Below are 72,089 nucleotides of genomic sequence, written 5' to 3'. Positions count from 1 at the left end.
TAAGGCCAATTGTGGGTTTAAGTTTTAATTGGGATTTAGATTATACATTTTTAAACTGCTAGTCTAGGTAAAGACGAGTTTTTAAAACAATTACTGTTTTCAAAAACAGGCATTTTAAACTTCATCGACTTAAAAAGCTTTCGCGTTTTTAAATCAATTTGATAAAGCACCGTTAGTTAATAAGTTGACCGTTTTGACGAGAACTTTTGTTTAATAATAATAAAAGGATTTAAACTCAGTAACGGATTTTTACTGTAAATATCAATTTTTTGAAAAACACTTCGATGTGACACGCCAAATTCGGCCATAATGTCTAGGTCAGGTTTGGGGTGTTACATGCTGAGAGACTATGCTAGGAGGGACGACACCAAGTGTCATGCCCTAGAATTTTTTATGAAATTGTGCAAATTTGTATCACAAGGAAGAAAAAGGCCTAATGGTTTAGTATGTTAATTAATTGCTAAAGGTCCCATGTTCGGATTCCCTTACACTCCATTTTATTTATTTTTCTCATTCTAGCCACTATTGTTGACCATTCTAGAAGGTCAACACTCCCCTTTTCCGTCCAAGTCTTTTCATAAAATGGGGAGATTCTCCTTCCTTTTATTGAGTCAAACTTTCCTTCCAAAGCCCCTTTTTAATTTTCTTTTTGTGCAAAATCCCCCTTTTCACTCCCTTTGTCCCCAAATTTACCCAAAATGAGTTGTTGACTACCTATGGTCGGCCTTAGCTCTCCATAAACCTCATTTTTTCATTTTGTTGCACCATCTTTTTCTCTTCTTTACTCATTTTCCATCCACCACCATCTCCTCCATCGTTTTCGGCTTTTTTTATTTTTTTCAACACTTTGGAAGCCACTTTTCTTCAAATCTCTACCCTTCCTCCACCATACTCAACTATCGCACCTCTTCCTTTCCCCCTCGCCACCACCATCAACCATTGCCGATTTTTCCTTTTTTCTTCTTTTCTTATCCTCTTTTTAAAAATCCTCTTGTAAACTCCTGAATCTGATTTCTCATTATTAAAAGTCATCTTTCAAATTATAATTTTATCTAAACTCTTCTATTTTTCGGTTATAGTACCTAATCCCCCACTTTGATCGGTTTTTCGGGATTTTGTTACCAAGCCTTTTTCTCTCTGTTTAATCATAAGTATGAAGAATTATCGTAACCATTATAACCATTATACTTTTGTAGTATTATTTTTTATTTAACAAGGATCTAATTATTTGGTTTCATGCCTTATTGAAGAGTATTCATAAATCCCGGAATATGCGCATCAACTATAGAAAGGGGTGATAGTTAACGATCTTTTTGCGTAAGTAGTACCGAATCAATGTTATTTTATTAAGAGAATGTTATTATTTCGTTATATCAGTACTAACACGTATTTTGATTTAACATAGTGACTCAAGGAAATTGGATTCATCTCTTTTGAAGTGGAATCGAGATCTAGTCCATCAAATTTAAGGTCTAGGCATTTAAGAGATTTTATTTGATATTAATGGTTAAATTTATAATAATGAAAATATTTCTTTTAAGTGTTTTACTTATGGATATTTGATATTTAATATATGTCACTATGTGAATACAAGTGTATTCATAGAAATCAGTAAAAAAATCGATAAGCGAGGATAACAAGTAAGTAAATCTTAAAATTATGTGATATATGATGTGATTGGTTTATTGGATGATTATGTGATGTATGATAATATATAATTTCCATCACTCATGCCATGTGATTTATGGCTTATAAAAATATGATAGACTGACTTATATGAAAATAATATTTTAAATTTTGATCTAAGGATTTATATGTTGATTATGCCCTACTATGATGTTCTGACTTGCATGATAAAACATGCTATTGTGAAATCATGTGTAAAAAATATTTACGAGATCTAATTTGCATGTTAAGCATGACATACTTTGATAATCTGGTTCACATGTAAAGCATGCTAGTGAAATCTCTGTTATGTTGCCATAACACATGCATGGGGTGTAACAACCCGATAGTCAGGAGTGTCGGAAAGTGAGTTTCAGGACTCCATTCCCATAAAATGAACCCATGAATATTTTTCTTAAATATTTACGAGGTTAGGTTAGAGTTGAATTAATTTTAATATTAGTAATTTCATGAAATTATGAGTTGTTAAGGTACAAGGACTAAATCGCGTATAAAAGTTGAATTATAGATTAAAATAAATTAAAGGGACTAAAGAAGCAATTATGCCTTTGTTTCATTTAAAGCGGACAGTCATAATGAACATTTATTACATGTGTATATATATTATGTTAACTTATTATATATATTATATTGTTATAATAATAAAATGAAAATATAATAAAAGAAAGAATAAAGAAAATGGAAAGAGAATTGTATGCAAAATTAGAAAAAAGAAAGAAAGAAGAAAAGAAGAAGGGAAACATTCGGCTAAGGACTTGAGAGGTTCAAGCTCAAATTAGTTAGTGCAATTTAAACGTTTTCTTGTAATTTTTACATTTTTGGAATCCTGGAACCTAGAGCTTCCCAACCCATGTTGTAATTTTTAGTATTGTTCAAGATTTTAAATGTTGACATTTTTGAATAGTTTAGGTATTAGGGATTAAATAGATAGTTTTTTAAGTTAGAAACAGAAAAGGACTAAATTGCTAAATAAATTGAGAAAGTTTTGAAATTAAGGTGTCTAATTAGAAAAGAGGGAGCTAAATTTAGTTTAGATTGAAATTAGTATAAAAATATAAAGTTAAATGTGAAGGTTAAAACTAATCTCGGTTTAGGGACTAAATTGAATAATAAGCAAAATATAGTGTGAAAATTGAAATTTAATATGAAATTGAATTATGTAATATTAATATATTTTAATTGTTTTATTCCATAGCTAACATCGTACCGAAATCCCTGAATAAAAAGCGAAAGGATAAAATCGATGTCGAATAGCTCGGAATTCATGGTTTGTGTTTCTATAATCCTAATTAAATAGTAGGTTGTTGCATATTTAATTGTTTACATATGGTAAGCATTTGAGGTGAGTACTTTGGTACTTTGGGATTAAATTGAATTCATAGTGGATTTGGAAAGGATTGATTTTGTGTATTATGAAATATGATGATTATATGAATATTGAATTGACTATATGTGATAATGTGTATATATGTGAAATTGAGACATTGGTTGTATTGAAAAGTGAAATGAAACTCTATTAATTGTATCAGGCTTTGTAAGATATATATGGCATAAGAAGAGTTCAGGGATTTCTTTGACCTCAATTCGATGAGGCACAGGGTGCCAATTTGCTTCGGTTTAACCGATGAGACACTGGGTGTCAAATTATATAGCGCTGGGTGCAGTTATTACTTCAGATTTATTCGATAAGACACTGGGTGCCAAACTGGTGTGATGGTTAGATCCATGTATCCGTCCGAGCCTGAGTCATGTTAATAGGGGAAAATAAAATTGTGACAGCCCTAAAGTGACTGTAGTCGGAAAGCGGTTTCGGGACCGCTAAACCGAGTCACCAAATTATTTGAATATGATATTTATTGTCTAAAATATGTGATTATGAATGTGTGAAAGTTTTAAGCTTCGATTTAGTAAATTGCATGTGAATTTAGTCAATAGGACTTATGTGTGACACTTTTGAAATGTGATAAGTTAATCTATAAGGATCTATTAGTGCATGTAATCAAACGGGTGGACTTGCATGTCAATTTCCCCCATTTAATTACTAGTGGCCGGCCATGACAAAGGGTGATGGGCAAAACATGTCATAAAACATGTTGTGCTAATGGTTTATGTGAGAAAGGATAAAATAATAATGGGAAGGTAAATGATGACAAAAAAAATGTGTGTGGTTGCCCCCCCCCCTCCATTGCCGTGAATAGAAGAAAGAAAAAAAAAAGAAGAGAAAAGCTCTCATGTTGTTCTTGGCCGAATAGGAGAAAGAAAAAGAAGGAAAAAGAGCTTTGAGGAAATCGGCTATGGTGGTTTGATAGACTAAGGCATGTTTGATGATGTTCCATGAGATGCATGCATGTTTTAGTTGTTAGCTTGAGTTCTAGCTAGCCCATGGTTCAAATCTTTGCTATGTCATGGAGATGGTATTCGGCTAAGGTGGATTGGTGTTGATGTCATTTACATGCTAAAAATGAAGCTTTGTAATGATGCATGTGATGGTGGATTGATGACTCTTGAATCTTCTTTTTAGCATTTTTGAGTGAGACATTAAGTTCTTTGTTTAACCATGACCAAAATTGAAATGGTATGGTGTTGTGATGCATTCGGCCATGGTAGAAAGTATAGGAGAAATATGGTTGTTATTCATGTTATTTGGATGAGAAATGGTAGTAAGGTGAAGAGCAAATGTTAATGTTTGAATTTCTAGTGTGTATATGTGTATTAGCCGAGTTTTGAATTTGAAACAAAATGGTATGTAGTCAATACAAGCAACCATATTTGTAGGAAGTACTAAGCATATAATCGGCCTCAACCTAGACATGTATATTCGGCTACATGAAATAGATTTGTGTTGCATGTGTTCGGTTAGAGGCAAGCATATTGATGCTTTTATCTTGGCTTAGATAATCGGCTAAAAGAGAGTGTGGGCTAAAATGTGGAGTTTGATTCATGATTCCATATATATGTGACTCTAATGCCTAATGTATATATGGGCTAAGTACCTTGAGGTCCTCTTTTGATGTTCAAATGAATTGTGTTAAATTGCTTAATGTGATTAAAAATGCGCATGACCATTGTGTATTTGAGCTAAAGGGTGGCCATATGACCTATTAAACTCCTTGTCATATTCTGCCATAAGCTAGCATAATGAGACTTTAATAAGTTAAATTTGTTTGAATTAGCTCAAGAGCTTAGAGGACCACAGTTGGATAAGGAATTTGAAAAAGTTATCGAATAGCCGCCAAATCGTTCGACCACATCCGAGGTAAGTTTTGAGTAATGGAACTTAGATTATGATTTGTTTAGATCATGTTTTAAGCAAATCAAAATCATGCTCTTTGTATGTGGCTATTAAGTCGAAATTGCAAGTGTGATAAGTGTCTTGTGTTTGAGCTTGGTAATGAAAATGAAATACTGGATGTGTCATGATTTATTGATAAATGTGCATGGTTATTCGAATGATGTCCTGCTAAGTCCCAAGGCTTTGTGCTAAGTGACTATATCCGGTTAAGTCCCAAGGCATTTGTGCGAAGTTACTAAATCCGGGTTAAGTCCCAAGGCATTTGTGCGAGTTACTAAATCCGGGTTAAGTCCCAAGGCATTTGTGCGAGTTACTAAATCCGGTTAAGTCCCAAGGCATTTGTGCGAAGTTACTATAACCGGGCTATGTCCCAAGGCATTTGAACGAGTAGCTATATCCGTTAAATTCAAGGTACGTGATTTGGGAATGAGCGATCTTGCTGTAAAAATTTCAGTTAATACGCTTATAAGATCCCAACAATGAGGTATGTTTCAGATGTGCATTGGAATAGTTGATTCCTTCAATAATATTCGCCAATCGAGTAATGAGCTTCCGTATTTGGCTAAAACGATCCCTTATGTATGAATATAGGGGTTGGAATGTGAAGTAGGAATGATTTGAGAATATGTATATATGGAATTATCCGCTTAGTTATATGAATGCTATACTTGATTGTGCTTAAATTCTTTGCTCAAAACTTACTAAGCATTTAATGCTTACTCCGCTTATTTAATTCTCTGTTTTATAGATTTTGGTTCTTCACCTATCGGACTCGGGATTTTGAAGTCGGTTGCCCACACTATCAAAGCTCCTTTTGGTATACTTTTGGTTGAACTTTGAAATGGCATGTATAGGACAACCCTTTTGTTGTTGGTCATGTACCCTTCGGTTTTGTGTAAATTTGGATAGCCATGCGAAAATGGCTTAAATATACTTTGATCATAGCATTATAATCATTTTGTATGTTGTCCATCGAGAGGTATGGAAATGTTGGTAACGGTTAGCCATGGGAATGGTTATTCATGATCACTTTTGGTATATGTATGACAAACTCTAGTTGATCCATGGAGGATCATGAAATAGGTAAAGTTTACCTTAAAAATAGATGCTGGCAGCAGCAGTGATGTGGATGTGAAAAATCACTAAAAATAGTAGGAATGGAATTAAATAGTGAATAAATTATGTAATCTAACTTTGATGAATATATTTTCATAGGAAAGTAACGAAACGTTCATATGAATAGTATATTATGAGATGTTAAAGTTTTCGTGAGACAGGGCCAGAACGGTTTCTGGATCCCCTGATCTGACTTTGGAAATTCATTATAAATTAACCAGAGACACTTAGAAGTCATTCCATATATGTATAGATTCCTTTTTGAGTCTAGTTTCTATAGAAACAAACGGCATCAGTATTGAAGCCCTGTACAGGGAGATATCCAAGTCGTAATGCATGAAGGTCAGTGTAGTCGCACCCTGTAACAGGGGAGATTTTAACTAATAAACTGTACTAATTGGCCGGACCAAAAATTCTAGAAAAAAATCTGTAGATGGAAATATGAGTCTAGTTTCAGGGAAAAATTACGAAACTGATTTTCGAGTTTTGGAACTCAAGATATGATTTTTAAGGTGACAGTGATGCAGTTAGCCAACTGCCTGGAAATTTTTAAAATGGACTGTGAAAGCAAGTGATTGCAAACCCCTCGTGTCCGACTCCGGCAACGGTCTCGGGTACGGGGTGTTACAAAAATAATAATTTATGTGATTGATATTGAAATGGCAAAGATGAGAAATGAATATAAGACGAGAAATGAAATGATGAAATGAGATGTGAAACTTGAAATAAATTCAAGTATTGATCAAATAGGTGAATAATGCCATTGCATGAGTTGAAGTATTCAAATGTTATATGAAATGCCATTGATATATATATACTTGAACATGTGGAATTTAGTTGATGTAGTAAAGAATGAGAAATTTTGTATTATTGATTTGAAACATAAGTGCATAACATTTCTTGCTACATTCTCACATTTTGATTACTTATATTAAGTTAAATTGTCCAGTATATAAAAATAAGACTGAGTTTTACTCAGCGTACGATTTTGTTTTTCGTGCGCAGGCTAGGTACTTTCCAATTATTACCAACTCAGCATCCAACAACGAATCCCGAGCTTAAGTGTGGTGATGTTATATTTTATAATGGCATGTACCTAGGTCTTTTGGTTGATAGTGTGATGATATTTTGGATTTCAAGTGAATTTATGTTTATATGTAATGTATATATGGTTGTGGTTGAAGTTAGGCTTTGGTATGTGTTTTTAGATTTAAAGCTTGATATCCTATGTAGCTAGATGTCAGTTCAATATTGGCAAATTTGGTATGGATGAAAGTCTTGAATGGTTGATGCATTGTTGAAATGTTTGAACATATAAAATGTGGTACCAATGGGGAAACATTGGTTAGGCATATTAGTGATGGATTTGGTATATTTTGAACATGTTTAATCGTGTTTTGAGTAGGTTAAATGATTGCTAATTGAGTTTCTTAGTGTCCAAGTAAGTAGGAAATGGTAAACTTGAGTTTTAAGGTACTTTTAGGTGCACACGGCCTGAGATACAGTCTGTCACACAGTCATGTATCACACACGGGCGTATTAAAAAATAGTATCGGTGTAGTTTCCACACGAGCTGACACACGGCCTGTGACACAGCCATGTAATCCAAGTTAGTGAGTTACTGTAGCACCCCTAACCCATATCCAATCGCTGGATTAAGGTTAAGAGGTATTACCGAACTAAACATTTAATTATCACATTCATATAGTCATTAAACACAATCCAAAATCAAGCTGAAAACTATACAAACATTCAAGATCATATGCCATATTCGTATGGCTAAATATTTACATTTACAAAATATCGTTCTCAACAGTCTAACCTATACATGCCACATCAACTCCAAAATATAATAGTACCAAAATGATCGATAGTGTGATGAACTGCTGACGATCGCCGAGTCGGTGGCCAAAATCAACAATCTATAAAACAGAGAAATAAAGAACAAAGTAAGCTTTCAAAGCTTAGTAAGTTTTAAGCGATACAAACAATTTAAACTTGTCATTTAAATCGATCATTTAGTACCACAAAACTAATATTCTAATTACAAATCACTGGGCCGAATATACACAAGTACACCAATTAAAAAGCCTATTGGCCGAATATATATGTATATAAATATATGAATACACAAAGAAATTTCAGCACATACTTTACTTTACTTTATAGCTCATACAATTAATTTAAGTCACATACTTTCATATAATGGCGTACATCGAATCGAATAGGTCATGCTCTTATTCGTAGATATAGTAATCATTCACACACATATATCGTTCTTTGATAATAATAATTCACTTTAAAAAATCAATTCACATACGAGTACATAATACGTACCTGACTATCATAATGTATCATACATAATCAATAGTAGTTTACCTCGAACTTTTGAATTCATAATCTTACTCGAATCACCGGCGTTAATCCTGCTAGGTTTAAAACCCGAATCCAATCCAAAGACAAAACACGTGGGACTTTAAGCTCAGATATAATACCAGCACTAAGCCTCCGGGATTTAACCCGGATATAATACCAACACGAAGCCTGCGGGATTTAACTCGGATATATTACCAAGACGAAGCTCATGGATTTAACTCGATATAATTCCAAAGATGTAGCCCGGGGTCTTTAAGCCTGGATACACATCAAATATCATGCATATTTAATCATATATTAACACATCTCATTCAACATATCACATTAGTAGTCATTTGCTACATTCAGATATAAGCTCCATATGAACACCATCATTTACATTTCGGTTCAAAGTCATACATAAATATTACATATCCATATCCATTTCATCATTCAAGCTTAACCCATAGTGACCATTCGACTATAAGTCATATACATAAATTATTTATCACACAACTTAATTCAAGTAGAACCAAAAGGTCACAATTCATCTAATATATATACATATCAAAGCATCATCAATTATATACTAAAGGTGACTACTCAAAACTTACCTCGGATATACTTGAACGGTTGCGGAAAGGCTACTCAATTACTTTCTTTTTTCCCCTATCCAACTTTGATCCTCTTTGCTCTTGAGCTTAAATTCAAAAATTTTAAACTAGTCATTGTTCGACTATTCAAGCATTACTTCAGGACTATAATATACATTTTCGAATTTCACACATATAGATCATAGTAAGTTTATAAGAAAACATTAAGCAACTTATTAACAAATTTTTTTATCAATGTTTACCCCAAAATCACAAATTCACAATAAGTTGTCTTCCTGAGCAACAGTCACTAAATTATTTATAACTGGAGCTACAAAACTCCAAATCAATTTCCGTAAAATTTCCCTGAAAATAGACTCATATATCTTTTATCCATAAAATTTTCAGAATTTTTAGTTTGGCCAATCAATACCAGATTTTTCTTAAAGTTTCCCCTGTTTCACTGTTTGACTAATCTGACCACCCTTTACTACGAATCAAATTTCTAATTGTACAGAAGTCAAAATATGTTCTCGTTGATTTCATTTGAAACTAGACTCATTAAGCTTTAATTACATAGTTTATTCAGCTTCTAACTCCACTCTCACAATTTATGGTGATTTTCCAAAATCACATTACAGCTGCTGTCCCAAGCAGATTTACTACAATTTACTATTTCACAACTCTTTGCATTCATATTATTTAAACATGTATATCACAAATCAATTTCATCACATATCTATAATTTCACTTAAGCATAATCTCAATCCAAATATATCCATTGTCCATATATCAAGCTTACTTAAAGCTATTTGTAATTTATTCATATCATTAACCAAATATAGTTATGCAACCAAAACACAAATCATACATACTTTATACTATGCATATCAAAATAACTCCAACCATGATCGGATATAACCGAATTTAAACATGAAAACTAAGCCATTTTCGAACTCCTATAGCTCATTCGGCATTTACAAAATCATACCATTAGAATTCATGTACAATACCGAACCTTTAGACATTCAAACATCTACCCTATTCTTTTCAAATCATCTAAACTACTTACATGAACATTAAACTATCTCAAACACCACTCATTTGTAATTATTCATTAAAACTTGAAGACAATCATCTATCCCCTTCATTGATTACCATGACCGAAAATTCAAATCATCCCCAAAAAATCAAAATTTTAACATTATAGTCCATCAAACTTTCATTCATCAATTTCTATCATCAAACATAAATTTTTGCAATTTCCTATCATGACCGAATGCACAACTAACCAACACTTAACAAATTAATTCATGGGTTTAAAGTAGAACCAAGAGAGGAACTCAAAAACATGAATTTTTAACCAAATTACCAAGAACTTACCTTGAATTTATCTTCCCCAAGTGACCGAACATTCAAGAGCTTTCCCCTATTTGTTTTCTTAAGTTCGGCTATGATGAACAAGGATGGACAAGCTTTGTCCTTTTCATCATTTTGTTATTTTATTTCCCTTTATTTTATGATAATAAAGCCATTAAATCTCATAGTGCTAATTTAAAATGCATGATCCATTTATTCTCATCATGATGGCCGGCCACTATACCTTAAGATGCGAATTTTGACATGCAAATCCACCTATTTCATACTCTAAGTTATTTGGCCACTACAATTTAGCCTATAGCATTTTCAAAAATTTTCACATAAGTCCTATTTAATAATTTCACATACAATTGAAAAGATCAAAGCATGAAATTTTCACACATGAACTTTCACATATAATAAGCACCGAATATAACATCTAATTATTTTTATGACTCGGTTTTGTGGTCCCGAAACCACTTCCCGACTAGGGTCAAATTAGGGTTGTCACAGTTACATAGGCAGAGACATGAGCTAGGACACGGTCATGTGTCTCAATTCAATGAGTTACACGGGAAAGGACACGAGCTGGGACACAGTCGTGTGTCCCAACTTAGAAAGCCACACGTCTTGGGGCGTTCTACACGGCCTGGCCACACCGTGTGTCCCCTATTTTTAGGAATTTTCAAAAATAGCCCTAAACTTATAGAATTGTTCCAAATTAGTCCCTTTCTATTTTTAAACTATTTTTAGGGTCCCATAGACTCGAAATAAAGGTTGTAAGAGTAAATTTTACTCTGAATTGGAATGAATTAACAAACCTAAATTAAGTGCCTTCTACTAACATCATCAAAGGTAATAATAGTCAGAGTATCGACCAATACTCTGATGTTAAAATTGGAATAGTCTTGTTATGTATTCGACTTCTAGCATTCAAGAAGGGATAAATAGTGACAAGAGTGTAGACAGTGGAAGACCAAGTCTAGCATTGCATAGCATGATTCATTATTCAATTGTGTAGGACCCTAGTATGGAAGTATTAGACTGTCATGATCTGCCCCTGTATATTATAATGTTAATGGTTAGCTTGCATTTTTATTTATGATGTGATTGAATGTGATGATTTGTTAGTAATGCCCGTGACCCTAATTCGACGACAGAGAGGGGTTAGGGGTGTTGCATGGGGTAGGAAAAAGGTATGGAGGAAGTATCTAAACACAAACAAAGATCAAAATTATAACTTATAAAAGTAGACTTCCAAAGGATGCCATATTCGCATGGCTTATAAACAATAGTTATGATATCATTCTAGTATAATCTATCCTATACATGCTATAAGCTAAATCCAAATCACAAGGTTTCCATAATAGTAGATAGTGTGATGAAGTGCTGACGATCCCCGAGCTGGTAATCAGAGTCCACAATCTATAAAACAAAGACAAAAGACAAACAGAGTAAGCTTACATAAGCTTAGTAAGTCTTAAGTAAAACGATAATTTTGCAGAATCAAATTCAATTATCATTTATCACTCGATTTTTTCTAATCAATGAAGTCACTCTACAGCTCCATAACGAACTATAATTTCAATAACCACATCATTTAGTTACCACAAATTATTTCATGATAATGACCAAAATGGTCAAATATTCGTATGCTCACAAGGCACACTTAGCTCATAATTACACTCCAATCTAGATGCCTCTATTATAGTTTAATCGAATACATTCTTATGGCATAACACATTGGCCAAATGTATCATAGTCACATCGACTGTGGTCACATTTGCATTCATACACTTATTCACATATGCATCGCTTTGTATACTTTTGATCTAATCCGAATTGAAAATCACATACAAGTACCTGATACATACCTGGCCAACTTAATGTACTGAACATCTTTAACTGTCATTTCATTACTAAGCCTCATCGTCTTAGACCTTGCAGAAACCCCGTTTAACAATATCAAGAGATCTCACCATTCCGTCACATAGTTCAAACCTCATGCACGCATATATAGTTTATCTATTTCTTCCAAATTTGATTCACATAGTCTTTCGCATCTAGAAACCTCATATCTACTTCTAATTCAATCAATCAAACTAAAACATAATACTTTTACCACGTTTAGTTTCCATATTTAGAAGCACATAGTAATATCATAATCTATCATGAATAGATTCATAGAGTCATTACTCATTTAGTATAACATATACTCTTTCAATAATCATAATCACTTGCTCAAACGTACTCGTTTCAAGCACATACATGAATATATATATATATATAAACTTAATTCCTTATTTCATAATCGCATCAAAACTTTCGAGTATTTCAACGTGGCATGTATTAAATTACAGTATGGGTCGCAAAGAACCAAACATAAACCTTATCACATATACGTAGGTTGACAAAATATAATCCTTCCCTTGCATTTGTACATCTAGCCGAATACAATTTATTCTCAATTTATAAGGCCTTTTTGGCCGAATATGCACAATTACATATATAAATCTCAGCACATACTTTTCTTTACTTAAAGCTCATACGATAAATTTAAATCAAATACTTTTTCATACTAACAACCATTGACCGAATAGATTATTCCCTTATTCAAAGATATAATAATCATTCCCACATATGTATCATTCTTTAATACTAATAATTCACCGAATCGTTGGCCGAATGTACACGAGTACATACATGAAAGCTTAGTATATACTACATTATACAAGCATACCAAGACTGATTAGGTCATCCTCATTTTCACAATATAATAATCAATCACATATACGTTTTTCTTGAATGCTAGTGATTCACTTTGAGGTAAACTTACAAATGAGGAGGTAATATGTATCTGAACATCTTAAATGTATAGTAGCTCACTGCGAACATTCAAGATCATAACCTTACTTAATTCACCAACATTAAGCCTGCGGGACTTTAAACCCAGATACAATCCCAAAGATGAAGCCAGTAGTCTCAGAACTTGGATACAATCTCAAAGACAATTCATTTAATATATATTTATATTTTTACTAACTTTGGTCTCATTAAATATCTAATATTGCACACTTTTCACAATTGGTCATTCGGCCTTATCACATATTCACTTACACATATATCACATTAACCATTCGGCCTTATCTCATGTATGCACTTTCACATTCATCACATTGGCCATTCGGCCTTATCACATATACACACTTTCACATTCATCACATTTGCCATTCGGCCTTATCACATATACACACTTTCACATTCATCACATTGGCCATTCGATCTTAAGCTAGATATTACGCCTTGTCATTTTATTTCATCTTAGGTACAAAATCACATTAGTAAATTGATTCAAATACGTAAAATTTTCCATTCGGCCTTAAAACATATCATGGCCACATCATTTTTTCAATTTAGCCATTTCTATAATAGTATCCATAAATCAAAACTCAAAATAGGTTTAATTACTTAGAGACTTACCTCGAATGTCGTCGAACGACTACGGATCGGCTATTTGGTTAGTTTAGCTTTTCCCCTATCCGAATTAGGCTCCTTAAGCTCTTGAGCTTAATCTAAAACAAATTTAACTTATTAAAATCCCATTGTGCTTGCTTATGGCCGAATACCACAAGAAATTTAATAGGCCATGTAACTACTTTTAGCTCAATATAAAATAATCGTACACATCTTTAATCACCCTAAACAAATTACTAAGTATTATAGAAAATCAAAGCATACTCATCGTTAGCCTTATTCGGCCATCTCAATACGTTCTAAGTGACCATATGTATATACGTCTATACTAAAGTGCTTTACATTAATAACACCATATCAACAATGTATAATGCCAATTTTTAAGCCAATTATCCATACAAATATTATTTGTACACATTTCCTTACCTAAATTTCACATTCGGCAACCACTTAATCAACTTAACAAAATTTCTATACTTCAAAACCACAAGTAAATATCATAATTTGTATCATTACATCGATTAAACTAAATCATGCATTAGCTTTTAGCACATTCGGCCATTAAAGAGACAACCCAATTAACATTCAAACCTTTTTAAGCTTAGATTTCCCAAGGCCAAATATCACATAAAAACCTGTAATACACATGCAAAGTTTACACTTTAACTAATTATACATATACTAATAAACCTAATATTATTAAACAACCATTCATTTCATTTCTCATTTTGGCACATATTCGGCTAATATATAAATATATGCTATCAATTTACTTACAATTATAAATTTTCAACTCAAACTCATTCTTTACCTCGTCTTTCACCTTAATTCAAATTCGGCAAGTATATAAACATATATTAGCAATTTAATTATAGCATTCCACAATTAAGCACAAGTTTCATACTTCACTTTAATTGCCGCATACAATTTGCTCATTTTAATCACCTATAACCTCACTTAACAAAATTCCTAAAACCACATGCACTCATTTAACCACCTTTTTATTCATCAAGGCAATTAACACTCAATTTATAACATATTGCAAATTCACGGCCGAATGCATCAATATTTTAATAAATAATAATTTAGTTCAACTCCCCATTCAATTCCTCATTCGGCATCCGTATAATTACAATCTAACATTTAAAATATAATTTCCAAGAACTTGGCACAACCTTACTTTGCACTTTAATAACCAAATGAAATTTTACTCAAACTTGCCCCTCATAGCAAATTTAATTAGTCTATCCTCATCCATAAACACTTATCATCAAAACATCCACAATCTAATCCTTGAAGCCATGACCGAATGCTTTATGAAATAAATTCACAAAAATTAACATATGAGTCATGTTGTGAGCTTCAAAACTAACAACATTTCGCAAAAATTAAAAATAAAATACATGAAATCTCACCTTAATTCCCAACACCAAGTGACCGAGTGCCTTTGGTGTTCTTTCCTTTCTTTCTTGCTTAGTTACGGAATAAGAGAAAACAAAGAGAAAAGTTTCTTTGTTTTATCATCATTCTTTTTATTTAATTCATGTTTTCAAATTATAAACTATTAAATATTATTTACTAAATATAATATACACATAATGCCAAAATCATAACATCATTATCATCCACTAATGTTAAAAGTGGGCCATTTGACATGCAAGTCCACAACTTTAGTAATTTAACATTTTAATCACTTGGACATTTGCCTATCATATTTTTAAGGTTTCTCAAATATGTCCTTTTTAGCTAATTTCACATCCAAATGACAAAATTAAAACATGAAATTTTTACACATACTTATTCACAAATAATAAGCATAGAATATAACAATTAATATTTTTGTGACTCGATTTTGTGGTCCCGAAACCACTTTCCGACTAGGGTCAAATTAGGGGTGTCACAAAATATGTCAACCTGTTTCTCAAGGTAATACAACCATAATCATACTTTTACTTATGTTCTGGTCATGCTGTTTTCTTGAGTCATAGTTACTAAATCATTTATATCTAGAGATACGAAACTCCAAATTTAGATCCGCTAATTTTCCCTGAAACTAGACTCACATATCTTCTTACCATAAAATTTTCAGAATTTTTGAATTAGCCAATAAGTACAGTTTATTCTTTAAAGTCTCCCCTATTTTGCTGTTTGGCAGTTCCGACCTCTCTTCACTAAGAATTAAATATCTCATAGTACGGGACTCGAATGATGCTCCCATCTATTACCCTTGAAAATAGACTCATTAAGAACTTATTCATATGAATTCTAACCCATAATTATTTTTTTACAATTTTAATGATTTTCCAAAGTTAAGATAGAGGAGCCCGAAATCACTCTGACTTTGTCTCACAAAAGTTCAAATATCTCATAATATGAAACTCTTTTACTTACACCATTTCCTCTATGTGAAACTAGATACAATAAGCTTTAATTTCATATTTTATTCAACCTTTAATTCAATTTTCACAATTTTTTTGTGGATTTTCTAAGTCACATGACTGCTGCTATCCAACACTGTTTTAGTGCAATATCATGATAACTATCATATGATGCCATAATAAACACAATCATAAACATAATCATAGGCATAAACATAAGTTTATTCATCATTCAAAACCTTTGACTTACTTATCATCCATATACCTCTTACCATATACTTAGCTGATTGTTCATAAGTTTGAGTACATACATGTACTATCCTTTAACACAACCACTTATTCAAACACATCAGCTATGTACATTTCAGAGATATCAATCAACAAGAATCACAAATATTTCAAGGTACATGGATGAATTCATTATATATATACACATTCAATTTCATGTTTCTCAGGTCTTGTACATACACAATTTTATCCTTTGAATCATTGAGTTTCCACATGGATATTTTATCAATCCATATTCAGTAGTACCCCTTTTTGGTACAAATCTCTAATCACAATTCATACAATAGAATTGTCAGTCCAGGCTAATTTCTCATTATACCACGTACCATAAGGCTTTGTCGGATTGCCAGTCCAGGCTAAATCCTCAATATAACAGAGCTTTTCCTTTAGAGTCAATCTAGATGGCCAGTCCAGGCTAAATCTAGTCAATTAGGATTACCCACCCGGGCTAAATCATTTCTATATCGAAATCAATGGATTACCCATCCGGGCTAAATCCTTTCTATACTAAAATCAATGGAATGTGTTCTATTTTGAACCCCCTAAACTTTACATATTTGCACTTTGGTCTCTAGACTCGTAAAATGAAATGTGTTCTATTTTCTTGTATTTTAAGCCTAGATGAACCATTATTGCTCTTATATCAGCCCAAATTTCTCTTTTATTCACATGATTACTACCAATTTTACAACTTTTACATTTAGTGTAGTAGTTAATTCGGCTTATTTTCACATTTAATGAGCTTATTTTATAGCCAATTTAGTATTTAATAGTATGTTTTCGGTATTTAGAAGTTAGAATTAAATATTAATAAAATAAATGGCTTTCTAACACAATTTATGAGTGTTGTGACCTATTAGACCGACACGGGCCTTAGGTAGTTCTAATATGTTTAATTGATTATGTAGGATGAATAATTATAGGCCCAATTGATGTGGAAGCAAAGGACGAGTGATGCACAAGCTTCCTAAGATGTTAAAGCATGAAACGGACGATACAAGGCACAAAACACATGTTGTGTCACACCATGCAATGACTATGGCATGATATAGGCCGACATGATGCCCAAGAATATCAATGCTATTTTCATCCGCACAATTGCCTTTATATAATGACCTAGGACGTGTCAAAGACCTAATTCGGGTTGTTAACACTTTTATAAATAAGACATTAGGAGTTTGATGTAACTAAGCCGTCCTAAATGCAATCAAAAACCCTAGTAGTTTAGAAGTAGGATTAGATTAATTTTCTTTCAGCTTTTCTAAACTATTTGTTTTTCCTCTTGGAATCTATTTCAATCCAAGAGATATTTTATATTATTCAAGTATTTAGTTTATTTCTTCTTTGCAATCGACATATTTCATTATTCTAATAAATCAATTTACTACTCTGTTCTTTATTTGATATCAATCCACGATTATTCTAATCTCATTTCTTTTTTGATTTAATCATGTTCTTTACATGATTTTTTCAATTGAGTTAGAGTTATGAATAACACAAGTGGCTAAATCCTTTAGGGGAGATTAATGAGTTGATGAGGATGTGATTAATGAAGGATTTAGGGTTTCCCAAGAGGATTAGTTGGTATAGATTACGTGTTCTTGAACCCTAGGCTTGAACACCTTAAGAAGTTATCATAGGTTAGACGAGATTGGGAGATAAGCCAAACTGAGTAAATCGTAGTTTATCCTTGTTGAAAAAGTGAGGTTGGGAGATAAATGAGTATCAATCAATTGATTAATTTGTTGGAGGTCAAGAGGTAATAAGTGGTTAATTGATAGCTAATTCACCCTAAAACCCTAATTTGAAGTTAGTTACAATCCTTGAAGTGAGTTAAGATTCTTGGTTTGCTTATTGATTTTTGTCGTTTGTTATTTTTCTTATTTATTTATTTTAGTTATTTAATTTATCTCATTAATCTATTTTATCATTTATCATAATATAGGGTTTATTTAATACTATTTAGACTTATTATTGTAAAAATTTTTTTATAGATTTATTCCATCCTCCCTTGGATACAATCCTCGGAATACTTCCAAGTTTTTTGTTGTAAACTATATTATATTACAATTTGACCCGTGCACTTGCAGACAACGTCATTTTAATATTATATATATTTGTGATATTTTACTATAAACGATAACTCGTTTATTAGCTGTCACCCCCTCACACACTTAGAGTGGGAGTGTGTTTTCTAATTAAATAATATTATTTATCAATGACTTATTCAACTAGAACTCTTGTACTTCCCTTTATAAATAGAAAGCATTAATTGACCTAAAAACTCACTTCATAATCATTATTGCTAAAAAGTAGTGGTAATTAGTTTACTAAGAATAAATTCTATTTTCTGGGAATTACGAGTTTTTTCAATTTATAAAGAGAACTTTCTTATGGAAGTAAGGTGATTATTTTTTTTGTGTTTTTGGTTCGTGTTGGTTGAGCCCACACTCGACGTGATTCGAGGTATGAGGATAGCAAAGAAGGCTATTCTATTGAAAGCTAAGATCGAATTGAGTCCGCCTTGCACAAAGCACATTTATAATTCAGATTTACGGTTTATTACTATAAATATCACAAAATGGCTTAGTTTTAGAAAAAAATTAAACTTCTACTATAACTATAATAATGATTTTCTTTAATTGGTTTTTTCAACAATAACATCATTTCACACGGTGGAATTTATAGCCCTACTAAAGGGTAATTGATATCCTCTAATTGGCATTACATGATAGATGAAAGTAAACATGGTCAGGGGTCGTTTGTCTTTATGATAAATGATTAGATTTGTAAACCCCTAACCCGTATCTGTTGTCGGAACAGGGTTTCAAAGCAGTACTGAAACTTTCAGAACATTTTTTAAACAAATTATGTAAATTACTATTCATTAGCCACGAACATTCAACACGTCCCTTGATTGGACCCTCAAGGCCCAATACGAGCATTAGAATCAAGTCGGGACTTAATCGGGAACTCTTAAGAATTCTTCGCAACATTTCAATATTTTTCCAAGGTACAGGGCTCACAGGCCCGTGTGGTCCAAGGGACATGCTCGTGTGACCTTGGGACACGCCCGTGCTAGAGGCTGTGTTCGACCCCGTGTAACTCTGACTTGAGCACACAGCCATGCCACACACCCGTGTGCTAGGCCGTGTGGTTAATTAATTTAATTTGAAATTAGGTGCAGGTTTCACACGGTCGAGACACATGCCGGTGTGCTCAATTCTAAGCATTCTGTTTCTCAAAATTAAGGTGCAGGGGACACACAGCCTAACCACATGCCTATGTTACAAGGCCGTGTGTGACACACGATTTAGACAGACGCCCGTGTTTCTGCCCGTGTAGACAAAATGAAGCAATTTCTAGCTTAATTTCTCACCCAAAATTTCACCCAAGACCTGCACTTGAAACACACATCCAATACCAACCAATCCAAGCATTCGAATTAAACAAATTTCATCATGCATCATGGCATACCATTACATGCATATGTGTTTATAAACTTACCTTGGATTAACTTATGCAATAACATCATTAGAACACATATACTTCACGTATCACATATGATTATGTCATAATAACCTACTTAATCATACCCAAAATAACCATTACTAGCCATTCCAATGGCTAGGTTACAAGCATCATTAACATGCCATTAATGGCCAAGTTGTCCTATACATGCCATTATACCAAAATGATTTTTACTCTGTATACCCCAAAATAACTAGTTGATAGTGTGACGATGCTCTAATGATCCTCTAACCTTCGTGAGCTTCCAAGCACTATAAGACAGGGAAAATAAAATGGAGTAAGCATTACATGCTTAGTAAGTTCATATAACGAAAAACTAAACTTACCAAATCCCGTTATCTAAATCTAAGCACACAATATCATGTTTACCATCCATTAGGAATATTGCCTAAACATGTGCGTTCAATCAAACATGTTAGTCACCAAAAATTCTCATAGCAATCAAGTAAACATTGATGAGTTCATCATGCAATATTCTTTCAAGCCATTATCATTCCATCTCATAATTCTCATACCATGTCAAGAGTTTTATGTCTGTTGAACCATTGAAATTCCGATGGATGTTCAAGTAGTACACTCGAGGTGTACGGATCCATAATCTGTCAATTCTTATTCGAGGGTACCCATTACGTCACTCTCTCAAGGAACATACTTTTGAGCCACATATTGTATAACAGCACTACCAGTCCAAGCTAAATCCTTTTATATAACGTATGCTCAAAAGAGCTCAGTTAGGATTACCAATCCAGACTAAACCCTAATCATAATGTACACTCGAGAGGTATTATATCAGGATTACCAATGTAACACCCCTTACCCATACCCGAGACCAAGACACAGTACGAGGCGTTACCAGACACATACTCGGATATTCTCTGAAGATATGGGTTATAAAATTTCATTCTAATTTAAAACCAATCAAATAAAACCATAGTGTCTCACTTATGGTCCTTCAAGGCCCAAAACATACAGTAAAAATGATCTGAGACTAAACCGAGAACTACAAAAAATTTTAGTAAAATTTCTAAGGTTATGCCACACATGCCTGTGTGGAGGCAAAGCACACGCCCGTGTGCTTAGGGACACACCCGTGTCCCTCACCCGTGTTGAATTATTTGGATTTATTTTTTGATTCGAACCTACAAGGGTTTTCACACGGCCAAGCACACGTCTGTGTTCTTGGCCCGTGTCCCTCACACAGCCTAGACACTCCCGTGTCCAAAAACCCAGATATTCTGTTTATGACATCATCATTTATTTTGAGGCATAAGGCCAAGGCACACGCCCGTGTGCTAGGCCGTGTCCTCCACACGGTTGAGACACACGGCCGTGTCTCTGCCTGTGTGTTTACTACCATGCAAACTGACCTAAAATTTTAAGTGCAGGGGACATACGGTCAGGCAACACGCCCATAGGGCTAACTCTGTGTCACACACGGCCTAGACACCTGCCTGTGTGTCTACCCGTGTGGACCTTTTTAAGGCTATTTTCCAAGCCTTTAGTCTCCCTCTATCATCCATACACCCTTAGAGAATTCAATGGTATTTAACATGGCCTAATTAAACTCTTAAACAACCTTGACATGACTCGTTGCATGTTAACCTCATTTCATCAGTTTAGTACATGCTAAATTATCATTTTCGTATTAAGGATTAACATAGTACATTTTACTTTTTTACTCTTAGGCCATATTATAACCATATACCATTATATACTATGTCCACTCTCAAATTATTAGGTTCCATTTCAATCGTCCAGTCATGATAAACCTCATCATCATATCTCATGAAACATTTAAACATACACATGCATCATTGGTAGGTTTACTGCCTACATCAATATGAGACATATCTCATGGCCATATACAAAAGAATAAGTATACCATTTAGGCCATTACATTGGCTAGCCAAATGACATGCAATTAAATGAAATGAAAGTATCTATATACCAAAGTAGCACAAGTCGATAGTGTGTTGATTCTCCAACCATCTTCAAATCGTCACAAGTCCATGAGCTCTGTAAGACAGGGAAAAGAGAAGGGGGTAAGCATTTATATGCTTAGTAAGTCTGGATAACTGGAAGGTAAACTTACCGATTAATTAGCATACAACCATATTAAGCATTAATTCCAACAAGCATGGAATAGTTTCCCTATCACATGCACTCAATCATCAAGTTAGTCTCATAACAATACATCATGTCATTGGTCTTAGATGAGCTCATCAATTCAATATTTCCATTTATATTTCTTCTATTAATCCTGTTGCATTTTTCAGAAGTCTCGATGGATAGCCCAATTATCGTCAAGTCAGATAAGTAATCATCTTAAATACGCACTCCTGTGAACCTTATTTCTTACGGCGGGATTACCAGTCTAGGCTAAATCCCCCATAGTAGTAACTCATAGAGCAATTTCAGGATTACCAGTCCAAGCTAAATCCCTCTTAATGACAATTGCTCTCATAAGCTTGGATCTGAATTGCCAGTCCAGGCTAAATTCAGTCCTCATTCGGATTACCCGTCCGGGCTAAATCCTTAATGCACCATATTCTTCGGGAGGCTCGATCACTAAAGGAAAACCCGTATAGGCTAGATCTGTAACACCCCACACCCGTACCCATCGTCAGAATGGAATAGAGGCATTATCTAACCTTAAACTCATGCTTTTAAACATTTCTGAATCACCAAAACTCTGTTCAACTTGAAACTTTTTAAACTTCTACTTTAAACTTCTTATTATGGGCCTACGAGCCCCAAATCGACCATTGAAAACTATTTGGGATTAGACCAGGTCCTTAAACCATCTATAGAAAAATTGACTTTGAAACAGGGCACACGTCCGTGTAGAAGGGCAACACGCCCATGTGGCCATTTCAACATGGTCGTGTTGGTGGCCCGTGTGGCTCACACGACCTAGGCAACACAGGGATACTCTCGTGTCCTCCACCCATGTGGAATTAATTCCAAATGCACACCTATAGGGGTTTTCACACGGCCTGGCATACGCCCATGTCCCTAGCCCGTGTGCAAAAACAAGGACATTCTGTTTCTGACGTCAGCATCCCCAAAATGTCACACGGCCAAGGCACACGCCTGTGTGCTAGGTTGTGTCCATCACACGGCTAAGACACATGGCCCTATCTCTACTCGTGTGTTTACTACAATGCATACTGACTTGAATTTTTTATGTGCAGAGGACACATGGCCGGACCACACGCCCATGGGACAAACTGTGTATCACACACGGCCTAGACACACGCCTATTTGTCTACCCGTATGGACAATATAAGGCCATTTACCAAGCCTCTTTGTCAACATTATTTACACAACCTACACAAAAGCAACCAAACCAATACAAGAATAACTTATTTAAACCAATCAGCCACAATAGACTACATATCAATTAAGCAATTACTCAATCATGAAAGTAACTTTATTTGCATCTATCAAAATGTATATTTGCCATCATTCAAGGCTTAATACAAAATGAAGGGTTTCTAACCCAAGCCAACACATTTGGCCAGTTCTTTATGACACAAAAATAATAAAGTCTAATCACTATACATGCCATATTCAAAAATATAAATCAAACTATACCGCATGCTTCGATTGATAGTGCGATCGATATCTCTGACTTCCTTTGGTCCTTGAGCTAGATAGGCGGCACTATAAGAAAATGAAAAAGGAGAAGGAGTAAGCATAAAGCTTAGTAAGTTGCATATAACCAAATATTCAACATAACTTTACCATTCATCAACAAGTATCAAAATACACAAGTGGCATAAGCCAAACTTACTCATCAATATTCAATACACCTCATGTAGTATATATTGAGCTCATATTTCACACATACCACATAGGTACCTGTACCACTCACAACACGGTTATAATTTCCTTGTTAACTTGAAATCATACTTTTACCGTTGAACCATTTGGAACATTATTGGATATTCATTTAGCCTCAAACATGGGGTCAGGTGCCGATGCCATGTTCCAGACATAGTCTTACACAAGTTCTAGCATATCTGTGTCGATGCCATGTCTCAGACATGGTCTTATACTAACACATCTCGTAGCTGATGCATGTCCCAGACATGTCTTACACTGGCTTACGTCTCGAGGCCGAAGCATGTCCCAGACATGTCTTACACTAGCACTCATCTCAATTCCGATGCCATGTCCCAGACATGGTCTTAAACTGGCTCTCATAATGTGGTCGATGCATGTCCCAGACATGTCTTACACTATCTCACACAAGTGCCCAAACGTCATTGCATGAATATCTAATTTATTTCCTAAGGTTCATTCGGGAATTCTACTATCTCTATTCTCATCACTTTTCTCATTTCCACAATCAAACAATTTATGCTATAATAATTTCAGTACACTTCAAATACATATATTATTAATGTAGTTGTACTATTTACATGCAACTTACCTCGGATTACAAAATGTGGCGACTAGTCAATTTAGTCGATTTGATTGGCTTTCCTCCGGTCTAGATTTGTATTCAGTATTTCTTGATCTATAATAACAAAATGCACTTATTTAGTCACTTTATCAATCTAGGCACTCTACAATTCATAATTGGGCAAAATGACCAATTTGCCCCTATACTTTTACAAAATGACCAATTTATCCCCCGATTTTTATTGAATTTCTTCACACCTTAAGCCTAGCCAAACCCTTTCTACTATTATAGCAACTTCAAATTCCCACTATTTCACACACTTATCATCTATTTTACAACTTATGCAAAATAGTCCTTTTAAGTGCTTTCATGCTAACACCTTTCACAAAATTTGTTTATAAGACACCCAAGACTCATTTTCTTCCATAAAAACTCAGCAAGCATTACAAATCCTTTCATGGAAAAATGCTAAACTCTTAACCATTTTGAAAAATAGTACCCTCATTTGAAAGCTTATGCTTCAAGGGTTTCAAAAATGCAAAAATCATCAACAAAGGGTATGGAAATCACTTACTTGTGAATCAACTAAGTAGCCAAAATTTCAAGCTCCCAAAAGCCCTATTTTTGCTGGTAAAATCAGTGAAGAAGGAGAGGTGAAAAAGATGATATCATCCTTTGATTATTTTAGTTCTATTTTAGTCAAAAAGTCAAAAATCAATTACCTAACATTGAAAATTTTCAATCCATTGTCCCCTATAGCCGGCCACCCTATTTCTAAAGGTCTAATTGCCCTTTAAAGGCCCCCAATAATTATTCTCTAGCTATTTGACACCTTTAGCTATCAATTTAGGACTTTTGCACTTTATGCGATTTAGTCCTTTTTCTCAATTAAGCTCACAAACGCTAAAATTACTTCACCAAATTTTTCATGCACTCTTAAAAACATGATATAATATCAAAATAATAATAAAATAATTTCTCTAACTTCAAATTTGTCGTCCAGAGACCACTATTCTGACTAGGCCCTAAATTAGGCTGTTACATTTCTCCCCCTTAGGGATTTTTGTCCCCGAAAATCTTACCGGTGAATAAGTTTGGGTATTGATTTCTCATAGTCTCCTTGGGTTCCCATGTGGCTTCTTTGACTCCATGTCTATGTCACAAAACTTTCACAAGGGTTATGTTCTTATTCCTCAACTGTTTAACTTCCTAAGCTAAAATCTTGACCGGCTCTTCGCCATAAGTCATGTCCGGAAGAATCTCAACCTCTATTGGATTAATCACATGCGAAGGGTCTGATCTATATCGGCGTAACATGGACACATGAAATACGTCGTGAATCTTTTCCAACTTTGGTGGTAAAGCCAATCGATAGGCAACCAGTCCTACTCTCTCGATAACCTCACAAAGTCCTATGAAACGAAGACTCAAATTGCCTCTTCTACCAAATCTGAGGACTTTCCTCCACGGGGATACTTTTAAAAATACGTTATCGCCAACTTGAAACTCAATTTCCTTTCGTTTCAAATCTTCGTCGGACTTCTGTCTATCCAAGGCTGCCTTCAAGCATTCATGAATCACTTTAACTTTCTTTTCAGTCTCTTTGATTAAATCGACCCCGTGAATTTGACTCTCTCTGAACTCAGTCCAAGATAAGGGCGTTTGACACTTTCACCCATACAAAGCCTTATAAGACGCCATTTTCAGACTTGTTTGATAAATGTTGTTGTAGGCAAATTCAATCAATGGTAAGTACCTTTCCCAATTACCTTTAAACTCGATAACACAACACCGCAATAGGTCTTCTAGAATCTGAATCACTCTTTCCGACTGGCCATCGGTTTGCGGGTGAAATGTCATGCTAAAACTTAACTTTGTTTCCAATGCCTCTTGTAACTTTTTTCAAAACCTCGAGGTAAATCTCGGGTCCCTATCTGAAACAATCGACAAGGGCACCCCGTGTAGTCTCACAATCTCAGAAACGTACAAGTCAGCAAATCTCTCAAATGAGTAGCCGGTACACACTGGTATAAAATGTGACAACTTTGTTAGCCTAACCACAACAACCCAAAAAACATCATTTTTCTTCGAGGTTACTGGAAAATCTATCACAAAAACCATAGTGATCCGATCCCACTTCCACTCGGGGACCATGATAGGCTGAAGTAGACTCGAAGGTACTTGGTGTTTAGCCTTCACTTGCTGACGTACAAGACACTTAGAAACGAACTCTGAAATGTCTCTTTTCATCCCTGACCACCAATACATTTTCTTCAGGTCGTTATACATGTTCACACTACCCGAGTGGACGGACAAACACCCGCTATGTGCCTCATCTAAAATCTTCTGGATCAACTTGCTGTTCTTAGGTACACAAATTCTATCTTTGAACATCAAGCACCCATCGACACCAACACAAAACTCAGATTTACTTTCCGTCTTACATTGAGCCATCTTAGCTTGCAACTCCTTATCACCGTCCTGAGCTTCATGGACCTCTTGTAGAAATGTCGGTCTAGCTCTCAACTTTGCTAGGATCGAACCATCGCTAGACATAGACAAATGAGTACTCATGGCTCTTAAAGCGAACAATGACTTTCTACTTAAAGCGTCAACGACTACATTTGCCTTTCCCGGATGGTAGTCAATAATCAATTCATAATCCTTTATTAGATCTAACCATCGTCGTTGTCGCAAATTCAACTTCTTTTGAGTAATCAAATACTTGAGACTTTTGTGATCAGTGAATACTCAGCATTTCTCGCCATACAAATGGTGTCTTCAAATCTTTAATGCGAACACTATAGCTGCTAGTTCCAAGTCGTGGGTCGGGTAATTTCTCTCGTGTCGCTTTAGCTGTCTTAAGGCATAGGCTATAACCTTGCCTTCTTGCATGAGCACACACCCCAAACCATTCAAGGAGGCGTTACTATATATCACAAATTCTTTACTCGACTCCGGTTGCACTAACACTGGGTCTTCAGTCAACAAAGCCTTTAATTGCTCGAAACTCTGTTAGCACTTTTCTGTCCATTCGAACTTGACATCTTTTTGTAGTAGTCTTAACATCGGGGTAGCTATCATAGAGAATCTATTTACAAACCACTTATAGTATCTAGCCAAACCCAAAAAGCTTCGGACCTCTGTCACATTCTTCGATAGTTTCCATTCAACAATAGCCGAGATTTTACTTGGTTGAATCTAATCCCGCCACCCGACACAATGTGTCCTAGAAATCCAACCTCCTTAAACCAGAATTCACTCTTACTAAACTTGGTGTACAGTTGTTTGTCTCCCAGGGTCTGTAATACAGTCCTCAAATGCTTCATGTGTTCACTCTCATGACGGGAGTAAATTAGTATGTCATCAATAAATACAACAATAAACTTATCTAAATGCGGTTTAAAAATGTGGTTCACTAGATCCATAAATACCGTCGGGGCATTAGTCAAACCAAAGGGCATGACGAGGAACTCATAATGCCCATATCTCGTCCAAAATGTAGTCTTCGGTACATCTTGCTCTTCAACTATTAACTGATAGTATCCTGACCTTAGGTCAATCTTGGAAAATATAGTAGCTCCCTTTAACTGATCAAACAAGTCATCGATCATTGGCAAAGGATACTTGCTCTTCACTGTTACCTTATTGAGCTATTTATAATCGATGCATAACCTCATCGACCCATCTTTCTTTTTTATAAAGAGCACCGGAGCACCTTACAGGGAAAAGCTCGGTCTCACAAAGCCCTTGTCAGTTAAATCTTGTAGTTGAGCTTTCAACTCCTTTAACTCCGTATGAGCCATCCTATATGGAGCAATAGAGATGGGTGTCATACCGGGGACCAACTCGATTCCAAACTCAACTTCCTCACTAGAGGCAATCCGGATAATTCCTTTAGAAACACGTCTGTAAACTCACAAACCACTGGTACTGATTCAATCTTCAACTTAGACACTTGAGTATTCAGCACCAAAGCTAGGTAAGCTTCATATCCTTTTCTCAAATATTTCTCAACAGTCAAAGATGAAACTAATACAGGTAAATTATCCGACTCATCTGGTCCAACCCAAAGAACAATTCTGTCTTCACATTTCAACTCAATAACTTTTCTCCCGCAGTCCACTATAACACTATGAGAAGTCAACCGTTCCATCCCAAGGATTACATCAAATTCATTAAACGGCAATAACATCAAGTTAGCCGTAAAACAATGATCTCTAATTGTCAAAGGACAATTTCTACATACTTGATTTACTAGCATATGTTTGCCTAAAGGGTTAGACACTTTTATCACAAACTCAGTAAACTCTACTATCATGTTCATAAGAGGTATCAATTCCATACAAATATAAGATTAGTAGACTCCAGATCGATTAAAGCAACAACTGATATATCATGGATAGAAAAGGTACTCGTGATCATATCAAGAGACTCTGCTTCTTCATAAGCACGAATAGCGTAAGTCCTTGCAGGCGCTCTGCCCTCTGATTTTATTGCAACATCTCTTGGCCCGCCTCTACTGGTAGCCCCGCTTCCAGTGTTCCTTTGTGGTCTACCCCTCAAAGGAGTACTACTTGCCTTCACTTCTTACTTTTTCTCTCTCCTTTCCATTTTAAGACAATATCGGATGAAATGTTCTAATGATCCACACTTAAAATAGCCCTTTTCATTCCTTTGGCACTCGCCAAGTGACGCCTACCACATTGCAAACATTCTAGCCTATTTGGCCGAGCACTACCGACGCTCACAACAAAAGTGGTCTGAGCTCTAGAAGTTGTGTTCTTCTGGTTCTTGTTTTTATTCGAAAACCCCACTGAAGCATTCGATCAGGTAGCAGATTCCTTCGATCTCTTAGATGAGGACTAATGTGATTTACGCATCTGTCTTCTTTTTGAATCTCGTGACTCAATACCGTTTTCCTCCTCTCTTTTACCAGCTCTTCTACCTTGCATGCTCTCTCCACGAGCACTAAAAATTCTCTTAGTTCTAGGATGCCAAAAAATACTCGAATATCTTTATTAAGACCATCCTCGAACCTCTTACACATAGTGGCTTCTGTAGATACGCACTCCGCGTATACTTACTAAGCCTCACAAATTCACGCTCATATTCCGTCATTAACATTCAGCTTTGCTTTAGCTCTAGGAATTCCTTCCTCTTTTGATCTATGAACCTTGGGCTAATACACTTTTTTTGGAATTCCTCTTGGAAGAATTCCCAAGTAATCCTCTCTCCCGGTACAACAAACACAAAAGTATTCCACCACTAATAAGTCAAATCCTATAGGAGTGACACTGCACACTTCACACACTTTTCAGGTGTGCATGATAGTTCATCGAATACCCTAATGGTATTCTCCAACCAAAACTCTGCCCTTTCTGGGTCATCATCTAAACTAGCCCAAAACTTCTCGGCCCCTTGTTTCTGAATCTTATCCACTGGAGGCATAATGTGGGATCAGAATAGGTGGGGGAGGTGGAGTGTTCGGATTCGCACGAACGAACTCTATGTACCAAGCGTCGATTATTTGAAGATAGGCTTCTCTAACCCCTTTGCCTTGGCCTATAGTTACGAGTTCACTCTCAACTGGCGCGGTCCCTTCAGCAGGAGTCGGCGCGTTACTCTCCATGTCATCCGCCGTGGTTCTATCAAGATCAATTTACTATATAAAAAATACAATTTATAATCGTCCGAATTCCTTACACTATCAATACATAGTTATGGCATGTATAGCTAGACTCGTATTCTTACTAGGTTAGTCCTAGAACCGACTAAACCATAGCTCTGATACCACTAAATGTAAGGGAACTGAATACGAGGCATTATCTAACCTTAAACTCATGCTTTCAGACATTTTTGAGTCACCAAAACTCTGTTCAACTTGAAACTTTTTCAATTTCTACTTTAAACTTCTTATTATGGGCCTACGAGCCCCAAATCAACCATTGAAAACTATTCAGGATTAGCCAGGGTCTTTAAACCATCTACTTACACTGGCTCTCATAATGTGGCCGATGAATGTCACAGACATGTCTTACACTAGCTCACACAAGTGACCCAAACGTCATGGCATGAATATTCGATTTATTTCCTAAGGTTCAATCGGGAATTCTACTATCTCTATTCTCATTACATTTTCTCATTTCCACAATCAAGCAATTTATGCTATAATAATTTAAATACACTTCAAATACATATATTATTAATGTAGTTGTACTATTTACATGCAACTTACCTCGGATTACAAAATGTGGCGACTAGTCGATTTAGTCGATTTGCTTGGCTTTCCCCCGGTCTAGATTTGTATTCAGTATTTCTTGATCTATAATAACAAAATGCACTTATTTAGTCACTCTATCAATCTAGGCACCCTACAATTCATAATTGGGCAAAATGACCAATTTTCCCCTAGACTTTTGCAAAATGACCATTTTACCCTTAAGCCCGAAAACTGATTTTTATTGAATTTCTTCACACCTTAAGCCTAGCTGAATCCTTTCTACTCCTATAGCAACTCCAAATTCCCACTATTTCACACACTTATAATCTATTTTACAATTTATGCAAAATAGTCCTTTTAGGTGTTTTCATGCTAACACCTTTCACAAAAGTTCTTTATAAGACACCCAAGACTCATTTTCTTCCATAAAAACTCAGCAAACATTACAAATCCTTTCATGTAAAAACCCTAAAATCTTATTCATTTTGCAAAATAGTACCCTCATTTGAAAGCTTATGCTTCAAGAGTCTCAAAAATGCAAAAATCATCAACAAAGGGTATGGAAATCACTTACTTGTGAGTCAACTAAGTAGCTAAAATTTCAAGCTCCCAAAAGCCCTATTTTTCTGGTAAAATCGATGAAGAAGGAGAGCTGACAGAGATGATATCATCCTTTGATTATTTTATTTCTATTTTAGTCAAAAAGTCAAAAATCAAATACCTAACATTGAAAATTTTCAATTCATTGTCCCCTATGGCCGACCACCCTATTTCTAAGGTTTTAATTGCCCTTTAAAAGCCCCAAATATTTATTCTCTAGCTATTTGACACCTTTAGCTATCAATTTAGGACTTTTTTACTTTATGCGATTTAATCTTTTTTCTCAATTAAGCTCACAAACGCTAAAATTACTTCACCAAATTTTTCATGCACTCTTAAAAATATGCTATAATATCAAAATAATAATAAAATAATTGATCTAACTTCAGATTTGTGGTCCTGAGGCCACTATTTTGACTAGGACCTAAATTGGGCTATTACAAGATCCTTTTTATTTTGAGATCGTCAGATTACCCGTCCGAGCTATATCCTTTTCTGCATCACATATAGGATCTCATGTCATGCAAGCCATAATTTATCCATCAGATTTCCTTTTCTATTTCAGCCGGGACATTTATCATCTTTCATTTACACAAGCCCGTTTCATGAATTATCATGCAATGAATATCTAAATTTTCATACATTCAAGAACACGCATGTTTAAGTATATTAAGAGTTTACTTTGGGTTATACGAACTTACCTGGTAATTGCTTTGGTTTCGTATTTCGGTTATTCCGAAACCTTTCGTTTTTCACGGTCGACCTCCGAAATTGGTTCCTCGGGGTCTATATAAATAAATTTTGATTATTAATGCATCAAATTATTCGTTTTAGGCCTAAAACACACCCAGGCAAAATAACCATTTTGCCCCTAACCTTTCACAATATTTACAATTTAGTCTTAAGTCTCATATAATGAAGTGCATGTAATTCCTTGGCTACCCAAGCCTAGCCGAATGTATTATAAGCTCATACTAGCCCACATGTTCCTCTATTTCATATTTCTACCCCACATTTTATACCTTTTCCATTGAGGCCCCTTTTTGGTGTTTTAATGAAAAATCACCTAACAAAAGATGTTTACCTAACATCTAACTTTCATAACCATCCATAAATCATCAAAGAACAACTATATCATGCATGGGTCAAATTTCTAACATGAACCTTAGCTTGAAATATGGGTAGAAATGGATCGAGCATGTTACGAGGGTTTTAAAAATACGAAGAACATTAAAAACGGGGCTAAGGAACACTTACTATTGAGCTTGAAATGTTGGAAAACCCTAGCTATGGAGACTCCTTCAAATTCGGCAGCATGGAGAAGAAAATGAGTGAATTTTTGCTTGATTTTCCCTTTTTATTTCATTAATTAACCAATTGACCAAAATGCCCTTCCTTACTAACCTTTCCAAATTTTCCATGCATGCCCATTTTTGTCCAAAAACTTAGAAATTGGGAATATTACTCTTTAAGAACCTCTAATTAATATTCCAAAGCAATTCATACAAATTGCTTCTAGAATCCAAGTTTTGCAATTTATTCAATTTGGTCCTTAATTTCCAATTGGACACCTTACACATAGAATTTCTTCATGAAACTTTAACACATGCTTATTTTCATATCCCAGGTCTTATAATGATCATAAAATAATTATTTTAACGTCGGGATGCTTATTTTCATGATCATAATGATCATGAAACTACTATTTAAGCCCTATTTATTAAGAATAAATTCTATTTTTTGAAATTACGAGTTTTATCAGTTTATAGAGAGAGATCTTACTTTCCTACTGAAAGTAAGTTAATCATTTCTTTTATGTGTTTTTTGTTCGTGTTGCTTGAGCTCACACTCAACGTGATTCGTGGTTTAAGGATAGCAGAGAAATTCGTTTGGTTGAAAGCTAGGATCAACTTGAGTCCAACTCACACAAAACACAAGTATAATTCTAGTTTAGGGTTATTACTATAAATATCACAAAATGGCTCGATTTTTAAGATTATTTTTAGACTTCAGCTGTACCAATAATAATTTTTTTAAGTGATTTCTCCAATAATTTTCTTTATAGTTGAAAATTGTAAGTTTTCCCAGAAAATATAATTTCTTCTTTAAATTAAGTTTTCACTATTTTTTTACAGAATAACGACGTATAAGAAGTTGTGTAAATTGTTTAATTGGTAGTTCCTATTTATAAAGAAAAAATACAATAGTTTTGTTTGAATAAGTCTTGATTAAATAATAATATTTTAATAGAAAATGCATCTTCTACTCTAAGTAGAAGTGCTAGAGGTGGTGACACCCTTCTATAATATATTAGTGTTGCCGCCCCTTATATATTATAAGGTCATGTTGGGCCTTTCTTATATTGGGTCCAATTATATGTGTTTCATGAATTTTTACCAACACTTATAATTTATCCAACCCAATATTTATTTTTATTACCCAAAATATACAAAAAAACACATTCAATATGGATAGTGATACATGCAATCTATTTCTCTTACTTCATTATTTTCATTCATTTCATATATTTTTTTGTTCCCCTAAGTATCCATTGAAGCAAACCCGATGACTAATCCTCCATGTTTAGTAGGCCCATTGAGGGGGTAAACACTGGCCACAAGTTTTAAAGATGCTCCATAAGTAATGTGATGATCGAAACATCGACCTCACTAAATAAGGTAGGGGAGACCCTTGCCATCTGACCTAACCCCCATGGTTATTCACTTCATATTATTGGTTTTATCTGCAATTCGTTTCTGGTTGTCTTGAGCTAGCGAAAAGACCGATTGAAAATATATAATTAAGGCTCAAATAATTTGTAATTAAGTTCCACATTTATGTCTATTTCTTACAACATTATTTAGTCACGAAGTCGTCCCACTAAAATATCATGACTAAGCTCTCCCTTATTATTTATAATTAGAAAAGCTACTCAATAAATACTCGTCCAATAACCTTGTCATAAGTGTGTTGCCTTCACATGATATCCTTAATCTCTTTTGAGATAAATCTGTTCTCTCAATATGATCCTATTTTATCTCATGGTAATCATTACATTTTTCTTAATGAAAAGTCAATTACTATCAAATAATGATCAAATAATTTATCACAAAGACAAATGACCGGTGGCCATTTCTACTTTTCATCTATCATGTAATGTCGATGAGAGGATATCATTTATCATTTATCGTTTATTAGGCTATGAATTCCACTGTCGTGGAATGATGCTACATACTATAAAAGTCGTATACACAATGTACTAACTTTCGGTTTAGAATTATTTACATCAAAGTGTATGAGTCACGCATATATAGTCTATCATCCATTTAAAATTAAGGTATGTCACACTATGAACATCACAAGTGAATGAATCCATAAACAAATCTAGGATCTATTCTATTTGGGTCCTATTTCATGTACTATCAATCCAATTGGTCACATCTATGTTTCTATCTTTTAGGAGTCATCCACTTTCGATACCTAAGACAATATATCTCTCCAATTGGACTTGATAGACGACATATTAGTCTTTTAATCGGTTTGTTCATTTCTAATTAAACTGACTACATGTTTACTACTAATGTAAGTTGTATTTCCGCATTATGATCTAACCACATAATACTTCTTAGTATTAGTTAAACGATAGATAATCATTAAGTCAATATTTACTTTCATTTTGCATTGTGTGCAAAAAATGTTAAGGACAATATACAAAATATATTAATAAAATTAATGGATATTTTATTAAACCAACTTGTTTAAAAAATACAAGTACATATAAACAAAAATACGACACTAAGGGTACTAGATCCCAATATGAATCCAATTGCCCCAAGACAACATACTACGAAGTTAGAGGTTCGAAATAAAAGATGCGTGTCTCGAGACATGGCTTCCCTATCTCGAGACACAATCCTCCCATTTGATAATTTGAGTTGGGATTCATATCTTGACTCCGTGTTTGACCTTGTATAACCTTAGGTCAATTTGAGTGAGCCCATTTGATCTTATTGTGAATGTGCATTTCATTCATATCATTTGAAATTTAAGATACATGGCATGTTTATTGATTTAATTATCAAGAAAATGAACAAAGTCGATTGAGTTACTTCGGCCATGAAATGTGACATTCCTCATTTGAATCTAGTGATAGAGTTGTCATTTATGTTGGATTCCCTCTTTTTAAAGAGGTTTAAAATATTGATGATGCCGCCGTTAAAATTTTTATCTTTCAAATAAACAAAAATAAAAAGTATTTTAGAATAATTATTGAAAAATCCCTAATTTTAGTAAAAGGTAAAAAAATATCACCCGAGTAATTTGTGAGTGGATTAAAGAAATTTTGATTGAGAGTGATTAATTCGATAAAAAAAATTAAAATGAAATCAATTCTATTCTAAGGTGATGTACAATATAATTTATCATTTGATGACCAGGAAAAGATATTAGTCTAATTCTCACACTCAGGACGTCCTGATAATCGTATTTCGTAGTTTCGAATACGAGGATGATGGGATTAAATAGGATAAAACTCAAAAATCCCAAAGTTCTTCATTTCTTTCGTTTTATTTTTCGTGTTTTATTAATGCTACCATTCAGTATTATATATTTGTTATCTGTCAGCTGATATTGCCACACACACACACACACAAAAAAAAAAAAAAAAAGAGTAGAAAATAATTTGGGCGCGGGGGGAAATGACTCTGGAGGAATTTTTGAAGCAGTGCCAGCAGTCAGGTGATGCTGCTTACGCTGCCTTCAAATCGCTTCTGGAGAAGCTTGAGGATCCCAAGACCCGCACTGAAGCCCGGGTCTTCCTTTCGGATCTTCAATCCCGGGTCGGTTCCTCCGATGATTGCTTCCACAGATACCATTTCCGGATACAGGACATTTACTTGGATCGGTATGAAGGTAAGAATATATAATTCAAGCAACAGAATCTAGCGATTGTAGTCTTTGGTTGGATTCTTTTTCTTTTTCGTTGCCTACAGGCCCACACATACACTGTACGGACACTAAATCCCATTGTATTCAGCAGTGGTTTCTGCTCCATCTGTTTTACTTATGGTTAACTTTCTTATAAATAGCCTGTGATATGCTTGTCGTGCTTCATAGTGAACATATTTTGCACTATGTTCAGGCTATCAGGGAAGGAAGAAACTGACAATGATGATGATCCCTAGCATTTTTATGCCAGAAGACTGGTCATTTACCTTTTATGAAGGACTCAATAGACACCCAGATTCCATTTTCAAGGAAAAGACAGTTGCTGAGCTTGGCTGTGGAAATGGATGGATAACTATAGCCATTGCTGAGAAATGGTTGCCTGCTAAGGTGTTTTTTCTTTTTGTACCCTATCATTTTCCTTATGCATGGACAATTTAGGTATTCAATCCGAGTTATGAATCTTTTTATGTGCCTGAATTAAACTCTGCAGGTTTATGGCCTTGATATAAATCCAAGAGCTGTGAAGGTTTCTTGCATAAACTTATACATGAATGCTTTTGATGAGAAAGGCCAACCGATATATGATGCAGAAAAGAAAACTTTACTGGATAGGGTGGAGTTTCATGAATCTGATCTGCTATCTTATTGTAGGGAACATGATATTAAACTTGAACGAATTGTTGGATGCATACCTCAGGTATTGTCACAGTTGTCAACTTATATGGTTTAATATAGTAAATAATGAAGTTACATGAAACCCCAGGCCCACAGTACTTCCTCTAATTTTTTTCTCCAGATTCTTAATCCAAATCCAGAGGCCATGTCCAAAATGATCACGGAAAATGCAAGCGAGGAATTTCTACACTCTTTGAGTAATTATTGTGCACTTCAGGTTGGATGACACCTTATTGGTTCCACACTAATTAATGTTTAGTGGGTTAGAATCTTAATAATGTGCTACAAGCCCAGATATCTGACTAAATGCTAATGGATAGTTGTGGTTATGATTAAGGTTCCTCTGGACTGTAAACTTTACTTATAACCAAGACATGTTGTCTGGTGCACTTCCAAAGAAATTTAGGGTTATTCCCTGCTCTTGTTGATTAAAAGAGTTGGAATAATGTGCTGACTTATTGTATGGTACCTTTGATTTAGAAATCTCCAGTGATTGGATCCTGTCAATTCAGCTTGTAAGCTTATCAAGATAGTTGAACATCAGAAATTCATATTAGCAGCTTAAACTTATAATTCATCTAGTAGGGATGTAAGTTAATGTTATTGGAAAATGCTTGGAATTTTGGCTGGATGTTTGTAGTGTCGTTGCATTTAATTATTTCTGTTTGATCAACTTTCATCTGGAAATCTATTAAATTAGTTAAATGTCTAGTAGACCCCTTTTAGTACGCTTAATAGGATTGTTTTAGGTCTTAGGTGGAATAACCAGGAGAATGATCTCCAAAGCTTATTGGTTTTTTAGAAGAGTAAAAGCAATGATAGGGACATGAGTCTAAGGCTGAAGGCCTTTCTCTAGGTTTTTCCTGTTAAACTTATTTGCTCTTTGACTTTCTGTGATTCATTATTTTTTTCATTTTTGGTATGGCCCTGTATCCATGAACACAATTTCAGTGGTTCTTGTAATATTCGCAGACCGTTATTTTGGAAAAAGAACCTTTACATCCATGAATAGATATCACATGCTCGATTATGCTTATAATGGATAAACTATAGTAATTAGTCAGAGTAGATATTAGTGTATTCATTCTTGTATCGTCTCATTGGTAGATGGAAAGAACAATGTTTGGGGGTTTCTATTTCTTCTATTATTATATATCTAGAGTTCTTTCAAGATCAACTTGGCTTAACTCTGGAAATGTAGGCATATAACAATTTATCGGGACACAAAATTTTAGAGCTTTTTCTGTCAAGAAAAAAATTGCGGACTTTGAACTCTTATCTTGTATCGTATCAACTTCATGGACTCATGTTATCATTAACGCATGTTCTAACTTCTTTCAATCATTGGATCATTCCTTTATTAATTATGCTAATGCAATAATATCTCTCACATCGGTAAATATATTTCCAAGTTATTCTAACAAAAAGAACAAGAAAAAAAATCAACTTAATAATTTCATTCATTTTTCCTTTCTAGGGTTTTCTTGAGGATCAATTTGGCTTAGGTCTGATTGCCAGGGCAGTTGAGGAAGGAATTGCTGTCATTAAACCTACAGGTATTATGATCTTCAATATGGGAGGCCGTCCTGGACAAGGAGTTTGTAGACGCCTGTTTGAAAGACGGGGTTTCCGTGTCACCAGGCTTTGGCAAACCAAAGTTCTTCAGGCATGTAAATCCCTTTTCACTTGTAACTATTTTTTCATCCAAATATGGTAAGCTGAGATCTTGTTACAGGCTGGGGACACTGATATTTCAGCCTTGGTTGAAATTGAGAAGAATAGTCCACACCGTTTTGAGTTCTTTATGGGGCTTTCTGGAGATCAACCTATTTGTGCTCGCACAGCATGGGCCTATGGAAAGGCTGGTGGCCGTATCTCTCATGGATTATCAGTTTACAGTTGTCAACTTCGTCAACCAAACCAGGTGGCAGTCTATCAAGATTTTGGCTTTTAGAAAGTGGATGTTTCTTTTCTCTGATCGGAGAAAAATAAAATGGCTGATTGTTCTTTTAAACTGATAGGTCAAGGTAATATTTGAATTTCTTAGAAGTGGCTTCCAAGAGATCAGTAGCTCTTTAGATTTATCTTTTGAAGATGATTTTGTTGCGGATGAGAAGATTCCATTCCTGGCCTATCTTTCCAGTGTTTTGAAAGAGAATTCCTGCTTCCCATATGAGCCACCAGCTGGATGCAAAAGATTTCGTAATCTAATTGCTGGCTTTATGAAAACTTACCACCATATTCCACTTACAGCTGATGTAAGAATACGTACTTGACTCTTTTTCTTTCCCCTTCTTTTCTTTTTTCTGATTGACCTTATCAGTGATTTTTCCTGTGCCTATATATTAGTTATTTGCTCAAGTTTTGTTTTCTCTTTTGCAAATCAAAATTTTTGTCATTTCCTTTTTAATATTATTATGTGTTAAGGCAAAGTAATTAAAGGAGAAAAGGCTCTGGTATTATTATAGAAAAATGTTGAAAACCCTGTCCAATGTTTAAATCCTTTTAGATATCATATTAGGATGGTAGTCAGTCATGTAACTGTCTATTAAAAGGAAATTCTATATAAATTCTATCTGTTTAATACATTATTTTACACTTTTCTAGTTATTTTCTGTCTTTTAAAAGGAGAAAATAATTGGTGATGACATACTTTTGTTACTAGTACAACTGTCTCTTTAGGAACTTGATTGATACCTTTATATTTTCAAGTGGTACAAGACTAAAAGGCTTTAATAAGGCAGTATGTAATTAATTATTCCCAGGGAAGTTAAATAGGTTCATTACTAAAAAACATACCTTTTGTCATGGATAAATTTTATTGATCTATATACAACTATAGGTTATCATGTTTTTTTTTTTTTTTTTCCTTTCATGGTATACTTTTGCATTATATAACAACAATTAACTTAGGGTCATCCACTTGAGTTTATTCAATGGTTTATTCAGTATCCTTAGTCATATTCTGCTGTCTGATATAAGCAAAACCTTTTAAGACTATTCTTACAATGAATGATTGGGAAAAACCATTTAAGGCTATCCTATGATTATTTCTGGTCTTAGCTTTGTGATGCTTGATCAATAAAATGGCATTGAAGATGATCTTATGGCTTTCCCTTTCTTCCTGCTACCAATTGTGGTTAGTTTCTTTGTGGTTTCCTGCATTTTTACATTGAACTCCAAAAACTGTCAGAATTTGAATGTCAACAGTTGAAGTGGATTGAAAGTTCTTTTGTAATCCTTGATGTAAGAGTTTTTTATAGTACAATTTATGATTTTGATGCAAAAATTTAAAATCTTTGAACATTGTAAGATACTTCATACAGCTGCAATCCTTGTTTTCTTTTCTTAATTTAAAAGGAGACTGTAGTGCATGAACAAATGCTGATTTAGCATCTCTTGGAACCTTATCATCTGTTCTTCTGACATCATTTTCTTTAATATGCAAGAATATTGTTGTCTTTCCTTCAAGGACCGTGGCAATTGAGAATGCCCTGCGGCTGTTTTCCCCCAATCTTGCAATTGTTGATGAGCATTTGACTCGGAACTTACCCAGGAAATGGTTAACATCTTTGGCAATTGAGGTATGGCATATCTTGAATTAGGTGTGTAAATGACGCAAGCTAGTTGTTAGACAGGTATTCAAACTTAATTTGCACTGAACTGGGGTAAAATATCAGAGCCACCCGGGGGGGGGGGGGGGTGCAAGGAAGCATAGTAGTTTGTACCGTTCCTATATCACATAGTTTAGGCATTTTGTTTCAGTCAAAATTTTGTATGCTTCAGGCCATTTCGGTCAATATGGCTTGTCCATTGCATATATATCCTTACCATTTGCTACAAAATTTTAATATTTTTTATGTTAAACTATATTTTATAAATTTTAGAAGTTCAGGCAAAAAAGAAACTACAATTGAACCCTATATATATATATATATATATATATATATATATAAATTAAATAATATCCACATGAATAAATAAACTGCCAGCCAAGTCTTCTAGGAGCTACCACCCAGACTCATTGGTTTGCACAAACCGCATACAAAAACCAATCAAAAATAAAAAACATATAAAAGAATATTCAGGTAAAACTTTTTTGTGAAGCAAAATTCCAAATCCTTGGACAAATATATTTTTAAATAATTTAAAAAATATTAAGAAAAAATAAATCCTAAATTTATAAACTCAAAAGAAAAAAGTAATTTAAAAAACTTAAAGTTAAGAAAAACCCAACAACAAAGTGGTATTGTGTCAATAGTGGATTGGTAGTTGGTTCACAGCTAGCTAAAAGGTTGTTGAAGAAGTTAAAGCAAATTTTTGAAGCAAGTGGCGTTGGTAAACTTTCACAATTGTCTAAGAATGTTGAGAGGAAATGATGAGTCAATTTCTATTGATTTTGTGAGGTATATATACACATGTTATAGGATTTATAAAAGGAAATAAATCAATGTAAATGTTCTAATTAATCCCTAATAATCAGCTAACTAATTGATTCTGTCTGTAGCACTCCCATCAAGCTGGAGCATAAATTGATCAGGCTCAGCTTGTTACATAAATTATGAACTCAATTTCCATTCAGTGCTTTTGTGAACAAATCAAGGAGGTGTTGTATAGAGCATAACTCTTACTTTCTTCTTGTTCAAGATAAGAGTATGCTTGCTCAAGAGAAGGAAACAGGGATTTTCTAAAGACTTGAACCCTGATCTGATTATACTCATTGTTTAACTTGGCCAGAAAACCATAAACTCACTTATGAAACATTACTGCATCTCCAATACAATTTGCTTGAAAGTCTTGATAATAATTTAGCTCCTACCATAAGTTTCTTAGTTCAGAAAAATATTAAAAAATTGTCATCTCACCATGCTTAGTACTGTGAACCTTATTTCAGATTTCAAAAATTTGAGCATTATTCCCAATATGTGAGCAGGTGAGAGCAGCTGCTTTTCATATTTTTGATGCAGTGTTGAGCAACAAGTATGTTCTAGAAATCTAGGGTTGCATGGAATTGATGATCAATACTGTGCAAGATAGTTGTTCCCATCAAGTTTTATGGCAGTAATTTGAAATGAAGGATTGTTAGAGCTGGTAGCAATAAGTATCCTCTTGTCATTTTATGAATGCTAGAGAAAAAAGAAGAGAAACACAAGCAGGAAAAAATGGAAATTCCTGAAGGAAAAGATAGGCTGGTGGTAATGGCCAGAAAGAATCCCAAAGCAGTAGCTTAAATTACCCAACAGTAGCTTAATTCGTAGATGTCTAAGCTGTCCCAGATGACATCAAGATCATAAGAGGTGGACTGTAAATATGCACCGAGCTTGACAGTGGCAATTGAAAGAAGGAACTCCAACAGAGTGGATGTTACACGCCAGCACGTTAGGTAGAATCTAGAAGCTAACAGAGGTGCATAAGGGCTCACGTGGAGGTTTGTTGGTCATGAAATCTGGGGTTTTGCTGGCGATGGGGTTCCGATTCCTTTGGTAGGGATAGTGATAAAAAACGGTGAGCCTAAGGGGTTAAGTACTAAAATTTTTAATCCGGGGTTTTGGGATTTCGAAAATTTTGAGAGAAATTCTTCCCAAATCTGGAAATTTTGCTTTGATGCCATGTTAAAATCAGAGAATAGTATCGAAGAGAAGAGTGGGAGAAGAATTTCTATATATTGTTGATTTGTTCAATGAGAAAAATATATAGGTATTTATATAATCAAAATAGGAGGAAAAAAGAAAATTAAATCCTTAAACATAAGCTAATTGAATAAATTGAATCGCTTGTAATTAGCTATATACAGTAATTATCTGCTGTCAAATTAGTCAACACATCAAATTAGAGTAAATAGAACCTCAAGTTGTGGCCTATTAGCAGGACGTACACCTTCCCCACGAATAGCCTAGATTCAAAACACAATTGAACCAAAAAAAATAGAGTAAATAAAAATTAAGCTTTTTTAAGGGGAAGGAAGGGATTCTCAATTTCCCTTTATTTTCTTTTCTTAATAGAAAGGTCTATCCAAACTCTCTTACTTTCCTTTTTTTTTCTCTCTTAATCTAATCCAAACATATGGTTAGAGTCTGAAAATTTCTGAGGTGTTCTCCTTGATGGAATAGCTTTGGTTCATGACATCCCACATTTCCTTTGTCATTTTGTAATACATGATGTTTACCCCATTTCATTATTCACGGAATTGATTAACCAAGACCTGAACTTATTGTTTTCTGTTTTCCATTTTTTGAACTCTGGATCTTTCTCATTTGGCTGGTGTTGCGTTACCAGTGAGATAGTCTTCTTTTCCTTCTATGAACATCATCATGGAATATGACCATTGGACAAAATTCTGTCCATTAAACTTGTGACATGTCATCTGCTGAAATGGTGCTTCAAACCAATTGCTTGGACTTGGATTAATAGTTCGTGATGAAGCAGAGGTAATCTCAGAAACTGAGGTTTATTTTTGCAAGCCAGTCTGAATTTTGGCGTTACAGTTTGCTCAGGAAAGATCAAGGTTCAGAGAGAGGCTTTCGTAGCATGAAAATGGATTTGAAAGAAATAATCTGAAATGCTATTCATTGTGGCAGAATTACATTTAAATAGGCCCAACCTCCAAGGTTGGCTCATTGGTCGAATTCTCCCTATTGTTATGACAGATTTGTGACTACAACCAAATATGCCTTTTATTAGAAAAAGAACAATAAATGGAATCCTAAACAATAGAAACAACCTGAGAAGGAATGTTTGAATATTTCAAATTAATTAAAATCCTCCAAACTGATTTATTTTGACTGAATTGAATCAAATCAAATCAATTTGATCTGATTGGCAACAGACTGGTGGTACTGGAAAGAATCTTATATCGCTTTGGTTCTTTTTGCTTCTTTAGAATTAATTATAATTCTCGAGAATGCATGTAGAAGTAGAACAAATATGTGGCTCCCTCACTTCAAAGTTGTACACCTTAATGTTTTACTAGTATGTTTCCAAACAATGTTCACTACCACAATGAAATTCTCTTCCTTGAAATACTAACTTTAGGTAAGATAAAATTTTTAATGTAAGCAACGAAATCTGAAAAGTGGAAATTCACTTTGAAATAGAGTGAGTACAAATTAGAGGGGAAACCAGAGGTAACCAGAATCGATTAGGGAGAAACATAGGAAATAGGGAGAGAAATGGAAGATTTAAGGGAGAACACTAGAAAGAACAGATAGAGATAAAACATCAATATTTAGTCTCAAATATTCAGTATCCAAAATCTTCTTAAAACTGAAGCATTTAATGTTAAACAACTAAATCCTAATGCCTTGTTTGGTCACTAGTGTAATAACATGAGGAAAAAACTTATTTATTATATATGTATTACAATAATTAGACATAAAATAAAGAATAGTGCACAAATTTAAACTTATATTAGAAAGATAGTAAAAACTCTTGTAAAAAATGAGAAATAAGTGAAAATTTTTCCTTTCTCTTTGTTAAAAATAGGGCATAGGAGTAGCTAAATATTACCAAATGAATTAATTTATTGCTATCTCATATATTATAACATCTGTAAAAAGTAATAAACGTACCAAATGGTATAACAATGCAAGTCAAATCCCCATTGTATAGTAACTGATTCTTCATCAATATGGTTGCCGAGTTTATATATTTATGTTGCAGACTGCAGAAAATGGACTGTCAGATGATGTAGTTACTGTCATTGAAGCACCACGCCAGTCAGATTTAATGATAGAGCTTATAAAAAGGCTGAAGCCACAGGTTGTGGTCACTGGGATAGCTCATTTTGAGGCTGTTACTAGTTCAGCCTTTGTGCAACTATTAGATGCCACTGGAGAAATTGGGTCTCGCCTTTTCTTAGACATATCTGATCACTTCGAATTATCCAGCCTTCCAGGTACCATTGGGGTACTAAAATATCTGTCAGGAACTCCTTTGCCATCACATGCAGCAATCGTTTGTGGCCTGGTAAAGAATCAGGTATCTTTTAAGGAAACTAGGTCAATCACAATGGGGATTTCTATTTATGTGGTTAAATTCAGTAGCCATTGACTTGACTATCAGTTCCAATCTCTTCCATTTCTTTTCAGTGTGTTATTACTGAAAAATTCATTTTTTTTTCTGACAAAAACCTCTTGACAGGTTTATTCAGATTTAGAAGTTGCCTTCGTAATTTCAGAAGAAGAGGCCATCTTGAAGGCCTTGTCAAAAACTGTTGAAATACTTGAAGGGAATACCTCATTGATTAGCCAGTACTATTATGGTTGTATTTTTCATGAGCTTCTATCTTTTCAACTTACAGACAGACATCCAAATCTAGAGGTTTGTGAATTAATTCTTGAGCATATAGAATAGATACACCATGATTCCATTGAGAATGCATGCTATACTAGCAAAATTGTAGATAGATTTCAGATTGACAACAAAAGTTACTGGGACTCTTATCTCTTAGCAGCAGGAAAAGGCAAGCACTAAAACATCTCCTTGATCTGAAAGTGTTAGTTTGTTAATTGACAAACTTGAGAGCTAGCTCGGTTAGAGTTCTTTATAGTCATCTATGAAGCTTAACAAATGAGTTTGAATACTATTCCAGGCTCGGTAAAAAAACTGAGTTAAAAAATTGATAAGCTCAAGTTCAAAACAAACTGTATAAGCCATTCATGACAAGCTTGATAGTTTGTTTTGTCTGATGTCTTTTACAATTAGCACAATTCAATCCATTATTTATACCAATCAAAAGGAGATATATGGTAGATTAAAACCGTCTGTATTTATAAAAAAACTATTATTTCAGAATAGCTAATTATGTGCTGTTTAGCTTAGACTGAGAACTTGACGGGTGTTGTGTTTCACCTAGAGCTTTTATTTTGATTAGATTCTGGTTAACTCTGCTGTGTTGTGCTTGAAAAATGTTTATTAAGCTTAACTTGAGCTTGAATTGTTCAAGATCTTTTAGGTTAGCAGAGCTGAGCCTGACGAAGGAAGAACTCAGCCTGGCTTGCTCATAATAGCCCTGGATGAGGAGCCAGGGAAAAGTTTTGATTTGTGATTTCTAAACGGTTCTTTTATTGAACATTCATCAATGGTTTTATTGTTTATCATCCTGCCTGAAACCAAACCAGCATTATTACATAAATTTATACTGTGCCTTGTTATTTCTGAATCTAATATTTCTCATTGTTGAAGCTTTTTCTACCTTCTTATAGAGGAGATCTGAAAAGTCCAAATCAGTTGAGGTGATCGGGTTTACTACTTCTGCAATCTCGGTCCTTAGTAATGCTGAATTATCCATTTCTGATGAAGGGTACCCACTTGTACGTATGGATGTGGATCAGTGGTTCCTTCCGGTTCCTTCTCCTGTTAAGGCTGCTATCTTTGAAAGTTTTGCCCGGCAAAATATGACTGAGTCTGAAATTGATGTTACTCCTTGTATAAAGCAGTTTGTTCAGACCGAATATGGGTTCCCAACTGATAGCGGCACAGAATTTATATTTTCAGACTGCTCACAAGCTCTTTTCAGTAAGCTGGTCCTTTGCTGCATCCAAGAAGGGGGAACTATGTGCTTTCCTGATGGCTCAAATGGAAATTATGTTTCTGTTGCCAAATTTTTGAAAGCGAACACTGTACATATCCCCACAAACCCTGAGCGAGGCTTTAAGCTGACAGAGGAGATACTCATTAAAGCGCTTGAGACTATGAAAAAGCCATGGGTATATATTTCTGGTCCAACAATCAACCCAACTGGCTTGCTTTACAGCAACCAAGAGATGGAAAACATTTTAAGTGCATGCGCAAGATTTGGGGCAAGAGTGGTGATTGATACTTCATTCTCAGGACTGGAATTCGAATATGAAGGTAGGGGTGGCTGGAATCTGGGGAGCTGTTTGTCAAAAATATCTTCCTCTGGCAACCCCTCTTTTTGTGTTTCTCTGCTTGGAGGGCTGTCTCTGAAACTGCTTAGTGGAGCACTCAAATTTGCCTTTCTGGCTCTAAATGAACCAATTCTAATTGAAGCATTTCATAGCTTTCCTGGCTTAAGCAAACCTCATTGTACAGATAAATATACAATCAAGAAGTTGTTGTCTCTGATAGAGCAGAAAGGAGGTTTGTTGGATGTTGCTATGGAACAAATAAGAATTTTGGAAAACAGAGCGAAGTGTTTAAAAGAGGTAACTTTTCTCCCCATTACATCCTGAGGTATTTGCTCTCGTTGTCTATGTGATATAGTACTAAATATTTGAATATATAAGGGATTGCGATATGATATTCTTGATTCTTTTCTAAATTAGTAAGAATCTTAAATAAATAGTGCATTCTTTTATGAACAAAAACAGGAATTCAGAATTTAGACAATATAGCCTGTGTATTTCCCTGTGCATATAGGCCATCAGAGTCGAACATTCCTTTGCATTTTTGTGATCATGCCTTCTCTCTTGTTCTTATACTTTTCTAACATTTTTTTTTTGGATAGAATATGCATTTCTAACACTTTTGTATCTCAACATGGTGTGAAATCTATAGTTACATACTTAAAGCAGGTGTGGATTTAAATCTTATCTTACCACTGCAATAAACAAGGATTGAGCTAGAGCAATAACTAAACTGCTTTTTCTAACAGCAAGTCCTAATCATGTTTATCCTACCCTTTGGAATGTCTTATTTACTCTCCTTGAGTCGATTGTTTTGAATGCTAGTTTTGTAGGTTGTATTTTCTTCTCAACCTTAGCACTTAACTTCTCTTTGCTACTATTCTTGTAATAGGTCCTTGAAAACTGTGGCTGGGATGTGCTTAGACCCTGTGCTGGTGTTTCCATGGTGGCAAAGCCCTCTTTCCTCGGAAAGGCTGTAAAGGTCAACCATTCACTTAAACATACAGGCAGTGGTGAAAAAGATGCCACCTATGAAATTAAGCTAACTGATGCATCCTTGAGGGAAGCCGTTGCCAAGACAACTGGCTTGTGCATCAACAGTGGATCATGGACTGGAATTCCAGGCTATTGTCGCTTCACCATTGCCTTGGAAGAGAGTGAATTTGAGCAAGCATTGGCTTGCTTAGTCAAATTTAAAAGCATAGTCGATAACTGAATTATACTATCATTTTCTAAGTCTTTGCTGTAACAACAAAAGCATATATTTGGTTGGGCTTGTGCTTTACAAAGCTGTGGTTTCCTACCTTGTAAACATTCTTTAAGCATAAGATAATGGGACTCAGTTCATGATTTTAAGTTTATTTTTGTGTGAATGTCATATTATCTATCTATCTATCTATCTCTTTATAAATGTCATTGGGTTAGAATTTTAGCCCAACAAATCACGTGGATTTAGGCGATTTTTTGAGTTTAAATATTGCCTAAGTAAGTTTACTCTTGAGAAATGAGAATTCTTGTAGAAATTCTTTAAGAAATCGAAACAAAGTGGAAGTAAACTCGAAACGAAAGAGCAAAGAATAAATAGAAAAGCCAAAGAGAAATATTGCAAACCAAGTGTTTGACTAAATGCTTTCAATATTGCAAACCAAGTGTTTGATTAAATGCTTTCAATATATTCTTTAAATCAAGAATGAAATGATTACAAATGAAAGGGGCTCTATTTATAGTTGAGTTTCTCCAGATCCAATGGTACATATCAAATTATAATTGTGGTAAAATAATTCTAAGGGATTTAAATTCTATACATGTTTATTCTTTAAAATTTATAATAATTACCCTCTGATAAAATACAATGTTTACAATTTAACCAAGATTCAAGTAGATGAAAATTGAGTCTCTTCCATGCAATGAGCTAGTCTTGTAGGGCCGAATGGCCCTCAATGAAAAAGAAGGAATATCAGAGTGTGCCTTGGTCGCGAGTTTCTTTGTGCAACCTGTAACAAATTTCCCCCACCTGATCTTGCGACGTCCTTGCCGCATGCTTGGAATAAAATTGGTCTATCTTCTCTTGGAATTATAATAAAGCATCGGTAGGTTCCCAACTAGCCTCATTGTGGGGAAATCTCTTCTATTGAACAAGGTACTCATAACTCGACTTGTAGTACTTTTGTCGGATTACTCGGTCTACCATGATGCACTCAACATAACAGTCATAGGAGACTTTTACCCCTATTGACGCTTGTTTAGACTTGGCTCAATTTTGATCCTTCTTATATTCATGGAAAGGCTTACGTATACTGACATGGAACATCGGATGGACCTTGAGTTTTGCTGGCAACTCAAGCTTGTAGGCCACATTGACTACCCACTTTAGAACTCAGAAACGTCCCTCATACCGTCGGACAAACCCTTTGTGCAAGCCAGTGTGGTGCAAAATCAAGGGCAATTTAGCAAGGACTGAGTTACCAACCTAATATTGCGCATATCTAAGATTATGATCAGTTCACTTCTTGTTGTGCTTAATTGACTTATGTAGACAAGATCTAGCTAAGTCATTCTGCTCTTATCAATCTTTAACAAATCGATAAGTTGTTGGATTTGGTCCTTCATAGCGAGTCACAACAAAGTTTGCTGTGAGTGACTATTTCCCCGTCACTATCTTGAACAGACTCTAATTTATAGCCTTACTCTGTTGCAAGTTATAAGAAAATTTGGCCACATCCAACAACTTTGGCAAGTCCGTCTATGTGTCACTCATATAGTGTCTAAGATAAGTCTCCAATAAAGTATTTACTCTCTCGGTGTGCCTATCAATCTATGGATGAATGCTATTGGAAAAGTTCAAGTTTAATCCCATCAACTTGAACAACTTTGTCCAAAACGGGCTCGTAAATCACCCATCTGAATCAGTAATAATAGGCTGTGGGACTCCCATAACATTTTACCATATGTCTAAGGAACAAAGGAGCTGCCTCCTCACTATGGCACTTTTTAGTTGCTGGAATGAAGGTTCCATACTTGGAAAATCTATCAACCATAAGAATGATACTTGCAAACCCATCATATTGAGGCAAACCAATAATAAAATCCATTGATACCCTTTCTCATGGACGTTCCAAAATGAGAAAAGGCTACAATAAACTAGCTGACGCTTTTAACTCCACATTGTCTTGTTGGCACACTAGACAAGTTTTCACATAGGTCTCAACATCATTATCCATGTTTGAGCAATAATAATGGTTCTCCAAAAGAGCCAATGTGCGGTGCATACCTGAATGGCTAGCCCATCTCGAATCATGACGCACTTTCATGATCTCTTTGCACAATCATCTATATTGGGGCACACAAAGATGATGCCCTTGAGTTTACAACAAATGTCCCTTGAGCCAAAATCGCCTTGTTTTCCCTTAACTGGCTAGTTCGATCAAGGTTTTAGCTATGGGATCATGGGACAATCACACTCTAATGTGCTCCAATAGGGAACTATCAAGCTGACAGATTGCTGCAAATTCTAACTTTTAGCTCAGTGCAAAAGTCACTATATTGACTTTCCCCGACTTATACTCCATGCTAAAATCAAACTCTACCAAGAAAACCTGCCAACAAGCTTGCTTAGGAGACATTTTTTTCTAAGTTAGGAAATAACTATTTGCAACATTATCTGTGAATAGCACGGAATTGGAACCCAAAAAATAGTGTCTCCATGTGCGCAAACAATGCACCATTGCTGTCATCTCTTTCTCTTGAACTGTATACCATCGCTTTGTATCATTAAGGTTTTGAATCTCGAAAGCTATCAGATGCTCATCCTGCATCAGTACTCCTCTAATTGTATAGTATGATGCGTCTATATATACCTTATACGGTTTAGTATAACCCAACAAGGCAAGTACTAGATCTTTTTTTCATTACATGTTTCACCTGATCAAAGGCTTTCTGACACTACTTGTTCCAATCTCACACCTTATCATTCTTCAATAAATTTATCAAGAGTGTAGTGATTTTGGAGTAGCCTTCAATGAACTGTCGATAATAGTTTGCCAACCCAAGGAAAGACCACAACTTTGTTACCCTGGTCGTTGGCTCCTAATTAGCAATTGCCTGAATTTTCCCCTATCCATCCAAAATTTTCCACCTTTAAAAATGTGGCCTAAGAAGGCAACATCACATTGAGAAAATGAGCATTTCTCTTCCTTAATATAAAGCTAAATCTCCCAAAAGGTTTGGAACACTTCTTGTAATATCCTGATTTTGGGCCTAGTCGGAATAGTGGTTTCGTGACCACAAAATCCGAGATAGAAATAATTATTTTATGATTATTTTAAGGTCTATGATATGATTGCATGATTGTGTGAAAATTTCGTGATGAAATTCTATGCCTAAAGTGCTTAAATTGAAAGTAGGGACTAAATCGAATAAGTTGCAAAACTTGCATTCTAGAAGTTTTTAGTATGAAATTATTTTGGAATATTAATGAGGAGGTATTAAATAGAAATTTGACCAATTTTAAGTTCATGAAAAAAATTAGGACATGGAAGGAATTTTTGGAAAGTTTAGTAGTAAGGGTATTTTGGTCATTTAGTTATTAAAATGAATTAAAAACAAAATTAAAAGCCAATTTTTGTCCATCTTCATTAGGCCGAAATTTCAAGGGTTCTCCATAGCTAGGGTTTGTTTCAAGCTTCCAAGCTCCATAGTAAGTGATTCCAAGCCCCGTTTTTAATGATTTTTACGTTTTTGGAGTCCCGGTAGCTCAATTAAGCTTATGCTAGCAATAATTCAACCTAGGGTTCATATTTGGAAAAATACCCATAGGTGAAATTTGTGTATTTTTGGTGTTTTATGATAGAATATGAGGTTTTAAATTATGTTAGACAACTTGTGCTACTCGGTTTTAAGTGAAAACGAGCAAAAGGGCTTAATCGGTAAAAATACCTAATAGTCATAAGTACATGTTAGAGTGAGAATTTGATGTTGCCATAGAAGGGAAAAATGATCAGCATGTTATAAAACATAAGAATAAGGAATAAAGTTTAATTCCCGAGCCTAGGGGCAAAAGTGTAAATATGCAAAAGTTTAGGGGCAAAATTGTAATTTTTCCAAAATATGATTTTGGGTCAATTTGAATAATGTGAGTCCTAATTAGACTATATTTTAAATGATAGAGCAAGGAAAACTGAAATTCGGGCTAAAATGGGGAAAATACCAAGTTGTGGACGAAATGGTAAAAGTAGCCATTTTCGCATACGAGGTAAGTTCATGTGTAAATGTAGTAACATAATTGTTGTTTTAAGGAATTTAATGTTGTTTATATGATATGATGCTTATTATTATCATGAAACGTTATGTTTTGTGGTTATTGTTGAATAATATGTAATTATGTGAATTACTTGATGAGTATGAACTATCACCGAGTATCGGTTCCGATATTCCGTAGAAGACGGAAAAGATGTGAGATCGAGGAAAAAAAGGCTGTTTGAACCTTAGGAATAGATTAGGATACAAGTGACATGTCACTAGGATGGTTGAGCATCCGAACTCGTTGAGTTGAGTCCGAGCTCACTTATGGATGCGAATGTCCGAACTCGTTGAGTTGAGTCCGAGTTCGAGAGATGTAACTAGGAATCCGAGCTCGTTGAGTTGAGTCCGAGTTCACTTATGGATGCGAACGCCCGAGCTCGTTGAGTTGAGTCCGAGTTCACTTATGGGCGGGTTACATGTTAGCTTGGCTACATATGTGGCACTTATGTGCAAACTTTCCATGTATCCGAATTATATTCCGATGTGTTCAATGGGTAAAGTTCTACTGAAATGGAGGAATACTCAAGATGAAAGGGACGTATTGGTAAGTGTTGTGAAATGGATACTTTGAACAGGTATGTACTTAACCCTCGGGTTGAAAAATCGATATAACAAGAGTATGGTAAGATGATAAATGAAAATGTGATATGAATATCTTGGTGATGATTATGCAAATGATGTTTTATGTTTGCTTATATGGTTATGTTACTTGCTATTTGCATGTGAACTTATTAAGCATTTATGCTTACTCCCTCCTTTTCATACCTTGTAGTTTTGACAAGCCAGCTCGGAAATCGGGAACGGTTAGAGGCTCGCTCACACTATCCGTATACCATCTTGGCATAATGGCTTGTATATTTTGAGTATGGCATGTATAGCATTATAATCATTTTGTATATATGGTCTTATGATATGGTTATTGAGTGGTATGGAAATGCTTGGTAATGATTAGCCATTGGAATGGCTAATCATGATCATATTTGGTGTTATGTATGCTAAATTGCTAGCTAATCCATGGAAACCATGAAATAGGTAAAATTTACCATAAAATAGATTCAGACAGCACCAGTGACGTGAGTTTGAAAAATCACTAAAAATAGTAGAGATACAATTAGATGATGAATAATATATGGAATTGAAGAATTATGAGTCTATTTTCATATGGATGGAACAAAATAGGTATATGAGTTATATTTTATGAGATGTTTAAATTTTTGTGAAACAGGGCCGGAGTAATTTCTGGATCCCCTGTTCTGACTTTGTAAATTCACCATAAATTTTACAAAGATAATTAGAAGTCATGCTTTATATGTACAGATTACTTATTAAGTCTAGTTTTATTATAGATAAACAGCATAGTCATTGAGGCTCTGTAGAGGGAGATATCTGATTCGTAATACACAGAGGTCAGAGTAGTCGAACCCTGAAACAGGGGAGAATTTAACTAATAAACTGTACTAATTGGCCCAACCAAAAATTCTAGAAAGAAATTAGTAGATAGATATATGAGTCTAGTTTCAGGAAAAATTTACGGAATTGGATTTCGAGTTTCGGAACTCGAGATATGATTTTTAAAGCGACTGTGATGCAGTTAGCCAGCTTGTCTGGAAATTTTAAAATGAATTGTATGAGCTGTTTAAGTAATGAATTAAGTCTATTAACACCTCGTGTTCGACTCCGGAAATGGTCTCGGGTACGGGGCGTTACACTTCTCTCAAATGATCTACATGGTCTTCAAGGGACTTATTGTACACTACAATGTCGTTAAGGTAAACAACCACCAAAATGATCCAAAAAAGGCTGAAGTACCTTATTCATTAGGGTGTAAATTGTCACTGGAGCATTTTTCTGTCTAAAAAGGCATCATATGGGACTCATATAAGCGGTAATGCACACATGAGCTTTGGCTTTTCCCTTTCGGCTATTTTGACTTGATAGTACCTAACCGGATGTACTAACGTTCGGAGTGTGAATATTGTAATAAAATATAAAATGACAAGGTGGTATCCGTAAGTGTGCGGGTCGAGTTGTAATATAGTGTTACAACGAAGTAGGTGAGTACTTCGAGGATTTTACCCAACAGAGGCGAGTGCTAGATCAATTCTAACCTAAACAGCAAAATATCTAATTAGTACTTTGAAATAAATTATAGTACGAGAGCATAAAAAGGATTTTTATGGTTTTTATAGTAATAAACTAAGATATTATAAAATAAATAAAACCCAATATGTCTAAGAGTAGAGTAAATCAAATATTGATTATGGGTGATTAGCTTGTATCGGTAATCCCCATCAACTGTTGCTTCGGGTTCCTCGTTAATGAACTAGTCGCTACCCTAGCAGGATCTTTCGATATTCCACTAAGATAATGAGTCAGCAAGAACTACTTATCTTCAGACCTCACAGTCTAGAATGGCTTGGAGTGAAGGTTTTCACGAATGGAAAATACCAAATTTGGGTTAATTCCCTCATTGATGACTTCACGGGGGTGTTAGGCCCAAGGTTTGTTTCACGTTCTTCCTTTCCTAAACAATTGATCCATTGAGTGACCCTACAAAATATTTAACAGATCATAGCTAATCCCTCATAGAGGGATTAGTTTTTCATGACTTTCATAAACAACATGGAATCTATGGAAGAATTAATCATAATAAATGATTTGAAGTAAAGAGTTTAAGAAAAGCCTGATTGATATTGATAATAAATGCGAATCCACAAGAGTTGATCTCCTTCAAAATTCAAATCTATTGAACTAAAACAAAAACAAATAAACTAAACTCTAGAAAACCTAAGAAAGTAAGAAAACAAAACTAAATCTAAAGAAAGAATCTAAGCTAATGGAATGATGTCCATAACATGTGCTAAGGGATCCTATTTATAGCCTTCAGGTGGTCGTTGTCCTTAACCCTAGGTCACTTAATGTTCTCGACCTTTAAGTTTGATTGTGCAGACCAAAATGCCCCTACTTCATGTTTATTTTCCATCCTAGAGTCGATGTCACGGTACACTAGGACTTGTGTCACGACAGAGGTAGCAGTATATTCCTCCTTAATACATCTTTAGGAATATGTCACGACTGTAACAACTCGATTTTGGCCTAGTCAGAATAGTGGTTTCAGGACCACAAATCTGAAATTAGGAAAATTATTTTATTAATTTTTTTGGGATTATAGCATGATTACGAGGGTGTATGAAAATTTTGGTATAGTAATTTTAGCGTTTGAGGGCTTAATTTAGAAAAAAAGACTAAATCTCATAAAGTGCAAAGGTCCTATTTTAATAGCTAAAGGTGCCAAATAGCTAGAGAACCTAAATTGGAGGTCTTTAAAAGACAATTATACCCTAAGATAGTGCATGGTCGGCCATAGGAAGCAATTTGGTCCAAAAGTCCAAGTTTGGTGGGTTTGGTAGCTAAATTGACTAAAATAGAAATAAAATAAGAAAAAGATGATATCATATTATCATCTTCTTCACTACCACCAATTTTTCAACCATTTTTAAGGGTTTTGAGCTTCAAAAATTTCAGCAACTTGTTCCTCTTACAAGTAAGTGATTTACATACTTTTTGTTGATGAATTTTACATTTTGGACCCCTTGAAGCATAAGCTTTCTATTAAGGGCATTATTTTGAAAAATGGTAGAGAGTTTAGGGTTTCTCCATGAAAGCATATGTGTATCTTTCTAAAATTTTAGGGAAGAATATGAGTATTAGATGTGTAATGAACAACTTTTGTGGAGGGTTTCCTCATGAAAACCCTAATAGGGACTATTTGGCATAAGTTGGAAATTTGTTGATAAATGGGTGAGATAGTGGAAATTTTGGATTGCTATAAGAGTATTAAGGGTTCGAATAGGCTTTTTATAGGAGGAAATTCGATAAAAATCGATTTTTGGACCTAAGGGTAAAATGGTCATTTTGCAAAAGTCTAGGGGCAAAATAGTCATTTTGCCCAAGTATAGATTATTGAGTGCCTAGATTGATAAAGTGATTAAATTTGTGAATTTTAGTTATTATAGATCAAGAAATTCAAACTCCAAACTTAGACCGAGGAAATCTAAGCAAATTGATTAGACCGACTTGACACCATATTTTGTAGTCGAGGTAAGTTGTATATAAATAATACAACTACATTGTTATTATATGTGTTTGAATTGATATAGCATAAATTGCTTTTTTGTGGAAATGATTATGAATGGTGAATTTTGAGATAATAGAACTCTCGTAAGAACCTTAGGAACAAATCAGATATTCACGCCATGACATTTGGGTCATTTGTGCGCTAGTGTAAGACATGTTTGAGACATGCATCGACCACATTATGAGAGCCATTGTAAGATCATGTCTGGGACATGGCATTGGCATTGAAACGAAAGCTAATGTAAGACATGTTTGGGATATGCATCGGCCTCGCGACGTAAGCTAGCGTAAGACATGTCGAGGACATGCATCGGCTACGAATGTGTTAGTGTAAGACCATGTCTGGGACATGTCATTGGCACAGAGAGATGAAAGCCAGTGTAAGACCATGTCCGGGACATGGCGTCGTCCTCAATCTTGATAGTTAGTGTAAGACCATGTCTGGGACTTGGCATCGACTTAATGGATGAGCCAGTGTAAGACCTTGTCTGGGACATGGCATCAGCATTACATCTTATGTGTGAGGCTTAATGAATATCTGATAGCATACCAAATGGTTCTACGGTGAGAGTTACAATTTCTGTTAAACGAGAAAAGCATAACCAGGTTGTGAATGGTACAGGTACCTATTTGAAGTGTATGAGACGTAAGCTCAATATATATATGCTATGTGAATTGCATTAGTGATTGATGAGTAAGTTGTGCTTTTGGCTACTTTAGTACTTGAGCATGATGATGAATGGTAAAGTTGTTGTTATATTTTATTGCATGCAACTGACTAAGCTTTATGCTTACTCCCTCTCTTTTTCATTTTCTTATAGTGTCACCTAAATAGCTCAAGAACCATCGGGCGTTGGAGGCTACGATCATGCTATCATTAGAAGCACTCGGTATAGTCAGATTGTCTGTTTTTAAGTATGGCATGTATAGGGCTTAGACTTTAATATTTTGTGTCATTGAGAAATTAGCTAAATGTGTTGGCTTGGGATAAATCCCTTTATTTTGTATAAGGCCACAGTTAATGGTCAATACTAACCTTGATTTATAAATAGAAGATGATATTTTCTTGGATGAGTAAATTACACAAATGAAATGTTGTCCATTGTGACTATTTTGGCTATGTGATGTGCCCATGTCTTGGTATAGAGTGATTTTGTTCAAGTTATGTAAGTAAGGGTGGCAAAGAGGCTTGGTAAATAGCCTTATTTTGTCCACAAGGGTAGGCACACGGGTGTGTGTCTAGGTCGTGTGTCACCCCATCGGCATGTTGTCCGGCTGTGTGTCCCCTGCACATAAATTTTGTAACTCAGTATGCATGATAGTAAACACACGGGCAGGGACACGACCGTGTGTCTCAACCGTGTGAAGGGCACGGCCTAGCACATGGGCGCGTGCCTTGGCCGTGTGACCCTTAATGATTACTGACTTCAGAAACAGAATGTCCAAGTTTTTGCACATCAGCATGTCATGGCCGTGTGAAGGACACGGGCCAGGGACACGGGCGTGTGCCAAGCCGTGTGAAAATTCCTATAGGTGCGAATTTAGAATTAATTTCACACGGGTAGAGGACACGAGCGTGTCCCTATATTGCTTAGGCTATGTGAGCCACACGGGCTAACAGCACGACCATGTTGAATTGGTCACACGGGCGTGTTGCCCCTCCCACACGGGCATGTGCCCCTGTGGCTAGTAACATTTTTCAGGGTTTGCAGTAAGACCCGAATCATTCTTGAATGGTTTAAAATGAACATTTAGAGCCTACTAGGCATTTATTATGGAGTTTTTGTTTTACAATGGAAAATATTTAAATTTGACCAGATTTTGGTGATTCGGAAACATGTGAATGTGTGCATTCAAGTTGGGTAATGCCTCGTATTCCATCCTGGTGTGGGGTACGGGTGTGGGGTGTTACAACGACACCTTCAATCTGTTTCGCGACATCGAAGGCAGTTTCGTACTTTCTTCATTTTGTTCTCTATGTTGCGACATCGGGCATCTCGTGTTGCGATATAGCATCCAGTATTGGTTTAAATTTCCTTCTAGTGGTCTCCTGCACACTCACAAGGTACGTTAGCTCTCCCTTAGGCCTCTTTAGGCCTCATTGAGCCCTTAAGGTTAATAAAAGTCTCAATTTGTACATTTTATTAAAGGTAAGTAAAGCTAAAGAAACTTAACTAAAATATAACTAAAATATAACGAAAATGCCTAAGTCTGAATTTGTAGCTTTTGACTTAGGCATTTCATGCTTACTAACAACTTTAACATGATGAATATTTGACTTACCACTTTTGATCCCAAACATCTAAGTTCAGTATGTTACAAAATATACAAGTATCAAAGGTCTCAACTATAGGAATCCATCAATAAATCGTACAAGTACTTTGATTATTCCAGCATAATACAAATACTCGTTTATTCATATGTTTAGTATGATGTCAATTCATGCATAAGGATGTTTAGGTCACATCAGACTTTTCGGCTTGTAACATTCTAAGGCTTAGGACAAGTATGGAATTCAAAGATACTAAGCATTAAGAGGGTTACAAACACGAAAATAGTTTGGCACATCATATTGATCCCTATTCTTCCACATTTTAGTGGCCCTTACCCGCTCATCGCCTTATTTCTCTTTCTCTCACCTTTCTTTTCTCTTCATATATAGGAAGTCATAGCACAACATAGTAATTACGACTAGCCTTACGAGTTTTTGTGCACTAATAAATGATTTTTTCTTTTATTTTGTGACTTTGTTACTTTTCTTTTTTTTTTTTCAATGCATCTCACTCATGAAATTTTTTTCGCTATTTTAAGACTTTTTCTACTACTAATTTCCTTTTTGGATTTCCCTTTTTGTTTCGCACATTAGGCTAACTTATAGTTCCTATATCAAACTAATCTTTCCTATTTCACTCTATTTTTACAAACTCCATGGTGATGTATCTACTTAACCCTCAATACATATGGCTAGATGTCCATAATCGTGCAGTGCAATACCGAAGAAAAATGGTAAATACAAATTGATGTTTTTAGGCTCGAGGCTTGTAATGAGGTTCACCAAGTAGTGTCAATAGGCTCAAAAACTAGTACTAAAGGTGAAAAACAAATAGGTAAGCTTTTTAGCTTTGGATGTGTCCTAAACAAAGCTTTAGGTCATCCCTAATTATCTTAACATGCAAAAATTTAATCAACCAAACAACTACAAATTCAACCATTTATCATTCGTACTAGCATTCTCGTTTCCTTGTATTTTCTATATCACTTGGTACAGTTGATTACTTAATGCCTATTGATAGTGTAACATATATATTTTAGTTGTCTAATAATAAAAAAATTAAAATCACCTATCATCATGCCAAATTTATTCATAAACACAAGCAACCTATGTACATGCTCCTAACCAATCACTTGTATTTCTACAAGCTCAAGCACACAAAAGACAAGAAGAATCAAAGAAAAATTTAAAAACACATTTCTTATGTTACCCCCACACTTTAGTTGACACATTGTCCTCAATGTGTCACTCGTAAAAAGTTAAGGAAAGAAGTTATCTAATTGATCGTGGTCGCTCCAACTGCTAATGATGGGTGCTTCCTCCTTTGATCGTGTTAAGCTCGAATTGTTTGTGTCTCCTTTGTGTTGGGTTCCTACATAGAAAACTCAAACAAAATGCAATAAGAAAAACTACTATTAGTCTTACTCCTATAAAGTTAAAATTAAAGAAGTATTCAAAAATTAATACAAGTTTTCAAAAATAAAAATATTCAATCATCCTTTTCAAAATCCATCTCTTCACTTTCGTCATCCTCATCTTCCTCACTATCTTGCCCTTCTTCTTATTTTTCCATATCCGTTGGCCTACCCATGTTGGTGTATAATTGGGGACTCGAATGTTGTTTTGCTTAGCAAATTCTTGAAAAATTGGTCTCGATTCCTGCATCCACTGAATCATTCAATTGAGCTTTGGATGACTACTCTCACCAACTTCTTGTTGAGCTTATGTCAATCTCTGGGATGAAGCTGTTGTAGTTGTTACTTCTTGTTGTCGTTTATTCCAATATTTTATTTGTTTGGCTTGGACCTCAATGTATCGTTGGAATAAAGTGTCCACAATGATACTTCTAGAAGGTTTCAGCAGTTGCTCAGTGGATGTTATAGATACACCTGCCTTTTTGCATAAGATCATCACTAAATCAGGGAAGAAAACTCCCACCTTTTGGCTACTGATGCACCTATTCATATTTCGATGGATTCATTTGCCAATGCAGACTTGCTTTTTTTTTTCAAAATAGCATAGAGTAAAACTATTCTAAAAGTATTAATGTTAGAAACATTTAAAGTAGGTACTATTCGTATGTACACAAATTGAATCCACATCTTATCCTCAGGAAACATAATCCCTTAATGAAAGGATATTGGCATATTGCTGCGCGATATTTCCATTCACCCCTCCTTTTAGTAAAAAAAGTTTATAAACTACATATATCTATGTCTTAGAAATATTCTAGATCAGTTTCATCAATGAAATCATTCTCATAGTATAGAGAATTATAAAAATTGCAAATAATTCGAGGGTTACTTACACTTCCTTCCCTCATACAAGTACCATACCCCACATTCGACCTTTAGTATTTTTAGATTCTTGGTTTCGTAAAGATGTATAAAACTCCTGAACAATAGGGACCACAACGTTGTCTTTAGAGATCATCCAAAAAAGTTCCCACCTATGATACCTGATTAAAGGCCAAATTTCCTTACAGAAAACCATTAACGAATCGAATCCCCTTTCATGGATAAAGGTTTTTACTTGAAGTTCAGTAAAATATTTTCTAATATTCGGGTTTGCGAAATTAGGGGGTTTGGACCTGTCGATGGTTCAAGTTCATTGGTTTTTCTAATTTTTATAGGAGGCATGATATTTCAATCTTAATGAAATACTAAGCAAACAATTCAATGGAATAGTAACCTTAAATATATAGTCAAAGTTTGTTTGAATTCCTTACTTTCGCGATGTTCCCGTTCCTTGTTACACCTAGTATGATTGAAGAGTAAAGAAAAAAAGAGATTGGAGGTTTAGGGTTTAAGATGTTTTGAAAGATTTGAGAGAGTTTGCGGTATTAGGGTTTAAGAGATGTTTTATTTAGAAGTGAATATGGTTTTAGGTTATAAAATAGAGTTTTAAAAGGTTAAAAATTAGGTTAAATAAAGGGTAGGTTGTCGGGTTAAGCGAATGGGTCGGGTTAACCCTATAAAAAATTATAGCGATGTCACAAGAGAAGGTTCCATGTCGCTACATCCCTAACAACTTACTGTTTTCGCGACACAAGGGTTCCCTATCATGACACGTCTTCCAGTTTAGAGATTTGGGATGACTATTCACCATGTCGCAACATAGGAGTGTGGTGTCTCGACGTCGAGTTGGTTTCTTTAATTCCTGTATTTTGCACAAAAGGTCAGCCTAACTTTCCATCTTAAAGATTCCTTGATGTCAAAATAAACATATATCAAATAAAAGTTAACATTTAAACTATATGGTTATTTAAATGTACAAAAATTTACAACATTTAAGCAACAATTCAAATAATTTTTAAGTTTTTCTGTCGGATTCATTTGACAGTATCATCAATTTGTGTATGGGCAACTCATTCATTCTATCAGTATTAGCCCATCGCCCATGTAACACCCCTAACCCATATACATCGCCAGAATAGGGTTAAAGAGCATCACTGAACATTTTACTTAAACGAACACACATTTCACATACATTTTCCGTTTCCAAATAAAAATCATTCATAATCATTCACATTGTCCCTAATATGATCCTACGAGGCCCAAAACATGCATTAGAAGTGGTTTAGGACTAAACCAATAACTCAGGAAATTTTTAGAAAACTTAGAAAATTTTTCAAAATACAGGGGACATACGCCCTTGTGGCTCGGCCATGTGACTCACATGCCTAAAGACACTCTCGTGTCACAGGCCGTGTGGACATTCTAAATGGGATCACATGGCCGTGTCCCAGCCCGTGTCTGACCCCGTGTAACTCTCTGACTTGGGTCACACAGCCAACCACACGCTTGTGCGACCAGCCCATGTGCCCTTCGAAATGGCCTCACATGCTCGTGTGTCAGGCCGTGTACCAGGCTATGCCAAAACTATAAGGTATACTAACTTATGTCACACGGCCAAGTCACACGCCCGTGTGCTGGGTTGTGTGGAGCAGACTGACTTGGTTTCTAACTAAACATAGGGGACATACAGTCGTGTCACCTGATCGTGTGTCACACACGGCTGAGACACACGCCCGTGTCTCTGCCTATGTGGACAAAAATAGGCTATTTTCCAAGCCATCTTTCTCACCCAAATTTCAATCACCTACACCAACCAAATTTCCATATGACCACATCTTCAAATGGCATTTAAACTCATCTAAACCAAGTTCAAATCATGCTATATCAATGCCATCAATCACAAGAAACACAAATATCGTAATAAGCCATCCAATTTCATACCAAATTCACATGATCAAATCCTTAATATGGTCACCTTCAATTATACATCACTTTACCTAAAACCACAAGCATACCTATATCAAATTTCAACCATTTGATACTCTGGATACCAATTCACATCAACCTTTCACATATAAATTTTAAATCACATCAAAAAATGGCATTTGCACATATATATATATACACAGAGTCCAAAATACTAAAATAAGCCAAGTCACATGGCTATACACATAACTAAACATTCATCAATTACAAGCCAAATCAAATGATTAAATCCATTACTAACATATATACCAAAATGACCATAACTCTTATACATGACATATAACCAAAAACATAAGTTCAAAAGTACCAAAGTGAAAGCTTGATAGTGTAATGAGATCTCCGATGACTCCTAAATCCGAGCAGGCTTTGATAATCATTATAAAAAATAGAAAAGTAAACAGAGTAAGCTATAAAGCTTAGTAAGCTCGTATGAATTAAAAAGAAAAACTCACCATTCATTCACCATTCAAGTAATATGAACATAACATACTACAAAACCATTTAATCACAAGGTTAACATATATTCAATCACATAGTTCATCATGAACTTACAAATTTCATGTATTCAAATGCTCATATAATTTCCGTACATACTTGTACTGATACTGATTTATTTCTCACCATTTCATATCTTCGATACACTCGTTGAACCATTTGGAATAATATCAGATACGTGGGAATCTTGCACCCTAAGTGCCAATACATAGCCGAAGCTATCACAATCTCATATCTCATATAATGCTCACTCTCAAGCTATCAACGGGTCTGCTCATACAAGTTAACGGTCATGACATAGCTACATGGTGCTGCTCACAAAAGCTGACGAGAATCCGTAACACATGCTAGATAACTTAGCCACTGATAGGACGTACAAGCCAACACCCAAACACATAAGCCCTAATGACATGTCATTTGTAAGACTGACCAACTGATCCTAGTGGCTCTGGGTCAGGTCACGAACGGTATTAGATTGATTTGAGCTCTATCGTCCCATCCTCTAACTAAACTAGTCCACCAGCGAAGGTAGACAACTTACTAAGTAGAGTCTCTAATGTTAGCAAGATCCGCTACGCTATTGAAAGGCTCTTAGTTGCTTATCCGGGATTATAAAAAGGCGTAACTGCTATCTATTCCTAATGTTCAACCGAGATTTCACATTGTCGAATCTTCGTCGACCATATCCATAAGGTCATATTCACAATCAATTCAATAATAAAGCATTTAAAACACAATTATATTAATGCTTACTAACAAATGAACTTACCTTGATCACAAAAAAACAACGAAACGGATCGACTAGTCCAATACTTTATTCTTTCCCCGATCTAGATCCGAACTTCACTTTTCTTGATCTATATGTAATCAAAATTAACTTATTTAATTAAATTTCTATTCAATTTAACCCAAAATTCATATTATGGAAACTTTACGTTTTTTCCCCTAATATTTTAACATTTTTTACAATATAGTCCTTATTTCATAAAAAATACAAATTCATTACCCATGCTAGCCAAATTTTCCTTATTACCATAGCAGCTGATATTTTTCATTTATTTCACAATTCTACCACAAAATTTCCACATTTCACAAATAAATCCCTAATTGGCAATTTTACCAAAAATCACTTGACAAATGTTGTTTATCTAACAACAACCATACATTTTCTATCATCAAACATCAAACATCAAAATAAATATACATTAATCAATGGAAAAACCCTAAACCTTTAATATTTTTGCAAATTAGTCCCTGGGCTAGCTAGATTAAGTTACGACGACTCCAAAAAGTTAGAAATCATTAAAAACAAGACAAAAATGAACTTACATGCACAAAGGATAGTTGGCTAAACCTTTAAGCTCTTTTAATGGTGTTTCTAATTCTTAATTTTGGTGGTGGAAGCTTATTTGGGAAGATGATACTATGTTTCTATTATTTTTACTAAGTTATTTTATAATTTACTATTTTAACCTTGGTTATAAAACATTAAAATTAGTTAATATATGTCCAAGAACGTCCACTAACATTATAAATGGGCTAATTACCATATAAGGATCTCCACATTAAAGTTCTATAGCTATTAGACACCTGTAGCTAATAGAAGACAAGTTTTACACTTTACGCGATTTAATCCTTTTTATCAAATTGAGCACTCAAACGATAAAATGTCTTAACAAAATTTTTACACAATCATACTATCATGCTGTAGACATTAAAATGATAATAAAATAAATATTTTGACCTTGGATTTGTGGTCCCGAAACCACTATTCTGATTTGACTAAAAACGGGCTGTTACAGCTTATCATGCCATTCCATTCTTACCTGCTTGTGTCTTTCCTTGAACTTGTTTATTCTTTCTGTATTTATAAAAGGAAGCTTGTCCCTTGACTCAGGATTGTTAGAAACATATAACTCTTTACATTGTTCACTTAACTTCCTCTCCTCGTTCGATTGATGACCACATTTAAGCGTTTCTGTCTCACCATTTATTTTCATAGTTAATTCATTTTTCTCTAAATCAATGGCGGACCTAAAAGTGGCCAGGAAAGTTCTACCTAATAAGATCGGTATCTCATGATCTTCTTCAAAATCAAGTACCACAAAACTTGTGGGGATAATAAAACTTCGTACTTTGACTAACACATCTTCCAATACTCCTTTTCGACGTACCGAGGACCTGTTAGCCAACTGTAATGTTATCTGAGTAGTTTTTAGATTTCCTAACCCGAGCTTTTCAAAAATCGATAGAGGCATTAAATTAATACTAGCTTCTAGATCACATAGAGCTCTATTAAAATGAACGCTCGTTATCTCTATGGGAATAGTAAAACTTCCTGAGTCTTTCAATTTTTGAGGCACCTGTCTGGAAATAGTTACACTACAAGAAGCACTCAAGTTAACTTGTTTTTCTACCTTAATTTTCTTACGCCTCGGCATCATTTCCTTTAAAAATTTGGCGTACTTGGGAACTTTCTCAATTAACTCAATTAAATGTAGATTAAAATTTAATGTATTAAATAGGTTCAAGAAGTATAACAAATCCATCTTGGTAAAGCACCTCATGCTACCATGTTGATCAAACAGATTTGTGATGAGTGGAATTGGGTACTTGTTCTTTCTGGTTCTCTTGTAACAACCCATTTTTAGTCAAATCGAAACAGTAGATTTGGGACCACAAATTCGAGATAAAAATAATTATTTTATTATTATTTCAATGTCTACAGCATGATAGTATGATTGTGTAAAAATTTTTGTTAAGAAATTTTATCGTTTGAGTGCTCAATTTGATAAAAAGGACTAAATCGCATAAAGTGTAAAAGTAGACTCTATTAGATAAAGGTGTCCAATAGCTATAGAACTTTAAAGTGGAAGTCTTTATGTGGTAAATAGCCCAATAATATGATATTGGATGATAATGGTTTGGTAATTTTGAAATTTGTGATATTTTAAAGGTTAATTTTGGTATTTAGTAAATAAAGGTTAAATTAAATAAAACTTATAAAATTTTTGTTTCATTCATCTTCTTCATTACCAAAATTAGAGGGCAGAAAAAAATCCATAGCTAGGGTTTTCATTCGGCCAAACTTCCATTGTCTATTTAGGTATGGTTTTTGTCCCCGTTTTTAATGATTTCTATGTTTTTGAGATCGTTACAATTCAATCTAGCTAGCCCAGGGACTAATTTGAAAAAAATGTTAAAGTTTTAGGGTTTTTCCATTGATGAATGTACATGTATTTTGATGTTTGATGATAGAAAATGTATACTTGTTGTTAGATAAATAACATTTGCAAAGTGATTTTTAGTAAAATTATCAAATAGGGATTAAATTGAGAAATGTGGCAAATTTGTGGTAGAAATGTGAAATAAATGAAAAATATGGGCTGATATGGTAATAAAGAAAATTCGGCTAGCATGGGTAGGGACTTAATTGCATGAATTTGTACTTTTATGATATAAGGACTAAATTGTAATGAAATTAAAATATTAGGGGCAAAAGGGTAAAGTTGCATAATATGATTTTTGGGCTTAATAGAATAGAATGATAATTAAACAAGCTAAATTTGATTACATATAAATCAAGAAAAGAAAAGTTCGGATCTAGATCGGGGAAAGAATAAAGTATTGGACTAGTCGATCTATTCTGACATTTTTCCGTTAGAAGTAAGTTCGTATGTTAATAAGCATTTATTGTAATTATGTTTTAAATGCTTTATACTTGAATTGTTAATGAATATGATTGTACAGAAATGTTCGATGAAGATTCGGCAATGAGATATCCCTGTTGAACCTTAGGAATATATTAGGATACAAATGACATGTCATTAGGGGTTATGTGATTTGTGTTCTGGTCCGTATGTCCCACCGGTGGCTGAGTTATCTGGCATGTGTTGCAGATTCTTAAAAGCTTGTGTGAGCAACACTGTGTAGCTATGTCAAGACTGTCAGCTTGTGTGAGCAGACCCGTTGATATCTCGAGAGTGAGCATTATATGTTATATGATATTGAGATAACTTCGACTATGTATTAGCACTTAGGGTGCGAGATTCCTGAGTATCTAATAGTATTCTAAATAGTTCAACGGGTATATCAAATATATGGATGAATATAAGATTGTTACGAGCTTGTACAAGTATGTAGGTGAACTAAACAATCATCAAATTGAAGAAATTGATGGAAATTGTGTTTAATCTTTGGATTGAATATATGTGTTAAGTTTTGGATCAAATTTTAATTGCATTATATGATGTTTATGTTATTGAATTGTTGGTTGGTAAGTTTTACTTACTTAGCATACGAGCTTACTAAGCTTTATAGCTTACTCTATTTACTTTTCTGTGTTTTATAGTGTTATTAAAGCTTGCTTGGATTTGGAAGTCGTCAGAAATCTCATCACACTATCAAGCTTCCACTTTGGTACTTTTGAGCTTATGTATTTGATTATATGGCATGTAGAGGAGTTATGGTCATTTTGGTATAAAGTTTGGTAATAGACTTAGCCATTTGAGTTGGCTTGTAAATGATAAATGTTTGTTATGAGTATAGCCATGTGACTTGGCTTATTTTGGTTGATTTGGTTGTGTATATATATGTGTGTGCAAATGACCTTTGTTATTCATTTAGTAATTATTATGTACATGCTTGTGGTGAATGGTTGTTTGTGAATTGGCAATTTGAGTATTAAATAGTTGATAATTGAGAATTAATATGCTTGTGATTTTAGGGAAAGTGATGCATAAATGAAAGTGACCATTTAGGTGATTTGAGAATGTGAAATTGGCTTGAATTGAATGGCTTATTGTGATACTTATGTGTTTTGTGTTGATGGTATGGAATTAGCATGAATTAGGCTTGGTTAAGATTGGTTGAATGCATATTTATGCCATGTTATGTGCCTTTTGGTTTGGTGTAGGTGATTGCAATTTGGGTGATAAAGATGGCTTGGTAAATAGCCTATTTCTGTCTGTAAGGGCAGAGACACGAGCGTGTGTCTCAACCGTGTGTGACACGCGGTCAAAAAGATACGACTTTGTGTCCTCTGGCATTTAATTAGAAATCAAGTCAGTATGCTCCATACGGCCTAACACACGGGCATGTAACTTGGTTGTGTGGCATTCGTCAGTATACCCTACAGGTTTGGCACGGCCTAGCACACGGCCTAGCACACGGGCGTGTGAGGCCATTTTGAAGGGCACACGGGCTGTTCACACAGGTGTGTGGTTGGCCGTGTGATCGAATTCAAAGAGTTACATGGGGTTAGACATGGGCTGGGACACAGTCATGTGATTCCATTTTGAATGTCCACACGGCCTATGACATGTGCATGTCTTTGGTCGTGTGAGACATACGGCCGGGCCACACGAGCGTGTGTCCCCTTATGTTGAAAAATTTTCTAAGATTTTGAAAATTTTCTTGAGTTATTGGTTTAGTCCCTAACCACTTCTAAAGCATGCTTTGGGTCTCATAGGCTCGTATTAGGGACTTGATGTATGATTGTGAATGGTTTATATTTGAAAATGAAAAATGTATGAGAAATGTATATTTAAGTGTAATAAGTTCGGCAATGCTCTATAACCCTATTCCGGTGACGGATACAGTGAGGGGTGTTACATTTATTGGTATCGGAGCTACGATTTAGTCGATTCTAAGACTAACGTAGCGTATGTGAGAGTCTATCTATACATGTCATATATAACCTGTGATAGTTTGATATCTCTTGAAAGTTTAAACTGTGTTTTCATATAGTAATGGATCCCAATCGAGCAGTGGTTGATGATGTTGAGAGTAATGCGTCAGCCTCCGTTCATGGAGTAGCGCAATCTGAGTCGAGGCCTGTATCGGGTAGTCAGGGAAGAGAGGCCAAAGAAGCATTCTTCCAAATGATGAACGAGTGGTTCACTGAGTTTGTCCAAACTAATCCGGCTACTCAACAACCTCCACCCCCACCTATTCCCCAACCGATCCCTGTAGCTCCTCAAGTTTTGGAACCTTTATGGTTGAATAAGCTACCTTTTGATAAAATTCAAAGGTATGGGGCTGAAGAGTTTAGAGCTACCGTTGATGACAATCCTGAGAGAGCTGAGTTTTGGCTTGAGAATATAATCCGAGTATTTGATGAACTTTCTTGCATGCCAGCTGAATATGTTAAATGCGCTATATCACTTCTGAGAGATACTGCATATCAATGGTGGAATACTTTAATATCTATGGTGCTGAGAGAATGGGTCACATGGGAATTCTTTCAAACAGAGTTTAGAAAGAGATATATAAGCTTGCAGATTATCAACTAGAAGCGCAAGGAATTTTTGGAACTGAAACAGGGTCAAATGTCTGTGACTAAGTACACGAGAGAGTTTGTGGGACTTAGTAAATATGCTCGAGAATGTGTTTCCATAGAGACAATTATGTGTAAATGATTCAAAGACGGGTTAAACAAAGACATTAGACTTCTAGTCGGGATTTTGGAGTTGAAAGAATTTGTTGTGTTAGTCGGCAGAGCATGCAAAGCCAAGGAACTGGGCAAAGAAAAGAGAAAAGCCAATTCTGAGGCTAAAGATTCGAGAAAAAGGCCAATGAGTAAACCTTATCACTCCTCGTCAAAGAAATCACGAGATTCGTATAATCTTTCTAATGTTTCAATGGGGTATTCTCATAGAGATCGTGGGAAATAATACATGAGTCCTAAAACCCAAGCCACTTCAGTATCAAGTGTTGGTAGTGTTAGAACCAACAAACCTGAGTGTCAATAGTGTGATAAATGGCATTTTGGAGACTACTGGATGAATAATAAAGGTTGTTTCAAATGTGGTTTGCTAGTTCACTTTATTTGGGATTGTCCTGAGTTAGCTCAGAAAAACAAATTTCAAAATGCAAGATCGAGTAACACAACTCTTAGAGGGAGACCACCTAGAAATACAGGAAATGTGATTAGTAGCAAAGGAGCGACAAAGGATTCTGCTGTGAGATCAGAGGCTAGAGCACCAGCTAGAGCTTACACTATTTGAATCATGAAGATGCATCAACACCAGATGTTATCACCGGTACATTTTCTCTCTATGACACTAATGTAATTGCCTTGATTGATCCTGGATCAACTCATTCATATGTCTGTATGAATCTAGTGTCTAGTAAGAGTTTTATCGTTGAGTCTACCGAATTTGTGATTAAAGTATTGAACCCCTTAGGCAAGTATGTCCTAGTTGATTAAGTTTGCAAGAATTGCCCTTTAATGATTCGGGGTTACTGTTTTTCGGCTAATTTGATGCTTTTATCGTTTGATGTGTAACAGCTCAATTTAGACCCTAATTTAATGGTGGTTTCAAGACCACGAATCCGAGTCAGAAAAATATTTAAAAATTATTTTCTGTGTTTTTTATGTGTGAATTTGTGTGTGTGAAATTTTCGTGATTTAATTTTGTCGTTTGGGGGCCCGATTAAATAAAAGGAGTTAATCGCGTAAAATGAAAACTTGATAGTTTAATGTGTGAGGACCAAATTATGGATGTCTTTATAATAGGAAGCCTTTAGTTGTAATTGGGTCATTATTAACGTGGGTGGACGGCAATAGACATAATATATATATGAAAGTATAATTTTATAATAAAGGTTAAAAATGTAAATTGAAAAACATGTTATAATATATCATATTATAACATAATTAAAACCATTTGTTTATTATCTTTCTTCATTGCCAAATATAACACAAAGAAAAAGAAATAATAAAAGATAGGGTTCGATCATCTCTTAAGCTCAATCAAGGTATGTGTTTAGCTCGGTTTTTGATAATTTTTACGTTTTTGAGATCGTTGCTAAGTTATCTACAAGACCCATGCTTGATTTTTTTTTATTTTAGTGAATATTTTGAGTTATGCCATTTTTGAAAGCTTGTGATTTTTGTTGTTTAATGATGAAATATGACAGATATGTTTTGAGTTAACATGTTTTGTATTGGAGTTTTTGATGATTTTGAGTAATTAGGACTAAATTGCAAAAATAATAAATTGAGGGACTAAAATGTGAAATAAATGAAGTATATAGACTTGCATGGACAGTAGGAACATTCGGCCAAACATGGGTATATTGAAATTTTGCATATTTTGTGTTTTGTTCAATTGGGACTAAATTGCAAAAAGCATAAAATATTAGGGGTAAAATGGTAATTTACCCATTTATGTGTTTTTGGACTATATTGAATGAAAATATGTTTGAATTAGTTTAATTTGAATATGTTTAGATCAAGAACCAAAGAAATTGAATTTGGATTGGGGGAAAACGAAAGTTATCGACTAGTTGTCCTGTTCCGTTTTACATCGTCCGAGGTAAGTTTATAAGCAAATAGACGTACTTAATTTTAATTAAATGCAAATTATATATGCAATTTCTGAATGTGTACAAGCTTGGCAACCATGTTCATGTGTTCGTTTCGATCGAGTTACGACGCCCGAAATGTAACATCCTGAATTAGGGCCTCCTTGGAATAGTAGTTTCGGGACCACAAATCTGACACAATAAAATTTATTTTTATTATATTTTTATGGTCTACAATTTCACGGGATGATTTCTTCAAAATTTCGTTCGAAAATTTGACGTTTGGGCACTCAATTTGGTGAAAAGGACTAAATTGTAAAAAGTACAAAAGTTGAGTTCTACATGTTAGAGGTGTCTAATTGTTATGAAATTTTAAATTGGAGGCCCTTAATTGGTAATTAGACCATTGGATAATTTTTTGGACAAAAATGGACATGAAATGGGTGAAATAGAATATTTTTAAGTTAGGGGCATTTTGGTAATCTAGTAATTAAAAT

At 34.8% G+C, this 72,089-nt stretch overlaps 1 protein-coding gene across 2 annotated transcripts; it reads left to right on the top strand.

Moving 5' to 3' along the window:
* The first annotated feature begins 35,685 nt into the window (after positions 1-35,685).
* LOC108486208 (methionine S-methyltransferase-like) lies at positions 35,686-48,155 on the top strand. Of its 2 annotated transcripts, XM_017790113.2 has the most exons (12): positions 35,686-36,217; positions 36,447-36,640; positions 36,744-36,950; positions 37,050-37,145; positions 38,406-38,594; positions 38,664-38,852; positions 38,950-39,186; positions 40,378-40,512; positions 44,588-44,905; positions 45,068-45,247; positions 46,132-47,094; positions 47,687-48,155. In XM_017790113.2, exons 1-12 carry the CDS (start codon positions 36,004-36,006, stop codon positions 48,008-48,010), a joined length of 3,246 nt encoding a protein of 1,081 aa, XP_017645602.1. In that variant the 5' UTR covers positions 35,686-36,003; the 3' UTR covers positions 48,011-48,155. The 2 variants fall into 2 exon arrangements, with proteins under 2 accessions (XP_017645602.1, XP_017645603.1); XM_017790114.2 differs by lacking the exon at positions 37,050-37,145.
* Positions 48,156-72,089: the final 23,934 nt, after the last annotated feature.

The sequence above is a fragment of the Gossypium arboreum genome, chromosome 6, assembly GCF_025698485.1.
Source record: "Gossypium arboreum isolate Shixiya-1 chromosome 6, ASM2569848v2, whole genome shotgun sequence".
NCBI lineage: Eukaryota > Viridiplantae > Streptophyta > Magnoliopsida > Malvales > Malvaceae > Gossypium > Gossypium arboreum.
The sequence above is the reverse complement of the archived record's forward strand: the minus strand, read 5'-3'. Positions and strand labels throughout refer to the sequence as shown.

What these genes read in the sequence shown, in the direction of transcription:
- LOC108486208 (XM_017790113.2), top strand. Translation starts at nt 36,004, where the DNA reads ATGACTCTGGAGGAATTTTTGAAGCAGTGCCAGCAGTCAGGTGATGCT. An exon ending in TTACTTGGATCGGTATGAAG is followed by an intron (nt 36,218 to 36,446) that starts GTAAGAATATAT and finishes CACTATGTTCAG; the next exon opens with GCTATCAGGGAAGGAAGAAA. An exon ending in TAACATCTTTGGCAATTGAG is followed by an intron (nt 40,513 to 44,587) that starts GTATGGCATATC and finishes TTTATGTTGCAG; the next exon opens with ACTGCAGAAAATGGACTGTC.